The following is a 72,089-nucleotide window of genomic DNA, read 5'->3' as shown; positions in this document are numbered from 1 at the left end:
CACTCTCTTGTGACGGATCTCTCTACAAGACTAAGGTGGATGCATCAGGGTGAGTAAGTGCAGGCACCAGAGTGGGTATGGGTGAGGATGAAGGACACTCATGCTGCCAAGACTCTCAGACAACTGGTACTTGTTCCATTGTGGACTGAACTGATACTCTTCAAGGATCCATTTTTCTGAAGACAGTGGTTCAGTCTCACCCTTACTTTGACAAAATAATGCAGCTGGGTAGCACTGTGGAAGGACCAAACTGTGTCATTCCACCACCACCCCACCCGGCTACCCAGTTCATTCATTGAAATCATAACCCCTATTGTGATGATATCTGAAGTGACAGCATTGTAATAGGCACAGATGTAGTCATAGTAACAGCCCCTTGGAGTGACATTATAACTGTAAAAAGAAACAAACCAAAGATGGGACTTTCTCTCTAGGCACACACAATAAGACATCTGCTTACTGTAAGACAGGAACAGAACCCTCCACAGAACCTGGCCATGCTGCACCCTGATCTTAGTCAGCCTCTACTACTATCAGAAAATTAATCTCCATTAGTTAAAACACCTTGTTATGGCATTCCAAACCAGATAGGTAGAAAGGTAGACACATTCTTGAGAAAGATTATTCTCAAAGAAAATAGAACAGTTCTGTTACCGGTGGTCTCTGTCTGAGTAATTGTTTCCAGAGATGTTGTTCAAAGAGTTAAAGAATCAGATAAATTAAGTAAAGCCGCAGGGATTTGGTTTGGGAGCAAAGCTTAAGTATAGGTCAAATATGCTGCAAGAGAGTGGGGTCTGAGCAGGCTTGCTATTTAAGAGGGTCTGGTCACTGCCTGGGTATTCCTTTTGTGAGTCCAGGAGAGAGAATAGTTGGTTGCCAGGGGCAGGCTATAAGTGATCTTCTGCTTTTGATTGATAGGCTTGGGTTATATAAGCCTTACCTCACTGCACAGAGATGTCCTTTCCCATTGTCTTAGTTAGAGTTGTTATTGCTGTGAGGAGAGACCGTGGACATGGCAACTCGTATAAGGAAACGTTTAATTGAGGGAGTTAGCTTAGTTTCAGAGGTTCAGTCCATTATCAACGCGGTGAGGAACATGGTGGCATGCAGGCATATGTGGCAGTTACTGAGAGTCCTATATCTTGCAGACAACAGGAAGCCCACTGACAGTCACACTGAGGAAAGCTTGAGCAAAAGAGACCTCAAAGCCTGCCCCCACAGTGACATACTTCCTCCAACAAGGCCACACCTTCTAACAGTGCTGCTTCCTCTGGTAGCCATTTTTTAAAACTGCCACACCCATTATGTATGTAACTTTAATTAGAGGCATACCCAATCATGTACAAGCATAAGATGATAAAAGTTCATAGCACATAACTTTCCTTAATGTGCATACACTTAAACCCAGTCCTGGCTGGACCAGCCATTGTCTATAGCTCCTGGATAGGTTCCAGAGTATGTACGATGTGAAAAGGGCACCAATTAAAACCAAGAGGCCACTTACAACCCATCCCTAGCAACTGACTCCCCTTCTCCTGGACCCACAACAGGGAGCCCCAGGCGTCATCAGGTTCTCTTGCGCACTCACGCTTGGGGTCCACTGCTCCTTTGCAGGACACATGAACTTTACCTTCACTCTGGAGAAAATTCCCTGTTGCTTGTGTGTGTTTCCATAGTCTCTGAACAATGCTCAAACAGCCTGGAAACTCTGGGTCCAGATCTCTCTCTCTCTCTCTCTCTCTCTCTCTCTCTCTCTCTCTCTCTCTCTCTCTCTCTCTCTCTCTCTCTCTGTGTGTGTGTGTGTGTGTGTGTGTGTGTGTTTTCCAATAGATAAAATCATCTCTTTTTAATTTTATTTCTTTAGTTTTTCCTTTACCTGAGAACTCACTGTGGAAAGACTCCAAAAGGCAAGACTATATAGCTATTCTAGAGATAATCATGAGTGACTCTGGTCAGAGAACACAGATTTAGGTTATCCCAAACTTCATGTTGCTAAGAGGCTAATGGTTTTGTGAAGTTTCTTCTGAAGTAAGCAACAGAACAAAGAATGTTATAAATCAAGGCCTAAACACATGTGGACACAGACAAGCAGATTTCAGCAAGACAGGGAAATCTCTGCTATGGGAGATGTATCTGATGACACTCCTGCCTTTGGATTGGTGAAGCATTGCACAGTACATTGTAAGAGAGAGCCACGAGGAGTGCTGTAGATTCCCTTGAGAGATAGGAGGACCTCTTGGGTGTCAATCATCCACAGTACAAGGGTCAGGAATGGAGTGACCCTCTTTCTGGGCTTCACTGGCTCCTTTGTAAATGGAGGAGTCTTATTGCAGGCTGAAAATGCCTATATATACGGCATCTCCAATCATCTTCCTGGTTGCTACATGCCTTGTCAGAAAAGGGATGTTTGTGGATCTCAAGACAAGCAGAGTCCCAGGTTGCTATGTCTTCGCTCCATTTGCCTGCCTCAGTTCTAAGTCCAATAGTTATTTCATACCAATGACAATCTTTTTTTTAAACAAAAATTAAATTCTCCCTCCTCTCCTCCTATGCTGAGGTTGGTATATAAAATAAATGAAAAATGTTATTTAAATACATTTTTAAAAATTAAAAGAATATTTATTTCATCTCATCCACATTCAGATTTACAGAAGTTTTATTTAAGAGATTTCCCAGCACTCAGGGTTACCACCCTTAGGATAGGAATGAGAAAGTGAATGGAGCCCTTGTCAGAAGATGGATTAGTCCATTCAGTTTTAGCTGCAGTAGATTAAGAACAAATGTGCTCCCCGATCTGGAGGCAGCCAGACCTTGTGGCAGTGGAGGGCACTGACATTAGGGCAAACTCTCAAGTGGACATACATTTGTTGCAGCCCCTCGGTTCCTGGCTTCTCCCACAACTCACAACCTACACTCCTAGGCCCCGGGGGACACGTGGAAAGGTGAAAGGAGTTACATGAAAAGATCAATGGCCTCCAACATAGAGTGACTTAAAAGCCAAAGAAAATTGCTATATCCTTCCCTATAGAGTAGGTCTTTTTAGTTGTGATTTTGGCAAATTCAGTGCTTTCTACTGGAACCCACGGGGTTCTGATACATTAGGGCTCATGGAGTACTACAATGTACAGCTAGATTTACCAGGTGGCTATGGTAAATGTGAAGATGACCTTGAAGAACAGGTTCTGGTCACCTAACCATTCTCTGCTGTCTAAAAACGAGGAAGAAGAAAATGTCAATTTCATGCAGGCCAAGATTGATGTAGAAATGAAAGCTCTGCCTCAGACTGCAATATTTATTTGCTTTTTAATAAAATGGATTTGAATCAATTTGAGATAACTGCTGGAAATGGAACATTTTCCTTTCAGGTATGTCACTTATTTTTGTTTTTGATATGGTCTCAAAAGGAACATTGCTGATGTTTTTCTGTGTGACATTGTAGTTCTAGAAGAGTTAAAATAAGAAACTACCTGCTTAATCTGCCAGAAAACACATGAGAGGAGCAATCAGCTCTGGAAAGACTTGCTAGGAATGAGTATGCCTGGCTGCTTCAGGCCATGCTGTTTGTCAGTCTTTCAAAATTCAAGTCATTACGAGATGCTGATCTACTATAATATTGTGATATTTTATCTGATTACACTTACCTGATTGTGCCTTATCTGCTATTTGCCTTCCCATTCTTCCATGTATATTAAATGCAGGTGCTTTTATTATTCTGAGAGCTAGAGAGTGTTGACTGCTCTGAATATAAATGGGGATATTATATCATTAACTTGCTCTGAAAGCAGGGCCATTCACTGTGTAAATCACATGCAAGGTACCTGCTGGAGACACAATAAACCATAATGTCTTGAGAAAGAAAGCAACTCGGAATGGATAAGGAGATAAAAATTTAAGGCATTGTTAAAGAAGGGTAATCTTCAAAATCCTATTTGGTTCTTTCAAACTAGCATTTGTTGATAATATAACCTTTATATTAGAAACTTTTTTAAGTCAGGGAAAAAAATCTTCTGGGAAGACATCACAATATGGGATACTATCACCAGTGGAAATAGCACAAAATACACACCAGTAACAGTCTGTGGTTTATCTGAGTTAGGAGAACATTTTGAATGCAGCAGTCTAATTTTTTTAGACGGATGTTCTTTGATTTGGCAAATATATTCTTATCTTACTTGGGTGTATTACCTGGACAACACAAAGAAATGGCCAAATGGTGTCAGCATTTCCAGGCATTAAAAGGTGAAAAACTTAGACTCTAAACTGCAAATTTCAAAGGAAGCAATATGCAGACAACTGAGGCAGAACTGTGATAACATTTGGCTTTCCAAACCTCAGAGGTTATATGCTCCCCTTAGCCTCCACTGTGTCAGCCTTGCCAAAAGTTAAGTTTAACTTTCAGGAAATCTATTTTCAAAACAATTGCTATGTAAGGGTTTAAATGAGCCACCACCCTCTGTTGAAGGGAATGTCCAATGGCATGCTCGCCCATCAGTATCTCTACTTATGAGGCAGATGGCAGCCACACCTCCCATATTAGTTACCTGTCTCACTACTGTGACAAAAAGCTACATAAGGGCTAGAAGTATATACCTCAGTGTTGAGCTGGGATGAATTCTCAGAATTGCAATAACCAACAAAAAAGCTGAAAAGCAACTCAATGGAGGCTTTATTTTGGCTCACAATTTGAGGGTGCAGTCCATCACGTGAGGAAGGCAAGGTGGCAGAAGTAAGTAGGTCTGAGCTGTGACCCCTCACCTCCCCACACTTGACTGAAACGGGAAATAGAGCAGGAAATGCTGATGCTCAACTTGGTTTCTCTTTTCTTCTATTTTTGTTTATTTCAAGGCCCCTGCTCATGGAATAATGATGTTCCCATTTCACGGTAGGTCTCCCCATTCAGTTCAGCCTCTCTGGAAATACCCATCTGGACACATCTGGAGGTCTGATTCCAGATGATTTTAAAACCAATCATGTTGACAACTGAAGTCAATCATCATGCTTCCCACGGACACAAGCTACAATCTTAGCTTGAAGGAGTGTGGCCAGTCACATTATTTCAGATCTAGAAGTGTAGAGAAAACAATTCTGAAGACCACCGGGGCCATGAGGAGGAAGGTAACCTGCTCATTTCTCTGACAGGTTCCCTGTGGGAGGAGACTCCTTGTGCAAGTGCTGGCCATTACCCAGAAATGCACACTCCAGACCCTTACCTGTTTAAAGTAAATCACCGGCATCCTTTCATCAGAAGAACCTTTTATATTCTTAAAGTACATGCTGGAAGGCAGAACACAGCTATGGAAGATGGTCTAGTCTGTTCAATAGTTCTATACCTGCATACATTTTCTCAAGAGAGATATTTAATAGGAGTCTCATGATCCTGTTAAACTTACTTGTTCCTAAATATAAGTATTTTTAACTAGCTATTATCTTACACTTCTTTAGAGAATCTACTCTGAAAATCATGAAAATCATCAAGACAGAAGTAAGAAATAAATGAGCTGTGCCTAAACATTAAAGCTATAAGATTTTTAGCAAAGGAGAATGTGTGCCTAAGTCAGAGAAACCAATAAAATTGACAACTTCAGCTCATCAAATGCCACCATGAAGAAGACGAGTGACAAGAGAGATGGCGAGCCTCTGTCAGACATGGTGAAGCATGTCTGACAAAGTACTGGTGTCTAGACTGTAGCAAGAGCTGTGACAACACAACAGAGAGACAAACACCCCATTTAAAAATGTGAAAAACATTCAGAATCAAAAATAGATATTCACAAGTGAGCAGTGACCATATGAAAAGTACCATTAATTGTGGTCAGGAAGATGCAAATTAAAACCATGAGGAGAGATGAGACACTCAATGGGAGGAAGGAAGACACGTCTACAGTTTTGTTCCCTTGCTTTTTCTGAATCTAGATCTATCCTACTCTGGATCTACAGTCTTCTTCAGCAGAAGGTTCCAGACTGTGTATTCTATCTCCTCTCACATGCACACAAAATAATAATGCTAGTCTGTAGTACTTGATAGTTAAAATTTATCTGAAGCAAAATGTCATTTGCCTATCATAAAGATACTCAAATCATTTTATAGTTCTGTCTAGGTTACCTATGCCCACTTATCTAATATTTACCATGTAGTTTTGCCCCCAATGAAGTGATATACCCAATAAAATTTTTAGATGTAGAAAGCTATAAAAGAATTATTCAAACGTAGAAAGGTTTTACGACCCACAAACATATCTAAAAAAGCACTACAATAAGGAAACTCCTTTATAAAGACTATTAAAAATGTGACACAAGTAGTCTGGGGAGATAGAAAGCTTAATAGGTAAGGGGAGACAGGTAGCTTTTTAGGTACAGACTCCTTCTGTGAAAGCATGAGACTCTCATTTTGAATCCCCAGTGCCCATGTAAAAAGCTGGACATGGCTGCACATGCCTGTAACCCTAGCGTTGTGGGGCTGAGACAAGCTAATCCCAGGAATTCACTGGTCAGTTAGTATAGCAAAAACAGCAAGCCTCTAGTTCAGCGAGAGACCCCATCTCAAAGCAGAAAGCAATAGAAGACACACAAATGTTCTCCTTAAGCCTCTACATGTGTATACATATACCCACAACTCTTACGTGTTCAACACACACACACACACACACACACATGAAATATTTAAAATTTTCTTCCTATCTAGCCTATTCATGTCAGAGTCAATGGCACTTCCCAGATCATGTAAGTGTCTCCTCATTCCTCATCTTTGGAGATAGAAAAGGAATTATTTAGGTTTGAATTTCATTTGAAAGTTCAATCACGTTTACTCGTTTTTGGATCATTTCCTTGTTTACTCATAGAATTGGAAATGCTGGCAGGTTCCAGAGAAGAGAAACAGGAAGTGGAAAGGGCGGGAAGGACTGATAACATGCTATACGTTCATTAAAACTATTCTAAAGGAAGATCCAGGCTGTATTCCCATAGCACACATGCTGGCTCCACAGCCATCTGTAACATAGCTGCAGGCTATCCAACGCCCTCTTCTGACCTCCACAGGCACCTGGTACACATGTGGCACACAGACACACATGCAGGCAAAACGCCTAAATGAATACAAAATAAAATAAACGGGTGAAATTCCCTCCTGTGGAGAGCTTAAGTTTCAGGAAACAAACAACTGAAGATTCGGGAAGTACCTGAAATTGACAAGATGTACTAGCCCTTTATTCCGCAGACAAATACAAATAGTAGTAAAGACTGCCCAGAGAGATTCCCAGACCAAAGCTGCCTCAAAGAGGCTCAGACCAACTGAGCTACCTCCAACTCATCAAGCTGCCTGCAAGTTGTGCAGTAGGCTCCAGGCTTCTATCTTCGTGAGAGGTCAACCATGCTGGGGTAGGCTCTCGATGATGCAACTGTTGTTGAGCTGTTTCTACTTCTTTAAGTTAACCCTCACCCATATTCCTGTAAGTAACCCCAATAAAAATCATTGGATCATCAAGTTGGATTTTAGTGGTATCGTTACTTTGGTTTGCTGTCAGTTCTCTATCTTGATGAGTAGATGCTCATTCACACCTTCCCAGTAACAGTGTCAAATAATACAAGTATGTATGTATGCTTTTATATAAGTTAAACATACAAGTCATATATCATAACTTTATAAATATGGCTGAAATAAAATAACAGGGCTGCCAAAAGTTTTAATGGCAGAGTTTTGACTGTTGTCAACAAAACCTGTATCAATTTCTCATCCCAAGACAACAATGTTAAGTTCAACTCACTAAACAGTCATAGCTAATTTCCATGATAGCATGGAAAGGTGCTTTTCTATTGACAGGACAGGATGCCCCTCCACTTAAAGTACAATGTGTCCTCACATAAAATGCTCAGCTGCCGACCTATTAGCTTTTGTTGTAGAAATTCTACCATCTCTACTGACAGCCAAGCATCTAGGTTAGAAACAAGGGCATCCTTAAAAGTTAGAAGATGAGCAGCTATTTGCTTACAGACTAACTCATCCATCTAGAGATTGATCTCTGCCAAACTCTCCGTGATTCTGTTACTCTGTTATTTATGAGGAGCCGTGCCTTCGTGTTTCAGAAATTACCAACCAGTCAGCACTGATGGGTATGTATTTGTCTTGCTCACTCAGTGGCAAGAAACATACATAATAAATTCTTAGGAATGTTATCTCTTTCATTTAGTGCCAAAACAACTGCTGAATTATTGATCAGTCTTAGAATCTGTTCATAGGTAGAAGCAAATACCTCCTGTTAAAGATAAGAACTTCAACACTTCCATGTTTCCAAGAGCAGAGAAGTGTTCATATTCTAATACCAACATCTAGGAGGCTTCAGCAGGGGGCTTGTGAGTCTGAGGCGAGCCTTAGCTACATAGCATTTTCCAAGCTAGCCTAAGCTACATGAAGAAATCAATAAATAACGCATGAGAATCAAAATAACAAAGTGTATTTCATGTCCAGAAAACTGTTTCTGAGTGCGCTTCAATTATTTTAATTCAATTATTTATTTCTCATGGAAAGATGGCAGCAGGTTCATTGCCTACCTGTCCATTTGATTAAAAAAAATAAACTTTAAGCCAGGCAGTGGTGGCACACACCTTTAATCCCAGCACTTAGGAGGCAGGTGGATCTCTGTGAGTTCAAGACCAGCCTGGTCTACAAGAACTAGTTCCAGGATGGGCTCCAATGCTACACAGGGAAACCCTGTCTCAATAAATAAATAAATATGAAATTTAAATGAACTTACTTAACTTTCATACTTTAAGGTAGTATTACTGGCATCTGCCTTTGTATTATCTAACCATCGCATAAACATTATTTTAAACCATAAAATAGAACTGTACATTCATTTCCATCTTTTGCTATTTAATAAGGACCAAAACCTACTGTCATTCCAACTGTTTCATATCTTACTTCTTTAATACAAAAAAAAGATGATAGCATACTATTTCATCACCAATAAAGAAAGTCCCAAAATGGATTCTTAAATTTTATTTAACAGCATAAGTACCTCTTTTTGAGAAAATATTTATGAGGAAAAACAATGACTTAAGTGAAAACACACTGTTAAAAGAAATAGGGGTGGTGAGCAGCTGCTAGGTAACAGGCACTAACACTTTTACAAGGGTAAACATTCTCTTGCACAGAAACAAATTGTTGATAAATAAATGAATGTAATATGCAATGCCTTATATCAAATAAATAAGGTAGATTTTTCTTCCCAAAGACTCCCTGCTTGAGATTGCTCTGTTACGATGCACCACAGGAAATAATCAATTATAAATGACAAGTGCATCACTCAATCCCCACCAAAAGAGTTTCTTCTTCAAACAGATGTGAATTAAAAAGAGATCCACAAGTGGACAATGTGCAGAGAATGGGAAAATTTGGAGTACTTAGCTCTAACCAGGATGTCTTCATCAAAACCCTCCCCTGGAGGCTCAGGGATAGAAGCAGAAGAGGAGGCAGAAGGATGCTAAGAGCTCTCAGAGGGGGTGAATGCCTCCAAGCAAACGGTGCCTTCCACACACAACAGGACTGAAACACACATTAATGCACAGAGACTGAGACAGGACACAGGAGACCTGTACAGGTTCAAATCAGCAAAATCAAGCATGAAGAAGAGGAAGTGGGTACGAAGTCCCAACCCTACCCAAGAAGCTATGTGCAAGCTGATAGCTGTTGGGAGAGGAAAAAATCAGTTTTCTCCAATGGAGTGTCACTGGGTATAGCAACCACACTGCAGGCCAGGTCCCATACCCAGGGATGCACTTGTCATCTATAATTGATTATTTCCTGTGATGCATCGTAACGGAACAATCTCAAGCAGGGAGTCTTTGGGAAGAAAAAATCTACCTTATTTATTTGATATAATACATTGCATATTATATTTGTTTATTTACAGCAGGAGTAATTGGCCAAAACGATACAGACCCCACAGAGAAATTGGGGTAAATGAATGTTCAAGATCTCCTGAGAAGTCTGTTGGGCTCAAACTTATTAAGATTGGAGTGATAGTCTCAAAGTCACAGTCAAAATAGACAAAGGAAAATCTTTATTGAAGACAAACTCTGAAGTGTACCCTACGCCAATGCTATAAGCATTATTCTCGGGGCTACTTAGGAAGGTCTGTGTTATATAGCTTCTGAGGTGACTCCCAAAGACCCAATCCCCATGGGTGCTTGACTAAGAAGAGAGCTCTGCTAACCCTAGTAAAGAACTGTCCATGTCAAATGAGTAATTTGTTGCAAGCACCTTCTGATCGTTTGTTTGTTGATGTCTCTAATAAGCTGTTTGTGTTGGACACTCTGATTCGTGAATTGACCACTAGTAGACTCCTTCTTGGTGCTTGGATACCTAGAGTGGAGGAGGTAGGGGAGACAAACAGCCCCTCCTTGGCAGCCCGCTGGACCATCTTTGTGGCAATAGGCTGCTTTGGACAGTCCATAGCAACAATATCTCCTGCTGTCAAATCCCAGTTCCAGCCCCGGAAGCCACTATTCCAGGTATGACTGTTTCAAATAACCTGCACCACATTTTTTGCCATCACAAGCCTCAGGCTCCTGAATCCTGCCAAAAAAAATCATGTGGGCCACAGGGGGAGCCTTTTTCTTGGCAGACAAGTAGAGACTGACTACATTTGATCTAAACATAGTCTTTCATGCAAACGATGAAATACCCATGCCACACCCCTCTTCTGGCTATATAAGCAGGCTGTCTGGCTCCCTTTGTGGGGACACACCATGTTGTGCTGACCCTTTATATTACAGTATTGGGCCATTACAAACTCCGCAGTGGTCTTTTCCTGCTTGGTTTTTATCATCAATAGTTGAGCAGGCTGAGTGAAGAGACAGCAATCAACAGCAAGAAAAGGTGGGCTGATGGGTTCAAGAGGGTGACTGGGAGCACACACGACAGATAGCAGAGGCCAGAAACCACAGGTCTTTCTCACTGGAAGAAGTCCAGGGAAATGTCAAGCACTAAGGGAAAAGGATATCAACACCCTAGGCTCAAGAGCTACGGCACTAGTTGCTACCAGAGCAGAGTATCCCAATACTGAGGCCCCAGTTCTAATGGAAGCAGACACTGCCTAGACTCACTATTGCTGAAAGCAAAGGATGACATTAGCTACCGAGTGCCAGGGCCATTGCTGTTTAAATCCCAGGACAATAAGCCTCCAACTTAAACATCTAGAGGTGTAAATCTCTGGCCTCTGAAGTTTGGGGCAATATGGTAAACAGTGTAACAACCCACAAGAAACTGAATCCTGCCAAAAATCATGTAAGTGAACACGAAAGTGGATCTTTTTCCCAATTCTAGCCATCAGGTAAGACCAAAACCTAAGTGACACCTCAGTCATAACCTGTGAGAGATCCTGTGCCAGACAAGCCTGTAAAGCTGACCCAAGTTTTGACCCACGGAAGCTTTAGCACCAAGAAATGTCTGCTTTTTGAAGCTACAGAATTTAGGGTGGTTACTTACACAGCAACTGGCAATTACATATAGCCTTTTTCTTGAAGTTATTGAATCGGTATTTTCTTTCTTTCTTTTTTCATTTTTGGTTTTCAAGACAATGTTTCTTTGTGTAAGTCTGGCTGTCCTGGAACTCATTCTGTAGACCAGGCTGACCTCAAACTCAGAAATCCCCTGCCTCTGCCTCCCAAGTGCTGGGATTAAAGGTGTGCACCACCACCGCATGCCTTTGAGTCATTGTTTTCTATGATGAGGTCCACAGCTCTCAAAGGACAATGATTCTGCTTCTGAATGTTCTACTAGCTTCAAAGACAATGCTATTTTCTTAAAAAATATATCAGAATAATCCTGAAACTCTTTCTTCCAAGCCTTGAAACCACTTTCATGTGAAAGATTCTAGAAGACTGCTTATACAACACACAAACAGTATTCCTAAATAGCTAAACTCCACTAGAGACACATACTGCCTCTAGGACACCTAAAGATGTGCAGGGGGACCTAAATTCAGAATTCAATGAAGAAATCCAATATTCTGCTAGATGTACAATATAGAAAAAGAATTATTTTAATATGCTAAGAATGTAACTAAATAGATAATGCAAGACATATAATAGGGATTTTTCTATGAAGTATAATAGAGAAGAATCCATAAATAATACTATTTTATGGGTTTACAAAGAAAGTATAGCAATTTAGCCATCACTAGGCTAATGAAATTGTCCTTGTTGCAGCCCGTCACATGGAAGATTTATTTTACTCAGTATTACTGCTGTGAAGCTTTCCTTAGATACAGCAGTTGCTCATACTCATTGTTATATTAACATTCTAATAGATGAAGAGAACACAAGTTAATTTTTTCTTCTACTACTGGTGGATATTTGGGATATTTTCAAACATCTTGCTTTATGAAGACTAGGAACATTTTAGGCCGAGGATGTTGTGAGCTGGCAGAGAGGGTTCTGGGTCTAGCCATGCATAAACTGGGTGTGGTGGTACACACTTTAATCCTAATACTCCAGATACACACAGGGAGATCAAGACCATCTTCAGCTACAAAATGATTCCCAGGCCAGCCTGGGATACATGAGACCCTGTTTCAAAACACAAACAAACTAACTAAAACAAAACAAAAACCAAAGCAACAACAAAAATCCTATAAACCTCTCATACATAGCTTTTCTAGTGTGATACAAAACACAGTTCTAACAGGTACTCATGTAGGTGTCAGATTATTAAACCGTGAGTTATTGTTCAGCTCTGGAAGTACACTGCTAAAGCTCCAAAATAATGTGCTCATTACAGTCCCACCATTGTTGTCCAAGAGCCTGTGTTGCGGTTGTCGATGTTAACCATTCCAGTGGCAGTTTAGAGGCACTTCACTGTGGCCTTAAGTTGTGAAGCTGTGATGACGACTATGATCCAGCAACCTTACCATTTTCTACTTTTCCAAGAATTTGATAATTTATCTCCCTTGTAAACATAATCACAAATAAAAATGTAATCATAAACATAAAACATAATCATAAATATAAACATAGTAAGTATTCTCATTCTTGAAAAACAATCCAAAAACCAATGCAAACAAAGAAACAAGCAAAATGCAAATAATCCTAGAGTTCCCAGAGTGCTACCAAGGTTCTTTTACTGAACTGAGGGGGTAGTGAGATATCTGTTCAAATTTCATTTATGTGTCTTCTTTTAAAGATTACCAAGGGTAAACAAGCATCCTGAATATTAGACCATTAAGGATGTAACAACAGCTATTTTGACCATGCTTAGGGAAGTAAAGTACTGTCTGGACAAATGAAGTGACAAGTGTCCCAATAAAGACACTGAAAACACACAAAGAGCCAAATGGCGATTTCATAATTGAAATGTACAATTTAAAAGACTTTAAGGACACTGCTACAGGCTTAACAGCAAGATTGAGATAAAATTGGAATGAATCAGTGAATTTTAAGATAGTCGGGTTAATTATCTAATCAGAACAAGAGAAAACCCTTTTTTTTTAACAAAGCCTCAGGGATATTTATGACAATGTCAAAAAGACTAATGTATAAGTAAATGGAGTCTCAGAACACGAGAAGATAAAAAATAAAGCAAGTATCATGGTGACAGTCAAAACACTGGCATATTACACATGACAGTAACAGTTTATATACTGTGGACTTACTCAGAAACTACGGAGACCAGAAGACAATAGAACAGCACCTGAGTGCGTTGGGGAAAGAGAAAGCAAGGCAGGGTTCTACTATACTCAGTGAAAACACCAAGAATGAAGGAAGCTTCACGTCTGGTCAAAACAAAGTAACAGGAAATGGGTTTACTCATGCACAGGAACAACCAAATCCCAGAAAAAGCTCGTGGAGCAGCGGTCCTGATTCATGTACACGGCAGCACAGAAGGCGGAGTCCTGTGAAGAAGGAAACAAGGTTTGGCCTCCGACGGTTTTGAGAACATCCAGGTAATCAGGGAAAGGAAACCCAGACTGAGCACAGATTACTCACTCCCTCAGATGAGGAAGTGAAGTTGAAGACCAGAAAGCCTGGAGCAGCAGGAGTTCTCAGGAAAGTGCGGCAGAGGCGAAAGAGCCATTCAAAGAGAGATCTCAAGATCTGCCGTGGACTCCTACAAATAAACAGCTGAGCACGGAAGCAACCTGAGGCCACGGACAGGAAGGCGTGGACTAGCTGCGCCCCCTGGGCCAGCCACAGTCCCTGCTCGCTCAGCCGCGTGGAGTCTTAAGACTTCACAAGTGTTAAGACACAGAAAGTGTCTCAGTAACGGGGGATAGTTAACCCTAGGTTGAATGTGACACAGTTCTGCCCGTCGGATATCAAGAGCAAGAAGAGAAAGCCTCAAACTCTTTAAACAATAATTATGTCGTGATTAAAAGGTCCATGACTCCTTATGCAAAAAAAAAAAAAAATGCTGCACACCCAGCAAAGGAACACGCAAAAAGAGTGGCATCCGATCAAAAGTTGCTAGGCCTGCAAAGAAACCAGAAAACTATCATGTGAGGAGAAAAACCAACTCAACTGAAAGAAGCCCAGTACTGGCACAGCTGACAGAGTACAGGACAAGGACTTATTCAAAAAGGTTTTAGAACTGATTCCTACGTGTCCAGACAATATACAGGGGTGGGCAATATACAGAGGTACCTATCAATTTTCTTAAAGGAAATACTACAATGCGTACCATGAGAAATGCATTGAATGGGATCAACACTAGTTTAGTTTGCTAAGTTTAAAAGACAGATAATTTTTAAATGAATAGCATTAGTGATAGTTGCTAAAAAATTAACATGTTATATATGTATAACTGGAGTACTCAAAGAAAAATGAGGGGCAATAAGAATATTTGCAGAAACAATGGCTCCAAATCTTCCAGATGTGACCTGAGAAATAAATGCCAAATCTAAGACTCTCACTGACCCCAAATGAAAGCATAATAGGAAGAAAATGCAGTAAACCACACTGTAATCAACTCATTCTTAATTAGCGATAAAAAAAAATTCTAGAGTTTGTTGATAATGGGAGTACTATTTGGGGATAAATATAATGAAGTACTGACAACATGGGCAGATGAATGATAAAATTAAAAAGCCAGGTACCCATTTAGGCTTCCATTTATATGTACTCCGCAGGGTAAGCAAGCCCAAGTATAAACAGTCTATCAGTGTTGCCAGAGGCTGAATGAGTGCCTTTATCAGTGAAATGCATCTTTTTCAGATTACAGTGATTCCTGACTTAGATAATGACAGATCATAATCCGTAAAAGTCACCGAACTGTACACTTTTAAAGGGTGACCTTTAAATGTGTGAATGGTATAGCAACAAGATGGAGATTACAGTGATAGAAATACACAGAGGAGCATGGCTGGCCCAGTGCACTTTGACTCCACCAGAATTCTGTAAAAACCAGACTGAATAGTTGCAAATTTGCAAAGTTTTAAGTAAAAGAATGAGATTTAACTACTGCACTTAAATATTTTAAATCTACCTGATGCAGACAGAGAGATAGCTATTGTAAGAATAGAAATGGGGCTGCTGAACTATCAAATACTTTTCCTATCAGCTGACAGAAAAAGAAGCTGTCTCTTAGCCTGATGGCAATGAAAGACAGAAGATGAATCACTACTTGTGGAAAGCAATTTATTTAGTCCCTCAGAGTGGCTGTTATTTATGGCTTGTCAACACATGCTGTTAGTGCAATTAAACATAAAACCTGAAATTCTCTCCTCTCTACAACCCACCTTATATGAAGAAAAATTTAGAACATGAAAACTGTATTTTAAGTTCATTGTGGTTTTATTATTTTGCTGATGTTGTCACACATTTGTAACATTCATTGCTTTGACTTGTTAGATTTAAATGCTTACAGGTACCACTGTGAAAATAAACGCAGGGATCATCCATTCCAAAATAACAAAAACCCCAAATTTAAAACAAGGCACTAATAAAATGTTCAGTGAAAGCCTGAGACAGTAATAATTGATGAAAAAACATGAGTTCTTAACAGTTGTGTGGGCAAAATCTTACAGATAAAGTATTCTGCCCATACTTGTTTCATGAAAAGTACATTATGAAAATTCACTTTGTCCAGGCCTCCACATGGTTTTCACTGCAACTGCAATCAACCATACACATACACACACAAAATCTTATTCATATTATTAAGCAACTATTTCCATGGGAAAAAAATATTTGGGAGAGCAAGGAAGCTGTAAGCAGTATTTGTTAACTGTGTCACTTATCTGCCAAATATAACAGCCAGTTATTCTGAGTGATATTGCTCAGTGAATTTATATCTTTATTTGTTTTTATTTTTGTTTTGTGGGGGAGAGCTTGATTTCTCTTTTTTTAAGATGTATTTTTTGCATTCAAATGTTTTGCCTGCATGGATAGATGTACATGGCATGTGTCCCTGGTACCCATGGAGGTCAGAAAGCCTCAGATTCCTTGAACTGAAGCCCTGTGAATGACTGTGAACCACCACATAGGTGCTGTGAACCAAACCTGGGTCCCCTGTAAGAGTAGCAAGTGCTCATAACTGAGCCATCTCTCCAACCCTGTCTTCTGTTTCGTTTTTGAGACCGGGTCACACTATTTGTTTCTTGTCTGGAACTCTTTATGTAGACTAGGCTGGCTTGAATTTAGAGAGACTCACCTGCCTCTGCCTCCTGAATGCTGGAAGTAAAAACACGAACCACTATGCTTGGCTTAATCTATACCCCTCAAGTATCAAATGCAGCTCACTAGCAGTGGGCCTCTGGGAGCTTTCAGTAATAAACACCTGCTTTAAGAGGCATCAAGGGACTATGCACTCAAAACACACAAGTTCATTTCTTTCATTCTGTTGTTTCATTCTATTATCTCATTTCTTTCATTCTATTCTATTAAGAATCCCATTGTTTAAAAAAATTAAAAATAAAAAAAGAATCCCATTGCTTCCAGCAAACTTAAAGAATGTGATTGCAACCAAGATGCAAATCAAATTCAAATACATGTAAGTGCATTTAATAGTGTGTTTTCAAATAGTTGCCTGAAGTTGATACCACATTTGCCTAGTAAATGAAGAACAGACGCTTGGATAGTTTCAACACAATATTTTTGCAATGAAATCTATTTGCCAACATTGCATGTGAATCCCACTTCTTTCAGACTGACTCATCCTTAGAAATATCAATTATCATACACGTTATGATACTTAGAGTAAACATAATTCCTGTGGAATGCTGTTTGCCTTTATTTCTCTCCCTGTTGTAGTACTTCCCCTGTATATTTCTCAACACCTCTTAGCTCCAACATTAGCTGAACCTGAAGAATAAGCAACCATAGTCAACATAAATAAAGTACTAAGATTGTGCAATTTTTTAATTATATGTAGGACATTTTGCTGTCTTAAGGATATCGCCCAGCCATATGGTTTTCTTATTTGTGCAAATGTTTTCTCTCCAGATTATAGCTTACCTTTTTTGTTTATCTCTTATATACTTGGAAAACAGAGTCTCATATATGGATGCATATGGTGCACATACACATCAATGTATAATTTATTTAGTGGAAAAGTTTGCATACCACTAATTTAATTAACAGATTATGATTTAGGAATATAGAAAAATCACTAAAAGCATTAAATTATATCTAGACAGGATTCCTCTCTATAGTAGTCTCTTTTGTCCATGTAAGCTGCAACACCCACAATATTACAAAGAAATTAGGAATTAAGGAAACGAAGGTTTTCTAAAAAAAATTGTTGCAACTCAAAATGAATGAATATTCATGTGCTTTTGATAAACAAATTCCATTTGTGGGAGATAGGTACAAGGAAAAGAGCTACCTTTAAGTGACTATGTGCATTGAAATGATTGTGGGTTGACAAAAAAACTGAGATTCTGCAAATTCAAATAAATAAATAAATCTGAAATGAATGTTAAAAATGAGTTTAGTCTGCTCATAAAAAGAAACATTAAATGTACTGATAATTTTAAACTAGATCTCATCTAGTCAAAAAACAAATGTGAGGGCTGGCGAGATGGCTCGGTGGTTAAGAGCACAGCCATTTTGCAGAGGACCTGAGTTAGGTTCTCAGCACCCACATCTAGCAGTTCACAATGGCCTGTAACTCCAGCTCCAGGGGATTCAGACGCCGTCTTCTGGGCTCTGTAGGCACTGCACTCATGTGCACAAATCCACACTCACACATTAACACATATAATTAAAACAAGAAAATAATTTCTGTGCCCCAAGTACTTGATCTAACTCAGCAGGTAAAGTCACCTGCCACCAAGTCTGAGGAGCTGAGTTAGAACCCTGGAACCAACATGGTTGAGGGAAGAACCCATTCCCACAAACTGTTTTCTGCTCTCCACACACACAAATAAACATAATAAAACAAAATTTTTAATTCTGTTCTAAGAGTATAAAATTTCTATCTAAAACTTAAAAGACAAGTTCCCAGAAAAAGTTCCTAATAGGTTCTATTTTTCTGAACATTTTAATGAAGTTCCTTGTGGGTGCATATGTGGGTATGAGTATGTATGCACACGTTTTCATGAATGTGGGAGTCAGAGGTCATTCACCTTGTTTAGAAACACAAGATCTTCATAGGTCTGGGGATTGTCCATTAGACCATCAAAGCTGACTGCTCAGTGAGCTTAAGGGATCTGCCTGTCTTTGCCTCCCCAACATTGGGATTACAGGCACCATCACACCTAGCTTTTTAAATATGGACTTTGGAAACCTAACTCAGATCCTCTTCTGAATGACCTGGCTCCCCAGCCTCTTTCCTTAATATTTACAAATTGAAAGTGAAATAAAGTTGTTGTTCTTAGTTTTTTTCTCAATGACCAGTTAAGGTGAAAAGACGAAAGATAAAACGTAGAAGGAAGAAATTACTAGCAGAGAGAAGAGTAGACAAAGGTTGTTCAGGAAGGGCTGCTTCAAAGCAGGCTAATGTGGTTAACTATTCACCCTAAATTTCTACTCACAAAGTTCCATAAGCTCTACATGTGTGCTGTGCCTATGTGTATTCACGGTCACATACATGAGGCTAGAGGTTAACATTGGAAATCTCCTTCCATTGTTCTCTAACTTACTGATGTAAGCACTCTCAATTTGAACCTAGAGCTCCCTATGCACAGTCTAAGTAGCCAGCTTGCCCTGGTAATCAACTGTCTCCCACTTGGAAGTGCTGGAATTACAGATGGGCTGTCACACACACACAACATTTACATGTTTGAGGGACCCAAACTCAACTCCTTATGTTTGTGTGATAGGTACTTCATCCATGGGCCTACATCCCAAATTAATAATGCATCTCAATTGCCAAATATTAAATACACCTGGGTGCTTATTGGTAACAATTAAGACTTCATTTTAAAGAGGGATGCCAGTGACTGGAATTCCCGGGATTGCCTGTGATTCCAATACTTAGGAAGATGAAATAATACAGGAACTTCCATGATTTTAAGGCCTGCCCAAGCTAACAGTAGATTCAAAGACTACACAGCAAAATCTTATCTCTAGCCAACAAGATGATTCAGTGGGCAAAATCAAAAGCTACCACCCTGAAGATCTAATTCAATTCTCAGTACCCAAGGGTAGATAAGTGACTCCTGGAAGACACTCTCATCTACACACATACATACACATACACATACACACACACACACACACACACACACACACACACACACACACACACACACACACCACGTATGTCCCGGATGTGAAAATAGTAAATAAAATTAATTTTTAATTAAAAATGCTTGTTAAAAAGTTTACTCAAAGCTGGGCGGTGGTGGCACGCCTTTAATCCCATCACTTGGGAGGCAGAGGCAGGTGGATCTCTGTGAGTTCGAGACCAGCCTGGTCTACAAGAGCTAGTTCCAGGACAGCCTCCAAGGCCACAGAGAAACCCTGTCTCAAAAAATACTACAAAAAAAAGAAGTTTACTGGGAGCTGGAGAGGTGGTTGAGTGGTTAGAGTACACACTGCTCTTGTAAGGATCCGAGCTGGGTTCCCGGCATTCACATAAAGCTGCTCACAGCTGCAACTCTAGCTCCAGGGGCTCCACAGGCACCTGCACTCGAATGCACACAAAAGTATACACCGAAAAACTAAATCTTTAATTAAAGTCTATTTGATGCTAAGACTAAAAATGGATGCCCACTTCATTAACCATGCTGTTCTGGGTGGTAGTGGGCGCCACCACAGAGTGTGAAGAGCACGGGCAACTTGGGATCAGTGGTATTGCCTGTCTACTGCCTCTTCTTGAATATGAAGAAAAGGCACTTACGGGGCTGGTCCCTGAGGAATTCTTCCAGTTCCTTTATCCTGAAACTGCAGTAACAAGACCCTACATACTTGGAACTGGGCTTATCTTGCCTTTTCTATCCAAAGAAATAAATGTAATTAACCCAGAGACCCTCCCTGCCACATCAATATTAGGGTTAATCATATCTATGTGATTGAAAATTATAGTGACTCTCTTGGAGAATTTATTGATAAACTTAGTAAGAAAAAAATGTTCAAGTAGAAGTAAAGTAAGTGAGCATCAAAGGAATTCAGGATACAACAGGCACAGAGAAGCACAGCAAACACTAATGCAGAAGCAGGACTACCTCTGATGTTCAGATGAACAACATTACCATGGCCTTGGAGGTGACTTTCCAGCAATGGCTTCATAGAGCATAGGTACACAGCTACATAGTAAAGGAGGTACAGAATCACCTGGACTATTACATTTCTGTACAGGACATGATGTGCCAAAAAGACTAAGAGCACAGGATAGACCGGGGGGGCGGAGGGAAGCATATGATGCAGGGCATCTCAACACATCAGGGAAAGCAGACAACTGTCAAGTACACCACATCTGTCCATCTCAATCGAGACAGCCAGAAGTAATTCACTAAATGAGGACTTGCCTGTGGGACAAAAATCTTCCTGTGTTGCTGGCTACTGAAATTACAGTGACAAATATTCATTTAGTGGCCTAAGTCCATTGCCCATTGCCCAGTAAGGTACTTCAGATCCTTGATCTGCATCTGAAGTTGTCTGGTGATAGCTTTTGAATGAGTAACTTGCGGCAACTTGCTGGCTGACTAAACTGAACAAGTTATAGCCTACACTTGTAACTTATACTATCTTGCAATAAACTGACAAATAAAATGGAAACATATAAAAATAATGAAATTTTAATTAAAGCATTGATCTTTTAGTTTGTAAGACAAGCAGGCACAGTCGAGGAAAAAAATAACCTAAGTTTCTTTTCCAACTTTTTTATAAATAGAACTAAGAAATTTCAGTGTCTTTAAGCTGCCCAAATTATAGATTTATAAATGTGTGTCCAGCTTAAAATGGAAATAAAAACGTGTATTTTACTGTGATTTATATTAGAGTTCAAACTATAGAGAATTCCCTTATAAAGATAAGTAACCAAGCCTGGGATCTAATGTTTGACTCAAAATAAGTTTTGAGAAAAGACTTATAATAATATACTTTACTTATAATAACTGTTGATAAGAACCCATCATCAGCTGCCACACAGCATTCAAGATTTGGGTTAAAGCCAGACATAGTGGCACACACCATTAGCTCCGCACTGGAAAACTAGAGGCAGAAGGAGAGTAAGAGAGGACCAGTCTAGACTACAAGCCACATCAAATAGGGACATGACCGTGCCCCCCCCAAAAAAAACATATTTGGGTCATTTTCCTAGTCATGTTAAAACTATTTGACATTAAATAGAAAACTTGGCCTTTTTAACTTAATTATTAGTTACATGTCACTCAAGGATTTTCCTCACTTTATAAAAGAATTATACATATAAAGAGATAATTCTCACATCTTCATTTATCAGTCTATTTCATGTTCAAAATGTCCTTAAAGACATTCAGTGTCTGTCCCTGAGTTGTTATGTGGTAGCAGTAGAATTATGTTATTTTTCCATTACAACACATTTTTAACACAAAAGTTCTTATCTTTTACAGCCAATCATTTTCAGAAAGCTCTTAATACTTCAATGAAAACAAGTTTTTTTAAAAGCAGACTTCTAATAATCTTTAATATGTCTAGCTCATTCTTTCTCACACATATTCTACTTCAAATATCCTCTACAGCAAATACACCAAATAGGACAGACACACAAGTCTTTATGAGCAGTAACTAGAACTCAGAGACTTTTCTGCTCTTGTATATTTAATCACACAGAATGCAAACTGCTGTGTTTTATAATTAGTAAGCAGTAATGGTTTTTCTGTACTGCTTCATTATTTTAACATTTATGTTAGAATAAAAAAATTATTTCACTATAACCAAAGCTTGTTCACACAGAAGCACTGACAATGAGCACACACTACTGAAATCATACCCACGTTTTCTGGCTACAAGAAATATTTCATGTAACAAAGATTTCTGTGCTTCATTAAATTCAGAGGGGGAAAAATGAAAGGATTATTTAAAGATGTGTTTAGGTGAATAAAATAAAACCACCTGTAACGGGGCCGGAGAGATGGCTCAGTGGTTAAGAGCACTGGCTGCTCTTCCAGAGGTCCTGAGTTCAATTCCCAGCAACCACATGGTGGCTCACAACCATCTAGAATGAGATCCGGTGCCCTCTTCTGGTGTGCAGGCATACATGCAGGCAGAACATTATATACATAATAAATAAATCAATCTTTAAAAAAAAAAAAACACCTGTAACACCAATGGCTTATAAACTCTTCTGTGCACATAAAACATCTCAAAAATCAACATATAATTAAGTCAGCTAATCAAAGACAATCCCTGCAAATTGTGTGAAGAGGCTTCTTATATTACATCACTGGAGCATGGCTTATAAATAAAATATATCTAAACATTTGTAAGTAAATATAAAACAGCTCCAAATTTCTATTTTAGAAAAAAAATCATTTAAGGAACCTACAAAAATTTATTTTGGATCAAACAAGTATAACTAGTAATGAAGCAAACAGTGTCTATAATTGTGGCAAGATGCTAATTTGTTTATTAAAAAGTATACAAAATTAGCTTAATTACAACATCAACTTATCAAAGGTTCTTAAAGTCAATTTTGCTTTTGGAAAAGTATCACGTCTTCATATCCAGAATAACAGCCTTTTATTATTTTGATTTATGGAACTATACATCAGATCTTCAAACAATGACATCAAATGAAACCCTGTATCATAATATAATACCCTTTTCCTGAAAGCTTGGAATGTAAATGAAAAAAAAAATTTAATTGAAGGAAAAAAACTGAACAAAGTACTCCCCAAAGACCAAACACACGTGAGAATGGCTTGTTGCTGGAATTAAACATGAACAAATTAAGTTTACATTGCTAAAAAAATAGTCAAGTTGAGTTTTTTCTTTATTAAAAAAAGCTTTTAAAGCAAATTCAGATCTTTAAGTCTTACAACAAAACAGTTCATTACTTTTAGCTAGGAAACCCACATCCACAAAAGGCATCCTCAAGCAGTACATATCTTAAAAGTATATATACACAAAACTAAAGTTCATAAATTGTTAACAAATCTAGGAGCAATAATTTAATATTCTATTGAAAAATACAGGCAGCCTTAAGAGAAACATGCTTGGCCAATCTTTCTTAAAGCTTCTGAGTTTGTTGCCCAAACAGTTGAAAAGAAAAAAAAAAATATCCTGACTCCTTCTTGTTGGCTTTTAAAATATCAATTTACAGACAAACCTAAAAGAAATATTCAGGGTATCCAACTATATTTGTCATGAATTTAAACACACATCTATAATCTATAATATAAAAGTAAAAAATATATATATAATTTCAGTCTAAGATGAGTTCACCTAGTAAGTTTTACAGGAGAAATATCACGTGAGACCCCAAATAAATGTCAGATACAAAATTATATCACATGGCTTCATTCAAACACACAAAATTGAAGTCAGAAAACTAGACTGGCTTTTTTATATCACCAGCTTTCATGAGAGCCTTAATTGCTCTTGCCCTCATCTCAAGTTCTAGAAGTTCCAGTTGCTGCGCAGAAGGCTGAACATCTTCTGGTGGAGGAACAGTCAGGGTGGCCGCTTTGGGCTCCTTTGGGCTAGACTCCGCCAGTCCCAAAATCTCATTCACACTTTTTTCAATATCTTTCTCCAAGTCATCTATCTGACCAGCTTCGCCCCGGACTGTTCTTTCTGGGACTTCTGGAGCGGCAGCAGCAGTTGCGACACCAGTGGCAGTGGCGGCAGCGGCAGCAGATTCTTCATTGCCTTCTATATCGCTGTCATAAGCATCTGCATTTATACTGAGTACATCACTATCTTCCCCTTTGCCTGAAACAAACAAAAGAAGGGGGTGGGGGAGAACCATGTAACCCAAAGTTCTGGGTCAACATTTCCTTCACTTAAGTATGATGCAGGGGTTGCCCTGACCTACCCCCACAACAAAGGCCCAAGCTCATCTGTAATCCTTATTGCACTCACTTCGTTCCTGACTCTTCAACTTAAAAAGCAAATGACATTTCATGTAAATCCTAAAGTAATTTTCATCCCAATTTGTTGAAACACGGTTTTGGAAAACTTAGTTCATCAGATGGAGTTCCCTTGATCGATTTTCCTAATTAAAGTGTCATAATGTTTTATACCACAATGAAGTTTATTGATTACAAAATGAAGGCTCATGTTGAAAACCTTTTAAATAGAGCATTATTGGGTACATACAATTTCATCTTAGAGGATACACTTTGCTTTGAAGACTAGAAAATAGGAAAAATGTCATCAGGAAGCTAGATATTGTATACATCACTTATCCTAAACCCTCTCTTATACTCATTCAAGCACTTCGTTCTGAATCAATAAATTAATAAAACTGGTGTACAAATATTTTAATGTTATAAAACTCTGATGTTAGGAATTTAATCAAAATGTAGATTATATCATGCTCAAGTAACAGTCTTGGCCTTGGCACTGGACATTACCTAACTTTAGATACCATTTACGATTTTGAGTGTTCATTTATTATCCTAATTTATTTATATTTTAGGTAACAAGCATTTTTATTTAAAAATTAATTAAAAATAAACTTTTGATTTGAGAATAAAACTTATTTATAAAATACTGAATAGCGAATGTAAACAATTGTTAATAGAATGTACAGTAAAGGGACAATTCTACCTCATTTGTTTTATAACACATACTCTACCAACCTTAACCCATATCACTTTAGTTACAAAACCACTTCCAACTCCAAAATTAATGTAGAAAACTAGTCAACATATTATTTTTGTTGCCACAAATAGAATATGTAAAAGTTGCAATTTTAATAGATTCTAAAGAGCATTTCATGTATCTCCCCAAAGAAGCAAGAATTTCTAAACAGCAAGGAAAAAAGTACAGCAAAATGAGTAATTCTTCCTACAAAATGTTTGACAGAAATATTCTAACTTGAGATAAAAACAAATCTAAGAAAGAATGCACTTTGCTGTTCAATACCTCAAAAAAAATCAACATTCAGGTGGAAGATCTGGGGTCATCTGCAATCAAACTGGCTGTGTGTGGAGCACATAAGCCACAATGTCATGAAGGCTTCCACCAAGAGGATCCAGGAGACCAGGCAATGCATAGCAGGATTAGGATCCCTCTGAGCAGTCCCTCAGAGGGAGGTGGGCTTAGACTTTTGGACAATGTTGAAACTGTTAAAACTTTGGGAGGTCTAGAAATAAACTGTGTTTTGTATTATATAATAGCCATGAGTCTTTGGGAGCCATGAACAGAACCTTAAGTATTGACTATAAAATGATATTGATGGGCTGGGGAAGCTTTTATTATGAGAGGCTGTAGACATAGTGCCTAGCCATGGGAGTGGTTTGCACAGGTGAATGCTACAGAGTATCTTGCCCTGACTCCCCTGTTCTTTGTTTTTGTCTTGTTCTATTTGTTCTCTCTGCTTCCTGCCTACCTACCGATAGGAACAGCTTCTCTCACATGCTCCCACTGCCACAGCGCTGTCTCACAACAGGCCTGGACACATACAGTTAAGTCAGTCAGACTATGACAGAATGCCTGAAACAACTTATGAGAGGAAAGATTTAATTTAACTTATAGTTTCAGAGACTTCAATCCATGGTTACATTGCAAACAGGAAGAAAAAAAAAAACCAACTGGAGGGCCGAGAACATGTGATCTCCTGGGATAAACCTCAGTGGCCTACTTCCAATGATAGGCACTTAAAAGTTCCACAGCCTCCCCAAGCAGCATCCACGTGGGACATTTCACACTCAAATCATAGCACATGCTCTTTATCCCCGTCAGGAGGAAAATGGCTTTCAAATACCTTTCTGGGACCAAGAAGCACACACATTCACTTAATCTGAATAATTTTTAAAGCAGGCTTATTTAAGACGTAACCATAACTAAAGTCATTACCCTGAGCTTACACTGTAAAATGCTTTATAAAAACAGTACCACCAGAGATTCAGGATCAAAATGTTCAAACATCCAATCCCAATCACAAAGGACAAAAGCCTAGTAAAAAAAATCTTTTTGAGTGTATTTCAAACACTTAAACGGACAATAGATATACTGCTTTATACCTTTGTTTTTCTATCAACAATAAATCTATTCTACTACATCTATTCTATCACTAACGAACTTTGATGTTCTCTGTCACATTCAAAATTATTGAGTCCAAGTAACTTGAGTTCTCTACAACACCATAATGCTGAAGGCATTCATAGATTGCATCCGTCCATTGTAAGTATACTATAGGTATCAAAACATTGTAACATTCCACACCTGAATGATTTGACATGTGCACTTTTCACATAATAGAAAGTAAATAACTTGTAGAAATCATTATTTGAAGGTATCAATACCATTTTAGCCTATTATTTAATTTTTATCATTTCAGTAGAATCAGTCACTAACTCATGTTTTTAAGTCATCACCTGAAAATACATGGACACATTTCCAAAATAATTTGCTCTCATTGCTTCTCAGCAGTGAGGACTTACAAAGATTTTTTCTCATGTCTCACAAAGAAGAAAAGCAAAGCTCATACATTCTTTTCACAGCAGTGATTATCTTAAATGCCTAATTCAAAGTTATTAAAATTGTGTGATTATATGTCCTCTCCTATACTCTCACTCTAGATGTGTATGTGCACACAAGTGAGTGTGTGTGTGTGTGTGTGTGTGTGTGTGTGTGTGTGTGTGTGTGTGTGTGTACATTCTTTTCAGGGCAAAGTGTCAATTTGTCATGTTAAGAAATCCACAAAGACCCTTCAAGTTTACACATAAACTTACAAGAGTCTTATAGTAACAATCTAAAAGGTAAATTATTTCTATCCTTTTAAATAAAATCTAGTCAGGAAGAAGAGCTTGAGCAGATGATGTGGTATCTCCTTTAATAACGTTTTAGAATTGCTATTCAGAATTTATGTTCAAACTTTTTTCATAATAGACATATTCATGAATTATGGTAAGAATCCCCAAACTCAGTTTGTAAGCTAATTACACACTTGGTCTTTACAAAAGCACTAGTACTTAAGTCCAGTTAATTACTTAAGTTTTATTAAAGATATTTTTAAAAGGTTTGATGTATGCATGATATAAACAAAGGTTATTAAAATCAAACAAGAAAAATAAAATACAAATAAACCTGAATTAAAATATCACATATGCAATTAAAATAATAAGAATACAAATTCAAACTATTAACTAAAACCACAAAAGACTAATCAAAAACAGTGCAGGGGGGCACAAAAAAAAATGAGACCCAAGTTGCTGATGCTATGGAGCTGCAGAATAATTAACTTTATTCACAGGAAACAGAGTCTGTGATGCAACCCTTATATTAACTCTGCTCCTCCAGTAAGACGGGTGACCCCTCATATTACAGACCTTATAGAGGTCTTCAGAGAAAAGCAATATAAATAGTGGGGAGAACTGATTATGAGAAAGGATTAAAGGACTTTAAGAGCTTGGCTAAGCTATAGTGCTAGGAAGACAAAGTGAAAGTGAAAAAAATTAAAAGTAATAAAGAGTACAGGGATTCCCTGAGCATTTTTCTCTTACAGTTGATGCTGTAGCCAATTTCGTGCCAATGTACATTCTATTACATTGTCCTCTGGTCCATATGCTTTCATTATTTCTCATTTGTTCATTTCCTTGCTATCTTCTTTCTGTCCTACCTGTTTGATTGATATCCCAAACTCCGACCACAAGTATTAAAGAGTTTTAAATAATAACCAATTCATCTAGACTCAGTATCTAGACAGAAACATTAATCAATCATTACTCAAATTAATCATTGACACAGGTGAATACCCTGATTTAACAGAAAAATACTTGTTTACATTATTTGATAACTACAGATTTGAGAATGGGATAAAATCATAAAGGCTAAATATCTGACAACTAAACACAACACCTTATACTCTCCAAACATTTTACTGCCAAGGAGAAGAAAATTAACAAATATACACTCAGTTTAACATAGGTTCAATCTCCAACATTGACAATGCACTCAAAGACACACACCCACAAGAAACATACCATGGCTTTAAATAAAAGGGCTGTACCATAGAACAGAAAAGGCTAAAATGCAATACATATATGTTATGATAATCTGCAACAAATGTCACTGCTTGAAATTAGATAAGAGGAAAACATTTCATGCCATAAACTTGATTTTTCAGAAGTGTTTAGATAAAACAGTCAACAAAAGCAAATAAACACAAAAACCACTGATGACATCACATGAGTTACATCACAGTGTAACTCATAAAAGTTAAAAGGCTATTTTAGTTATATTAGCATATTGAACACTTATAAGATGTTATTATATTCTAGTTGCTAATTCACTTCTTATTTGTAACATGAAAGGCTAGCCTGCCTATGGCACCTTCTGATAGTGCATTATTACATAAAGCCAAGAGACAAAGCCTAGAAGAGGGAATATTTATACAGCTGTCCAAATTCCTGCAAATGGCAACTAGACACACAGTAGAGAAATACCTAAAAAATAGTGCAAATTCATCAACTCTTTTTCACTAATTGCTGTTACATGCATATATGTTTATGTACTCACTATGTATATGTATATACACATATACTCCTAATTACATAAATACACCTAGTTCAGTCTGTGCAATGTTACTTGTATGTATGTTTTCAGGGAAGATCATTTGGTATTCAACTGCCTATTAATGTGCTCTTTTGATAAAGCAAAGGTCTCAGAAGAACTAATGAATATAAGTCACTTGCAGAAACAGTCACAGATTTGAAAGATAGCTCCTCTGGTAAACTGTCATGTAAGTGTAAGTACCTAAGTTCTATTTCTACAACCCAGATCCCTATAACCCATGCTTTAAAAAAAAAAAAAAAAGCCTAGTCATGGTAGCACATGCACCTATAATCCCAGCACCAGTGAGGCAGACAAAGGAGGGGCCCTGAGGGCTTCGTGGCCAGTCAATCTAACCTAACTGGCAAGCTCCATGCCAAACGAAAGACCTTGTCTCATAATAAAACACCTGAAGGTTCATCTCTGACACCCATATACCCACAAATACACATACATGAACCTGTACACAACAAACAACATCTAAGTCAGATGCAGTGGTATACATCCATGGTCCTACCTACCAATTAGGCTGACGTGAGAAGTGTTTAATGACTTAAAGTACCCACTGTACCAAACAGGATGCAAGTATCTACTAGAAATTTGTGCTGTGCAACCTCTGAAATAACTGCCTTAAGAATCCTAGGAAACCATAACACCAGTAGCATAGACACTGAGGTCAACAATTAATAAACGGGACCTCCTGAAACTGAGAAGCTTCTGTAAGGCAAAGGACACAGTCAACAAGACAAAACGGCAGTCCACAATGGGAAAAGATATTCACCAGCTCCACATCTGACAGAGAGCTGATTTCCAAATATACAAAGAACTCAAGAAGCTAGTCACCAAAACACAAAATAATCCAATTAAAAAGTGGGGTACAGCCGGGCGGTGGTGGCACACGCCTTTAATCCCAGTACTCGGGAGGCAGAGGCAGGCGGATCTTTGTGAGTTTGAGGCCGGACTGGACCGACAGCCTCCAAAACAATACAGAGAAACCCTGTCTTGTAAAACCAAAAAAAAAAAAAAAAAAGTGGGGTACAGAACTAAATAGAGAATTCTCAATAGAGAAATCTAAAATGGCTAAAAGACACTTAAGAAACTGCTCAACACCCTTAGCCATCAGGGAAATGCAAATCAAAACAACTCTGAGATACCATCTTGTTCCTGTCAGAATGGTTAAAATCAAAAACATCAATGACAATTTATGCTGGAGAGGATGTGGAGGAGAAAGGAGAACACCCCTCCACTACTGGTGTGAATGTAAACTTGCACAGTCACCTTGGAAATCAGTATGGCAGTTTCTCCAGAAAATGGGAATCAGTCCGCCTCAAGATCCAGCAATTCCACTCTTAGGCATATACCCAAAGGATGTATATTCATACAACGAGGACATCTGTTCAACTATGTTCATCGTAGCATTATTTGTAGTAGCCAGAGCCTGCCTCTTAACTGAAGAATGAATAAAGAAAGTGTGATACATTTATACAATGGAGTACTACTCAGTGGAAAAAAAAAAAAAAAAACAATGAAATCTTGAAATTCTCAGGCAAATAGATGGAACTAGAAGAAACCATCCTGAGTGAGGTAACCCAGTCACAGAAAGACAAACATGATATGTACTCACTTATATACTGATATTAGACATAGAGCAAAGGATTACCAGCCTACAATCCACACCTCCAGAGAAGCTAAGAAACAAGGAGGACCCTAAGAGAAGCATACATGGTCCCCCAATGGAGGGGAAAGGGACAAGAGCTCCTGAAAAATCTGGGAGCATGAGGGAGGGGGGATGAAGGTAGGAGAAAGAAGAGGGGAAAAGAGGAGAAGGGAGGAGAACATGAGGGATCAGGAAGATTTAGTCGGGAATGAATAGAGGAGAGCAAGAAAAGAGATACGTAATAGAGGGAGTCATTATAGGTTTAAACAGAAATCTGGTACTACAAAAATGTCCAAGATCCACAAGGATGACCCTAACTAAGAATCTAAGCAATAGTAGAGAGGCTACCTTAAATGCCCTTTCCCTATAATGAGATTGATGGCTGCCTTATATGCCATCCTAGAGCCTTTATCCAGTACCTGAAGGAAGGAAAAGCAGAGATCCACAGCTAATCACTGAGCCAAACTTCTGGAATTCAGTTGTAGAGAGGGAGGAGGGATGAGCAAAGAGGTAAAGACCATGCTGGGGAAACCCACAGAAACAGCTGACCTGAGCAAGTGGGAGCTCATGGTCCCCCAGTTGGACAGCTGGGGAACAAGCATAGGACAGAACCAGGTCCCCTGAACGTGAGTGACAATGAGGAGGCCTGGGCAGTCTATGGAACCTCTTTCAGTGGAACCAGTATTTATCCCTAGTGCACGAATGGATTTGAGGGCCCATTCCCCCATGGAGGGATACTCTCTCAGCCTAAATACACGGGAGAGGGCCTAGGCCCTGCCCCAAATGATATGACAGACTTTGATGATCCCCCATGGAAGGCCTCACTCTCCCTGGGGAGTGAATGGGAGGGGTGGAATGGGCGGGGCAGTAGGGGACATGGGAAGATGGGAGGGAGAGGGAACTGGGATTGATATGCAAAATAAGATTATTTCTAATTTAAATAAAAAATATTTTAAAAAAGAATTCTATGAAATATATCACAGAATTATGTGCTTAAATTGGACATAATTTAAAGAAGCAAGGAAATAAATATTTCTCAATATACCAAATCAAGCCTTCTGTAAAATTTCTTTCTCCATGAAACAAGCCAGGCATAGTGGCCCAAGCCTATAATCCCAGTATTTAGAGGCTGAGGTAGGATACATACTATAACCCTAGCTCCAGTATTAAAAGGATAGGACATTATGGGTACAAAATTCTTGACGATTTTGTTTGTTTTTTGTTTTTCCAGATAGGGTTTCTCTGCATGGCTTTGGAGGCTGTCCTGGAACTCACTCTGTAGACCAGGCTGGCCTCGAACTCACAGAGATCCGCCTATCTCTGCCTCCTGAGTGCTGAGATTAAAGGAGTGTACCACCAATGCCCAACCAACAATTTACTTTTTTAATGTAGAAAATTCTTACACTTCAAAAGATACAAAAACTAATTAACAATACAAAATGTATTTTCATTGTTTCATTTATGAATTAAAAAGTGGAAAAGGGGGGTCTGGAGAGATGGCTCAGAGGTTAAGAACACTAGCTGGTCTTCCAGAGGTCCTGAGTTCAATTTCCAGCAACCACATGGTGGTTCACTATCATCTGTAATGAGATCTGGTGCCCTCTTCTGGCCCGCAGGGATACATGCAAACAGAACACTGTATACATAATAAATAAATCAATCTTTAAAAAAAAATGGGATGGAAACTGGGAGAAGTAGCTGACCAAATAAGCATGAGGACCAATGTTTGGATCATCAGAACCCATGTTTTCAAAGCCAGGCACTTATGGTGGCTGCAGAGGAAGCAAGAACAGCCAATCTCCAGAACAAGCTGGCTAGCTAATCTAGCCAATCAGTGAGCTCCTGGTTCAACTGAGATCCTTGCCTCAATAAAAAAGTGTGCAAAGTAATAGAAGAATATGAGAAACATATGTGAGTGCGTGTGTACACGTGCGCGCACACACACACACACACGACCACTTACATGTGACTATGCATAAACAAATGAACATATACCATACCAAGAAAAAAACAGTAATAAGTAATTTAAGGGAGGATGGGCTAGGTGGCACAAGCCTTTAATACTAGTATCTGAGAGGCTGTAGAAGTTAGATTTCTGAGTCCTAGGCTAGCCTGGTCTACATAATGAGTTCCAGGTGAGCAGAACTACATAGTGAGATCCAGTCTCAGAAAAATAGTAAGAATAACAATCATAATTTTTTAAAGTAGGAAGAACACTGTTTCCATTTCTGACAATGAAAGAGTACAATTATTTTTCTCAGAGTAGGAAGGAACAGGGTCTTCCTATATAGGTCTTGCCAGGTTGGCCTACGCCACAATCTCTTCTTACTTGACCAACCTGCATGACTACTTACTTGTGAAAGCCGGTAAGAACATAAGACAGGAGCTCAGAAGAAAAGGAAGTACACATGGCTTTTAAAAATAAAATAGTACACACACCCCTGTGCTCCCAACTCCAGACTTCTTTGTACAACTTTCTTCTCAGTCTCCTACAGCTCTTTAACACTCACACCACAAACGCACGCAGGTCTTCTAAGAAGGAGTGGATTTGCCAATCCAGAGATTTCTGTGGCAACACATACAAGGAAGAGATTTAAAACACACAAGCAACAAAGCTACTTCATTAGCTGATAACCCTTCTCTTTTCATTCCTGTCTAGAATAAACAACTCTGGCGGCATCTGACTTTCCATAACTTTCTACAACTGTTTTCATCTATACTTGTGAAGTTCTTTTTAGCAATCTCACCCTTTTGTCTCTCTTGAGAGATGGGGTCCTGCTATTTAGCCCAGGCTGGCCTGGAATTTGTTCTCCTGCTGCCTCAGCATACAATGTTGGGATTACAAACAGGCACTCCCTCAGCTGGTTCTTGGATGCCTCTGTAACTGCAAATTCACTTCTTTGGGATCTTCGTCATAATCTCTATCTACCTATTTTAGTTTCTCCCAATGTAGGACTCCATTAGATCAGCAATGGTAGCAAGATCAAGAATTAGTTGTTTTTTTCTAACTATCCCTCATCTTCAGAATTCAAAGGACCTCACCATGTTTTATACTTAATTCTTCTGCTAAATGGCAACAAAATATTTTTACATAACTTTAAAAATGTTAGAAATAAAAACTAAGTATGCCATTACTAATTATTTTCCCCAAGTTTTAAGATGTGACTGGCAGGCAAAAGAGACAGGACACATGGCATGGTGTTTGTCCTACCTGTGTATTGTAGCATATTTAAATTAAGCTATGATATCACTACCACATAATACATTTGGGATCTATTCTCTCAGCCATTTTCAAGAGTCCATTCAACATGCTGATGTATAATCATGATGCTATACTATAGACCTCTAGAATGTAATCTGAGATAAAATCTGCTTCGTTGATACTTTCATCTCTTTGTCTAACTGCTACACAACCTGTTTCTCAATCTGTGGGTCTCACCTGCCTGGGGGAGGGTCTCATATCAGATATCCTGTATATCAGACATTTATATTACAATTCATAACAGTAGCAAAATTACAGTTATGAAGTAGCAACAAAGTAATTTTATGGTTGGGAGTCACCACAGCATGAAGAACTGTATAAAAGGGTCACAGCATTAGGAAGGATGAGAACCACTGATAATATTTCTCCATTTTCTAGTCCCTGCAATTCTTTGATAATTTATAGTCTGTTAGCCTGTCTGTAAGGGAAAACTGTTTTAAATACTTACACTAACACATATATTTTATATTCTTATCAACTGGTTTATACCATTATATAAACGTTGTATATGTATACTATATATAATCAAAAAGATTAAGGAGAAAGACATAAAACATCCTTAGCTTATACTATTAATTTACTATATACCTGAATGTGAGAGTCAGTAAGGAGCCTGAGCAACCTATGGGGCCCTGAGCAGTGGATCAGTGTTTATCCCTGGCATACAGACATCATGTGTCCATAACACAAACAGGGATGCTCTCTCAGCCTGGACTCTTAGGGAAGTGCCTGGACCCTGCCCTGAGTGAAATAACAGACTCTAGATATCCCCTATGTGGAAGTTAATGGCGATAAGGTGGGAGGCTGGGGGGGATGATGGGGGAGCTGGGATTGACATGTAAAACAAGCTATTTAAAATGAAAATAATAATAATAATAAAAAAATTTACTATATAAATTTAGGCATTTCCTCCTATAACTCTGGAAATATGATAAGCATACATTATTAGTGATCACTGGTCTGAATGGCTGAAAGCTCATTTAAAAATAAAGCTATCACCACATAGCTTAATCACTGACAAACATTTTATTCCTACTAAAGTCTGACTTTCAAATTCTTGAAGCTCTTATTAACATTTTTTTGCAGTGTTGGAGACTAAACCCAGGGCCTTGCATATGCTAGGCCAGTATTCTACTACTGATCCACACTCCTAGCTCAGTCAAGCAATCCTTAATGCTGTCTAGCACTCATTAACTATGAATTCAAAGACTACGTTATGGATATAAGAGCCAACTAGATTAAATGATAAAATTTGAGCCTAACCACTGCACAAATCTTATGTGCACTTTTTATATGTATATGTATTTCTCTAATTTCACTTGAAAAAAAGTGAATGGATACGATTCAAAGGAAAATACAGCAAATACCTTACTGACACTGATAATTTTATGTACTCTATGGTTATATTATTTACTTTAATACCTAGATTCCAGTGAACATATTTCAAAGAATCATAAATAGAATGGAGTAAATCAAGCACCCTTTTTCCTAATGTAACAACAAAAAAAAGTAGCGATAACAGAAGAAAGTTTGTATAGTTTGCTCTACTATTAAACAAAGAAAGAAAACATATTCAACACCCTGCCCAAGAACAATGCACTAGTAGGCACTGATCTTTACAAAATCTGACAGTTTAAAAGAAACTTCCAGAAAAAGGCCAGTCAAGCATTGCTTGAGTTTGCTGTACAACAGCACCACCAGGTGGTGGTTTATGCAATCTTCATTCAAGTACCTTCCATTATAGGAAGGAGGCAATCCAATGCATCTTCTGATACTTCTGATAATGAGAAATAAACTCCAAAATTTGGTCTAGTGATATTTTTGTCTACTCTATTTTCATCCTTATGAGAAATACAGAAAAAACTAATGACTTTTCTATTTAACAACTTTTCAAATGTTTTATAACAATAACAATAAACCTCCCAACTCTTCTCACTAACCTAAATATCCACTTTTTAAAGTGTGGTTTTAATTTTGTAACATTACAACTTCAAAGAAGTAATGCAAGCATAGACTTAACTTAATTTTTGAAGTTAAAATATCCCCAAGACATGAACAGACCTGTTCTTTAATATTGCTGAATGTCCTTATAAATAAGTCTATAGGAAAATAACTCATTACAATACCAAAGATGGACTTAAAAGTCTAAAAATGTTTTCTACACATTGCCTTCATTAAACAGAAATTTTCATTTTTCCATCTACAGCACAAATGGTCCATTTTTTAAATTTAAATATTCCATGTCTATTTTAAAAGCCCCACTAAGTCTTTTCAACAATACAATAACTGGTACTCTAGGAAAACCTAAGATCTCAAGCTCATAATAAGCTTACCCAGGTGCATACTCATGTATACACAAACACGTGCCTGTGCTAAAACAACAAAACTGTAGCCGGTTGTTGGTGTCACACACCTTTAATCTCAGCACTAGGGATGCAGAGGCAGTGGAATCTCTATGAGTTCAAGGCCAGTATGAGTTCTAGGACCAGCAGGGCTATAACACAGAGAAACCCTGTCTCAGAAAAAACAACAACAACAACAAAAAAAGACTACAACTGATTTTCCTTATATAACTATGCTCTGGCTGAAAAAATGAACGAATTAAGAAATTATTTCTAACAGAAGAGTTTTAATTTTACTACAGTTCCAATCAATCAACCAATATTATACCTGCATGGTAAAAGTAGATCTCTAGTTATCAGCATCAGTACAGTAAAGGTTATTTTATAAACTCAATATTCATCCTTAGTTCTGTTAATTTCAAACATACTATGTCCTATCAGTACTTAACAAAGAAATAGCAACTTAACTGAGAGTGAATGTCCAAGTCCTACCTGGATAACTACTCAAATAATACTTCAGCCTTTTAGAAACTGAAAAAAAATTAAAAAGGTAATTTAAATTACATGTCTGTTCCACATAGAAATAATAGATCATAATAAGATTTATACTGAAAGAACAAACAGAAAACTCACTGCTACTTCATATTTTGGTGTATTGAACTTTAGAACTAAACTTGAAAGATTAATCTTAAATGGTCAAGTCATAAAATAACAATTCATTTCCAAGGAGTGTTTTCTTGTTTTTCTGGGTTTTTTTTTTTTTTTTCTAGGACAGGGTTTGTGTCTTTGTGGAGCCTTGGTTGTCCTGGAACTCTCTCTGTAGAACTCACAGAGATCCACCTGCTTCTGCCTCCTGAGTGCTGGAATTTAAGGCGTGCTGCACCATCACCTGGCGTGACATTTTATTTTTAATAAGCTTATTGTAAGCAGAATGGCTAACTACGTAGGAAAAGTTTCAGCTATAGCGTTATATTTCAGAGTTTCACAAATTACAAATAGAAAATAATGTTTTTCATTTAGAAAAAGGGGGAGAAAGCTATCTTTTTTGAGCTTCAGCATTTCTATTTCCTAATAAAGCATGATTTTTAGGAAACCTTATGAAGTTACTTACAATCTGGTTCAGACCAGTTTTTGTGCATAAATAAAACTTCCAGATAATTCATTCTTATCCTACTAAGTGGCAAAGCATTTTATATTTTACTTACAAACATTTTCTTAAAAACAACTTTACTTCTGTTTTCTTTTAAAGTAGGGTAAAACTGAACTGTGATTTAAGGGTAGACCACTTGCTTAGCATACATGAATTCTTTCTTGGGTTCCATCCTCATCCACGGGAAAAAACAAAACCAACGGCAGCAACAACAACAACAACAACAGCAAGAAAAATGTTGCAAATGTAACAGTTTTCTTCAGGTTAGTTACAATCTTAGCACAAACTGTTTTGTACAGTAGTCTTTCCATTCTGTGACCTCATCTTTCTTATGTCTGCCTATTGCCAATGGTGTGCTTCCCATGCTTATTAGGAAACTAAGTATAATCTCCAAGCTCCTAAATACAAAATGCATAGGTCTTCCTCTTGGCTTTTCTATAGCTGGTTTTCAAATGATTAGTTACTTATTGTAGGAAAATCACAGCAAAACAGGCTATTGATATTGCAATGGAGTTCGTAAGAACTCTGCATGTCTGAACATGGAGTCAAATACATCTCTCCTTAGAGAGTGAGTCTTGGTGTAAATTGTGCAGTGGAGTTTCTGGCTTCTTTTCTCCTGAAACTAGAGTTAACCTGCCTTATTCCGGCCTTTTCTATTCTTCATATATTATTTTCCCCTAGACAATCTAACAGCATACTCACATCCTCTTTACTCAGTCAATACCAAGAACTTTAGGAACAAAAGAAAGTGGTAATAGCAGACTGAGCATATGGTGGTTATAAGCCTATTTACAGCACTGGTGAGGCAAAGGCAAGAGGATCGGAAGTTCAAGGCCAGCCTGGTTACAAAGCAGGATTCTGTCTCAAAAATAAAAAGAAAGGAAAAAGCTACAATAGCACTGTGGTCTAATTATATGTGAAGTATAAAGAGGGATAGATGATCATAATTATACTAACTGAAAACATTTGTTTATAGCTTGTATTTCTATGACAAAGAAATGCTGATGAACCAAATTTCAGTTTCTAAGTGTGAGGATGTTCAGCAGTCAAAGTACAAATACATAATTTTGTTTGGCTATTTATAAGCCTGATACAGGAAAATTTCTAAAAAGCATTGGACAATTTCCAAGAGTATCAGAAACATTAATAAACACCAATGCATTTTTACAATCTAGACTGTATATGTATATATTAGATATATATAACAAATTTTTAAAGTATACATTTTTTACTTTGTTAATCAATTATCAGTAACAAAGTGAAGCTTCAGGACTTCAACCCAAAAGAAATAAAAACCTGCTTCTCTCTACTGAGGAGTTCTTATAGCTCAAGTTTTATAGAAATTTTAAGTCATCATTTTAATGAATAGAAAAAACATGAGATGACATTTGAACAATAAATAAATTTGTTCTAGTAAAGAGAAGAATTTTTAAAGCATTTTAATTAATAGCACTATTGAGCTATAAGGCTTAACTAAATTAAAATTACCACTTTATACCTGTAAGCTGTTTATGTCAAAACCAATTTAAAGAAAGGAATTTCCTCACTAAAGAAGGAAGTAAATGAGGAAAAATATCTTGGCACAGGGAGGAGGGCTGGTTATCCTACAAAGTTATCATCTTTGTTTTACATACAACCCAAACATACCCAACTCCAGCTAACTTACTTCCACCTTGCAACTGAAAATACACAATAGAAATCACCACCATTCAAGATGGTAAAACGTTTCTGGTGGCATCTGTAGCCAGCCACACAACACTCGTGTCACCCAGCAGCTAAGGAGACATGATCATGGACAAAAGTGTACTCCATTTCCTTCTCTGTGAAACTGGAAATTTACTATTGATAAAAGCTATATAAAATTAGGTATTTGATCCATACCTTGTTTTGATTCCAAACCTTCTGGTCGTTTGTTCTCTCTCAGGGATGAAGTAGAATCTACACAGGAATCTTGCCTAAGCAATAAAAATAAAAACTTTAAACACTGTATTCAATCATTTAATGTCCAAATTCTTAGAATTATGTTAGGTACCAGGGAGACAGGGTGAGTTCCAAGCCCCAGGGTATAATTTAGTATTAGGGGCACTCAGAACCGTGTATACATGTGTCAGAAGAAGCAGTTATAAAGTAGTAATTTATGCAATGTACTTCCCTGTTAATTCAAGGAAAAAATCTAAGGGAACATGGATGCAAGGTTTTTTCTCCCAAAACTCTGTAGGGTAGCTGACGGAAGAAATCATAACTCACAGCAGTATCCAATAATTTTCCAATTTTCACAGTTAAATGTAATGGGCATTTTAGCATTAAAATTACTTTATATTCTTCTAATTTCATACCTCAAATGCTTTGATGTCTACTGTATGTGGGAAATACATTTGATATGTAATATACTTACATACACACATATACAGTCGAAGTAAACAGACAAAAATAAGAGTATTCAAAAAGTTTCCCTGCACAACCTGCAGCAGAGCTGAACGGTGCTGTGCCATCTCAGTGCTGATGTTACAAGCACCTTTTCAAGAGAGCCACACACTATTTGTGAATAGTCAAGTGAGATAAGCAGTGATCTTCTCAAATCAGATAACTATTTCCTTCTGAGAATTTTCGTTGCTATCCTAAAAGCAGCACTGCAGGAATAATGTGGGAAATGTTGCTAGTCACAACTATCTTATCTAGTTACCAGTAGCACAAGTCTTTCATAGCCTAAGAATAAAACAGAATTGTAAGTATTTCTTTGCCAAGATTATTCTTTACAATCAATGTATTTGGCAAGTGTGTGTTTATTTTTGCATTACAAAATCACTAATACAAACCCAAACTCAAACAGAGACTATAAAACCATGTCTTTGGAACCAGGCATGGTTCGCATCAATAATTCCACCACATGGGAGATGAGGCAGAAACAGTAATATCTATCTAAAAGAAATTTATTTGGCTCTGGTACTAATAACAACCTTGTGAGATTTGTAATTCTCGTGACTCCATTTTTAATGTTTCTTTGCTATCTAATGTCACCTACTCAGATTTTATTCCTTCACTATAATGACTGGAAAGTGCCAAGGAAGGTATCAAAAATTATCCTTGGTAATCCAGAGACAAAATACAGAGCTTTGCAAGAAATAAAGTTAAAATGTTCTACCTCAAGCATGCCAATAAACCCAGATACTACCTATTCCAAGCGCTGATTAACCTTTAAAGAAAACATTTTTATATATCCTCAAACAGCACATAATTTTAGCTACATATGCATGTATCTAAAAAAAATCACAAAAATATACATTTGTATCAAAATATGACAAAGTATTCCATTAAGATCTGTAATTTTTATGCTTTTAAGTATCAGTTCTTTAGTTAATATTAATGTACCAAAATTACCACCAACCAAAAAGTATGTAAGACATATATAATACTACAAAGATGACCCAAGAAAATCTCTACAACCTAGCTGAGAATGTGTAGCCTATATTGCAATGAATCATCAGACAAATCCATCATTGAAATGAGTCATGTTTTTTAGTAAGGGAAGTTAAATGTTTTTAATGAAAGACAAAAGGCTACGAAAAGATTTCAGGTCAAAGGAATCTAAATAGCCATGACAATTAGATATCATAAGTGACCTGACTAGAGGGGGAATAAAGGCTGAAGTAAACTGAATCAAAAGAAAACTGAAATACTGATGGTAGACAAGATAGAAGCCTTTTATGAATGTTAAATTTCCTGAAATTGATACTCAAAGTTATATAAAGACTATGACTGTTCTTTTGAAAACACAATGTAGCATTTAGGGATAATGTGTCACATTATAATGCTCACTCAGACATGATTCCATATGTAGGTCCTGAGAGATGGCTCAGTAGGTAAAGGTGCTTGCCACCCAAGCCTGACAACCTGAGTTCAATCCCTGGGGCCCATGTAAACAGAGGAGAAGAGATGTTTGTTCTCTGACCTCACATGTGTGCAGATATACACATATCATACACACATACACAAATAGTATTCTTTAGAGTATATGTGTATATAAATAAAAGGTTGTAAAAAGGACAAAATGTTAATAAAAAATAAATCTAGATAAATGCTTTAAGGATTTCTCCTTTACTAGTCTGATTTTTATTAGTCTGATATTTAGTCTAAAATTACTTCCAAATAAAATGTCTAAGTAAAACTGCAACAAAAATTGATCAAAGTCCCTAAAATATTCTTCAAATAAGACTCTTTAAAGATTATCTACTGCTATAAACTGTTTATTTGCATGCCCAAGGAGAATATACATAAGATTCTATTTAAAGTTAGTTTGATTAGGCTGTTGAAATCAAAAAACAGAATTTCCATAAGTAGCTACAGTACACCACCCTGTGGCAGAAACATGAAAAGACAGCTTTTTGCTTTGTTTTGATCAGAAGTAGCTCTTACTGATTTAAAATCGAAAACTCAGTATTAAGCAGAGCATGGTGGTGCACACCTGTAGTCCTAATACTCACAGGGGCAGGGACAGAAAGACTGCCAAAAGTTCAAGGCCAGCCTGAACTACAGAAGGAGACCCTGTCCAAAAACAACACAACAAAAAGCAAGCTAATAAAATAAATACAAATAAAAACTAATACTAGATAATTTTTCTAAGATGTAGATTTCACAACTAAAATTGTCGCAGTGTTAGCTCTTTAACACAACTTAAAATTTTCCACTAAACAGTAAAGAAAACAAGAGATGCATAAAAACGTATTAAAGTCTAAGAAAACTACATGCAAATACTTTTCATTTTCTAGGTTTATGAGGGGTCGAAGTCTACTTTACGATGATAAAATATGCTAGCTGCCCAAACTAGGAAAAACAAAACAAACAAAAAAGAACAGCAATTTTTTTCTGTGGGGGGGGTCAAGGCAGGGTTTCTCTGTGGCTTTGGAGTCTGTCCTGGAACTAGCTCTTGTAGACCAGGCTGGTCTTGAACTCAGAGATCCACCTGCCTCTACCTCCCAAATGCTGGGATTAAAGGCATTTAATCCCACCACCGTCCAGAAGCAATTTATTTTTAAAGAATATTTGACTGTATTAAACACTTTAAAACTAAGAATATTAAAGTGAACAACAAGAAAACAAAGAACTGAGCTAAAAAATCTACAATGATCTTTGTGATTCTATTTAAAACAACTTAAGAACAAGCTTAATTTTATTTTTTGTTTTCTAATTCCCTTCTCCAGCTGCATTTTTTTCTTTAACACAGCTTAATTTATAATCAATCACCTTGGTATAAGACTCTACTTGCAGTCTTGTAAGTTCTCAAAGTGACATAAACCTAACTTTCTTTTACACAACACTACTTTCTTTAAAAAAATAATTTATTGATTCTTTGAGAATTTCACATCATGCACCCCAATCCCACTCTTTCCCCAGTCCCTTCATATCCACCTTCCACCCTTGCAGTGCTCCCAAAGAAAATTTTAAAAAAATAAAAATATTAATTTAAAAAAATGTACGTCACTCCTCCATCTTTCTTTTCTCTATTACCTCTTAATTTGTCTTAGTGGTACTGTGTTATGTCAGGCTATGTATGTATGTGTGTGTGTATAGCCATATACATATATACACACACATACCCTTTTATCCAAACTTACAAATGTTCATTGTAATGAGCTGTTGGTCAAGTTCAAAGCCTCTGGGTTCTAGTACACTATCAATACTGCATCCTCCCCAAAACTCCTCTTGGACATCCTGTTGTTGCCCAAGTCATGGAGATCCTGCACCTATGGTTCTACAGGACCAGTCCCTTCAAGAGATTCACAGGTCATAGGTGAGGTAAATGTTGGGGTGGGCCAACTCAAAGCACTGGATGTGGGGCCTGGGTGGTAGCTGAGTTGGTCAATCCAGGCCTCAGTTAGGACCAACACCCTCAGGTGAGGAGTGAAACCAGCTCTCACCACACCCATGCCATGGGGATCAGCTCTCCTAAACCCACGGTGAGTGGTAGGCCCATCTCTCCCCAGTGCAGGCCAGTTCTCCCAGGGTCAGGGTCATCTGGGCCAGCTCTTTCATGTGGGACAGAGCCAGCTCTCCCAAGGCCAGCAGGCACTGTGAGCTCAGCATGGCACTCAGATTTCAACACACATGGTTCACATGCCCCCCTCCCAGTGGTAACATGGGCTAAAGAAATCAGCACAGACCCCAGCTGTACCAGGACCAGGGACCCAGACACAGCCCTTGGCAGCTCGGGCCTGGACAACACCATAGTAGCACAGGCCACTCAAATCTGCATGGACCCCGTAGTGGCACAGCCTTTTGACACTAACATGGCCACTAGTGGCAGCCCAGACCCCAAGCATCCATGTGGTCTTTAGTGACAACACGGGTTAAAAACATCAATACAGACCCCAGCTGCGGTAGGACCACAGGCCCAAACATTGTCCTCAGTAGCAGCCCTGCCCAGATGTCACCATGGCCCCAGGTGGTAGGACAAGTCACTCAGCAGCATGGCCCTCAGGTACCAACATGGCCCCAGGTGGTGGCTCAGATCCCAGGCATTTGCGAAATTGCTCATGGAAGCCAGAAGAGAGTATCAGATTCCCTAGAGCTGGAGTTACAGAAAATTGGGAGCAGCTGACATGGGTGCTAGGAACTCAACTCCAAACCTTGGCAAGAGCAGCACGTGTTCTTGATGGCTGAGTCAGCTCTCCAGCCCTTAAATACATTTCTTTCTTTTTTTTTTTTTTTGTTTTTTTGTTTTTTGTTTTTTGTTTTTTGTTTTTCGAGACACGGTTTCCCTGTGGCTTTGGAGGCTATCCTGGAACTCACTCGGTAGACCAGGCTGGTCTCGAACTCACAGTGATCCGCCTGCCTCTGCCTCCCAAGTGCTGGGATTAAAGGCGTGCGCCACCAACGCCCGGCCCTTAAATACATTTCTAAAGGGACGGAAGAGTAATCAATTTCTTGTCCAAGTAAAAAGTGTTGGGAAATGCCAGGTGGTGGTGGCACATGCCTTTAATCCCAGCACTCAGGAGGCAGAGGCAGATCTCTGTGAGTTTGAGGTTAGCCTGGTCTACAAAGCTACAGAGAAACCCTGTATTTAAAAAAAAAAAAAAAAAAAGGAGAAAGTGTTAGGAAAATCTCTCAACAAAAAGATAAACAGAACAAAGGCAATCTGATTTTTCTCAAAGGGCCAAAGGTCAACTGGCAAAACCAAGTAAAACAAAGGATATATATATGAATGATACTGGATTCACTCCACACTCCTCAGTATTAAAGAAGAAAAAAGGCAATTTAATGGAAAATGAACAGTCTTTGAATCAATACTGTTAGTAAATTAAACAGATTACAGATTATCTTAATCCATATTTTATGTCATATACAAATAGTATTTCAGGCTACAGGCCCAAATGTCTAAATCTGTCAACCTTTCGGTTTACAGGATAAGCAAAAAGCAGACCTGACAGCCTGAATTCAATCCCTGGATCCTACAGTGAAAGAGAACAGACTAAAACATGATGTACATATAAAAATAATTGCTAAGTTGGATTTTGTCAAAATTTAATAGATCTTCTTTTCCAAAAAAAGACTAAAACAATGAGAAGCCAAGCCACAGACTGGAGAAAATATTTGCAAGCCACACACCTGCTAAAGAACATATATTCAAGCCAGGTGGTTACCATGTGTCAAAAAACAAAGGTATTTGGAACACTGATGCAGGAGGATTTACTTAGGCCCAGGAGTTGAGCCCAGCCTGAACAACATAGTGATTCTTTTCCACAACAAAATCACTTGAACCTAGAATACATAACTGAGGTTTAAATTAGAGATTTCTCCTATAGGCTCATGTATTTGAACACATGATCCCCAATTGGTGACAGTGTTTAGGAAGGTTATGGAATCTTTAAGAGAAAGAACCTTACAGAGGAAGTCAATGGAGGTGCACTTTGAGATTTTATAGGCTGGCTAGATTTCCTGATCTCTCTCTGCTTCTAAGTTGCCAATTCAATGTGAGAGACCAGCCTCCTGCTCCAGTTACCATGCATTCCATGCCATGATGAGCCGTAACCATTCTGCAACTCTCAGTGAAAATAAAATATCTCTCTTAAGTTGTTTTTGTTATAACATGGAACAACTAAGATAATTATAACAGGAAACAACAAAATATCAAAATACCTTCAGTTAAGGGAGACATGTAGATGGCAAACAGAAAAAGCAACCGGAATCCAACATCCATTGTTATTAAGGAAATGCACACTAAAACCACAATGTTATACACTACACATGTTAGGAAGGCTAAAAACCAAAGCAGCTAATAAATGGAACTCTCAGAGTTGGCAAGCAAGGGTGGAGAAATGACTTGGCAATTCTGATCTTAAGTGTTTCCTTTAAAGAAAACAGAAAATGCACAAAAGGTTGCATTCAAATATTAGTGGTAACTTTGTTTAAAAATCCTTAAAACTGAGAAATAAACTTATGCCCTCATTAGTTTTTAATCACTGCCATAATAAATCATAAGACAATTGATGGTTTAAAAAGCATAAATTTTCCAGGCATGGTGGCACAGGCCTTTAATCCCAGCATTTAGTAGGCAGAGGCAGACAGATCTCTGTGAGTTCCAGGACAACATGGTCTACAAAATGAGTTCCAGGACAATCAGGGCTATTATACAGAGAAACTCTGTCTTGAGAAAGGAAAGGAGGGAAATAGAGAGCATAAATTCACAGTATGGATCTTGCTGGACTACAATCAGAAGGGTCTAGAGGACTGGGTACAGACCCATCTTCTGTTCCTTCAGGTTCTGGACAGAATTGGGCTGCAGAACCAAAATGCCCATTTCCCTGTTTGAAAACTGAAGGTGGTTACCAGACTCTTTGATGTCGTTGCTTTCTTACTCCTCCCTCTCTCCCACTCCTAAGAAGGTCCAGATGATTTTAGCAGACCCACGTGGATAAGCAAGGATAAGTCCCCCATCAAAACGTCCTTAATCTTTTTTTTTTAACTGGGGACTCTTCTCTTTTATTTTCAAATTTTATTTATTGTGTATACATTGTTCCTGCCTGCACACCAGAAGAGTACCAGATCTCATTATAGGTGGTTGTGAGCCACCATGTGGTGCTGGGACTTGAACTCAAGACCTCTGGAAGAGCAGCCAGTGCTCTTAACCTCTAAGCCATCTCTCCAGCCACACGTCCTTAATCTGAAATCTAGTCTATTTTGCTATATAAGGCAATATATCCTCAGGGTCTGGAGACGAAGGCAAAAATACCATTAAGATGCCATCTATTCTTAGAGTATCTCAACTGGGGAATTAAAAACTGATATACTCACAGGATGGAGAACTACTAAGCAATGAGAAGAAATTACTGAAATTCAAAACATGTATAAGTCCCAGATACATTATGCTACTAAAGCCAGCCTCAAAACACTATATGTGGGGATGAAGAAATGGCTAAGTGATTAGGAGTGCTTACTGCTCTATCAGAGAACCAGAGTTCAGATCCCAGAACCTTCATCACTGACTCACAAATCCTTAAAACTGGCAGTCATCTGTCACCTTCAAATACTATACAAAGAAACAAAATCACCCACTCTTTTTTTTTTTTAAGGAAGCCTTTCCAGGTAACAAATAAATCAAGTGTTGTCTCTACTGCATCCTTTGCACAAATGATACCAACATTAAATCCTGCCCTAGCCAAAGACAAGCTCATTTCCATCAGCTTGTCCCAAATAATATAATCCAGAGTCAAGGGTCACCACACCCCAGCTCTTTCTTAGGTATCTGATTCTCTGAACTATGCTGCATAACTTACTGCTTGCAACTCAAAGTTTTCAAACAAGCAATCATGTAAATAAAAATGAACTAAGCATGAGCCTATGGAGGACATTTGACATATAGAATACTCTACACATGCCTCCAACAGGCTCATGGCCATCTTATCATGTAAATTATGTTTGCTAAACTGGACATTAAATGCATACACTGCCACACACAGTGACAACATCATTTTAATAAGTGGGAAAAAAGACACATAAGCAACGAACTGTTTTTTGTAAAATAGAAAAAAAAACTTAAAAATTAAGTCACTTAACAGCTATATATTTAGGCTTCATAAGAAAAGGAATAAGGGAAATTCCCAATATTCATCAATGTAAAGTGGAATTTATTGTGATAGATTATTATTATTGATACAAGGTAAAAGATTCTACAAATACAGTATTTTTTTCAATGTTTACCATATGGTAATTCTAAGGACTTTCAATCCTTTTCCCACCACTTGACCATTATAATGTTCTATAAGGTAGAGAGTTTCATTCTTCAGATGAGGAAACTGTGGCCAGAAAGTTTAAACAGTTTCCAGATGTCAGATTAGTGGTAAACTAATGGAGTCTCTTAAAAATGAGGGTTCCCAGTCACAAAAAGACAAGCATGGTATGTACTCTCTCATATATGGATTTTAGACATAGATCTGGGGAGTGCCAGCCTACAATGCCATGGCCAGAGAGTCTGGGGAACAGAACCTTCATCCAGTGACGGATGGAAACAGAGGCAGACACCCACAGCTAAACACTGAGCTGAACTCAAGGAACCCAGTGATAGAAAGGGAGGACTGATGAGCAAAGGGATTAAGACTGGGCTGGTTTAACATCTGACCTGAATCCCAGACTGATGGCTAGGAATCCAGCATGGGACTGATCAAGACCCCCTGAAGGTGGGTGTCAGTGAGGAGGCCTAGGCAATCTATCGGGCCCTGGGTAGTAGATCAGTATTTATCCCTGGCATGCAAATTGACTTTGGGCTCCCATCCAACAATGAGAGATGCTCTCTCAGCCTGGACTCTTGTGGGAGGGTCTAGGCCCTGCCCTGGATGAAATGACAGACTGTGGACACCCCCATGGAGGGCCTCACCCTCTCTGGGGAAATGAGGGGGTACTGGGAGGGATGGTGGGAGGTGGGAGGAGGGGAGGGAAAGGGACCTGGGATTGACATGTGAAGCAACCTTGTTTCTAATTTAAATTTAAATTTAAAAAGAAAAAAAATGAGGGTTCCTCAAGCCCTGCACGTCCACGTTCTCTTTATGCAAACTCTACAACTCACAGAAATAGTCCTCTAAGTGGAAACATAATACCCACTGACGTCAAAACAGGAAGTCAGCCACCATTCAGAAGCTGGTTTTGCTTTCTTTCAAGCACACTGTTGTTACACTGTCCAACTCACTTGGAATTGAGTCCTCCTGCCTCAGCCTCCCAACACACACTACCATGCCTGGCTTTACCCAGAATTTGACAGTGCAATAAAATACTTCTCTCTTACTAGAAAAACTACTGTATGCTCTCAAGTCGAGATACTTATCATTTTAAAAGTAGAAATTTTCAATAAAGGCAATGCATTAACAAAAATCAAAAAGTCCAAAGTTGGCAAAGAAACATATTTCTAACTGCATGCCTGTTGTGGTATCTATATACTTCATGTATATTTAAACTCATGCCCAGGCACTTATCTTCTCCCTTTAAAGAGAAGGCCAAAGCTGCATCTCAAACTGGCAGCCAAACTGGTAATGTGTAAACATCTCCCATATCGTGCTAGTTCTGGTGACATGAAAGCGTCAGGATTGAAGGAGTGATAGGGAGAAGCTGACAATCTGAGTTCAATCCCCAGTATCTATATGGTAGAAGGAAAAAACAACTCTCATAAACTGTCCTGACTTCCACATGTATGCCCATGACATGTGTGTGCACATACAGACACACTGAGTCAATATTTGGGATTGTTTCTTTGACTTTTCCAGCATCTAGAGCTACATTCCTTTTATCTTCAAGCTCAAGGCTTCTTCCTCCTCTCCAAAATCAACAGTGTGAGCTCTGTCCTGTGATCCATTGCGGCCTTATGCATCTATCATGTAGTGTTCTATGTCAAATGTTCTTTCTGCCACATAAATATATATGTGACTGCATTTAGCACCTAGCCAGATAACACTAGGAAATTGTCGAAACTCAACCTGATATTTAAATCACATCTGCATTGCTCCTTTTTTAGACTCTAGTATTACAATTTGGGTAACTTTATTAGCTACAACAGATGATGAAAAATTACATCTGTATTTTCGCTAAAATATCACTGAAATTAAGGGGGTTTTGATTATTTCAAGACAGTTTCTCTATGCAGCCCTAGCTGCCCGGGAACTCACTCTGTAGACCATGCTGGCCTCAAACTCAAGAAATTCACCTGCCTCAGCCTCCCAAGTGCTGGATTAAAGGTGTGTACCACCAATGCCCAGCTAAGTATTCTTTATATATTACCAGTATTTGTGATTCTGTCACCAACAGAAACCACAGATATCCCCACATAATATAGTTGCTGCAGATACCTAAAATACTTTACGCTAACATATACTTCAAATTATGAGAACTGCAAGTGTATATGTTACTATATCACAAAGCATAAAACTTAAGTTGCAAGGACTGATGTCCTCTGTGGTTTTATTTTAATGCACAAATTAAAAATAAAAAGCAGGCTGAGCATAGTGGTGAATTCCTTTGATCCCAGTACTTGAGAAGCAGAGGCTAGCCTGGTCTACATAGTGAGTTTCAGGACAACCAAAGCTACACAGTAAGATCCTGTCTAGGGGGAGGGAGGGAGGGAGGGAGGGAGGGAGGGAGGGAGGGAGGGAGGGAGGGAGGGAGGGAGGGAGGGAGGGAGGGAGGGAGGGAGGGAGGGAGGGAGGGAGGGAGGGAGAGAGAGAGAGAGAGAGAGAGAGAGAGAGAGAGAGAGAGAGAGAGAGAGAGAGAGAGAGCGCTAGGGCTGTTACACAGAGAAACCCTGTCTCGAAAAACCAAAAAAACCTCCTGGACACTGTACATTACATGCATACACACACACACACACACACACACACACACACACACACACACACACACACACACACACACTTTGTTGTTGGTTACAATCAACATAACCAATATAAATGCAATATAACCATAACCAATATAAATGCACTTTACATGGAAAAGGAGACTTTGTAGATGTGCTTAAAGATATTGCAAAATACTTTCATTAACCTGATGTGCCCAATCACAGCAATTATCATAAGAGGGACCCAAGAAGAGTCAAAGACAGAAAAGCAGGCAACATCACATGCCTGGAAGATAAAGAAGTGCTCACGAGTCAAAAGGAAGAGCAGAGCCTACTAGGCATGAAATCAACGAAATGTCTACCCTGCTGACTCCACCACAGTAGCCCAGTAAACTGATTCTCATGTCTGACCTCTAGAACTATCAGATAAAAAGTTATCCCGGGTGTGGCAACACTCGCCTGCAGTGAACCCCAGCTGTTCTAACACCCAGGAGGTAACAGAAGGAAGACAGTGACTTGCAGGTCAGTTTAGACTATATAATGAGACCCTGCCCCAATAAACAAAACAAAGCACAATGAAAGAGGTAACAACTGTGTTATTTCAAACCATCCCATGTGTAACTTTTTATAGTGACAAGAGGAAGCTAAGACATACAGCACTAGAAAACTTCAATAATCTCCACGCTATTGGAAGATTCAAGGTACACAGGAACAAACCAGGAAGAAGCACTCATAGACAGTCAGATGAGATATTACACAGGATAAATGAACTTTCCTTAGAAAAGAAAAGCAGTGGGCACTTCTAAATGATCTCGCAGGTAGGAAAATAAGAGTATAAAATGGGTATCATAAGATATTGGAAAACTACCCCAAATTATTGCTGTCTTTTAAAAGCATGAGGGCTTTGTGGGAATCTGCATTTTCTAGAAAGTAAAAAAAAACTACTTTAATAATATCTAATTTATTAAAAATAGATGAAAGAAGGTGAATTGAATATAGAAAATGTTAGATATTAGAACTAGGTGATAGGAATACAGACATTTATTATACTATCCTACTTTTCTGTAATCATGATATAATAAACAATAGTTTTTAATTCTTTATTATTAAATAGCTAATGCTTTTATTAATAAAGATTAATAAAAAATCTTTATTAGTAAAGAATTAAAAACTAGGCCAGGAGAATTAAACAGTAATGGAACCTAGCATGTGTTGGCCTTGGATTCAATTCATAGCATGATTTTAAAAACAAGCAAACACAAAGAGAACCCACCCAAAAAAAAAAAAAACAGTAAAGATTCTTTCAGCTAATGCAGACAGTAAAAGCAATTAATTTTAGAAAAACACACACACACAGTAGCTCATACCCACTGAAGAGGCATTTATGTAATTTATGTTAATATTAGAAGTTAACTGTTAGCTTTCTGAATGCCTCTTCAGTTCACCAATTTATATATATATATATATATATATATGGTCATGCCCTCACCTTTAATACAAATTCACACAACCACTTTATCCACATTTCTAGTTTTGGTTTACTTAAAATGAAAAAAGTAATCTGAGTTCAACTTAAAAATACAAACAACAACAAAAAACCCAAGCTCAAAGACAAACGGCACCAATGTCTAAAGTCAGGCCTAGTGGTAGCACCCATATGCAATTATAGCACTCAGGAGGCAGACACAGGAGGACCTGGAACTTGAGTTTGATGTCAACCTGGGCAACAGACTAAGACTCTATTTCAAAAAGATGGCATTTATTCAGTGCCACCCATTGTCTATTGTTCCCCCACAACTTTCAGTATTCTCAAAGCAATTAATTACATACTTATTTCATGTTAATAATTACATATTTACTTACATGTAACTAAAATGCACATCTGTAACAATTGTACTGGCAACAGGCATAAGTTAGTTTTAGTAAGAAGACAATTGCAAGCATATTTCTGTCAAGAGACCAGTCACTACAGAATAGTTGTTAGCCACCAACTTAACACATTGCTGATGTCAATTTGTTTTTCAAATGAAATGAAAAGATGACTAATAAAAATGAAGCTGGAAGAGAAACTTTTATGGTAAGTTAAAAGGAACCATGGTTGGGGGAAAGGAACAACAGAGGGGAATAGTAGGGTACCAAACAACCTTACTGCTGTTACCCTGTTACTTCTCCCAGAGGTTAAGGTAAGCCTCTTTTGCTAAATATACCTTTCACTTCAGACACAGGACACAGAGAATCTGAGCTAGTTTTGACCTGAAAACCTCCCTCCTGAGGACTAGTTTTCATGGTACCAGAATGTGCCATGCAAGCTTCTAAGGGAAGGAAGCCACCAACAGTCCTACCTGGCTATGATGCCTACAAACTAAAATAATGAACAGCATAGCACTGTATCCATAAGGCCGCATACACTTTGGCTCTCTAACTGGACTTAATACCCTGCTCAATAGGAGGGAAATCTTGCCTAGGACTGGAAACCTACCCATCTACCTGGGAGGAGCAAAGTCATGGGTCTTGAAAGAGAACTACATTCCAAATATCCTCACACCTACAGGTTAAGTGTAGTCCACAACCCCTCAAAAAGAAAACTCCTTGTAACACATAGAAAACCACAACTGATCAAAGAACAAGTAACTGTGTGGTGTCCAGTCCCAACTGATCAATCAGGGTAGCACCACCCACAATGAGCTAGGACGTCCCAAATTAATCACAATCAATAAAGTGCCTCAGAGGCTTGCCTACAAGCCAACCTGATGGGGACATAACCCATTTGAGGATCTCTCTTCCCAAGGGACTCTATCCTGTGTCAAGCTGACATTAAAAAAAAAAAAAACTAGCCAGTACATATGCTAAGGAACAGTCTTGAGAGACTCTGGAAAAGTTTCTCATTTATAAACAACTGACTCACAATGTGCTTCAAAATAATCATACTGGAAAAGCTGGGAGGACTCCGGGCATTGGTGGCGCATGTCTTTAATCCCAGCACTCAGGAGGCAGAGGCAGGCGGATCTCTATGAGTTCCAGGCCAGCCTGGTCTACAGAATGAGTTTCAGGACAGGCTCCAAAACAATACAGAAAAACCCTGTCTCAAAAAAATAAAACAAGCCGGGTGGTGGTGGCACACGCCTTTAATCCCAGCACTCGGGAGGCAGAGGCAGGCGGATCTCTGTGAGTTCGAGGCCAGGCTGGACCAACAGCCTCCAAAACAATACAGAGAAACCCTGTCTCGTAAAAACCAAAAAAAAAAAAAAAAAAAAAAAAAAGGTGGGAGGAGGTTTAAAATACCAAAAACGAGAAAAGTGGGTGGTAAATTTGAAAGAGTTCATCATACTGCTGTCATTTTACGTGTTAAAATCATTCCATACTTAATACAATTAAACTTAACAGTGTCATACATCCCAGAGTGGTGACAGTAGTTAACTGAAACACAGGTCAATTTTCCAAGTATATCATTCCCAACAATTCCAGATCTCAGGTCTATTTTAGGTCTCCTTTTTAAAAAACCATTGACAAGCCGGGCGTTGGTGGCGCACGCCTTTAATCCCAGCACTCGGGAGGCAGAGGCAGGCGGATCTCTATGAGTTCGAGACCAGCCTGGACTACCAAGCGAGTTCCAGGACAGCCTCCAAAGCCACAGAGAAACCCTGTCTCGAAAAACCAAAAAAAAAAAAAAAACCATTGACAAAAATATTAGATTGTAATGTAAATTAGGGCTGCCTTTTAATCAAACTCAGGGGCATTCACAGTACTCAAACACTTTACTGCATTTAAGTTTAATAAATGGCTTATGAAGGACTTATTTCTAACTATAGGGAAAAGGGTCCGGCCAAAGAAACACACCTTGAGCAGAGCCAAAGAAACACAGAATCAAAGAAATGTACCATTACCCTGAAACCAGTGCCAAAGAAACACACTTTGTCCCTGGAATCAGAACCAGTGAAATAAATACACCTGGCCCTAAAACTAGAACCAAAAGGCTAAAAAGGACCAGAGAAAGAAACACACTTCGGCCCTGAAACCAGAACCAAATCTGACCCTAACCCTTGCAGAAAACTAACCAATCCCTAAGCAGATCTAGCCATCCTAAGCTCAGGGACTGAAATTTGAGCAATCCCCACCCTGGAAAACTACACCACTGAAGAAGCCCTATATAAACCCTCTGTCTGTTCAGCTTGTGGCTGTTCGTGCTACCCGGCTGTCCTCTACCACTCTGGTAGAGGGCAGCCACTCTCCTGGATTCTTCCTTCCCAATAAGACTCTTGAATGAGGTTTGGGTGAGATCTTCTCTCACTGGAGCAGGGACCACCCTGGGTAGAACAGAGCAGAGCAGAGCTGAAACACTTTTCACCGGGATAAACCTTTCCCTGGGAACTGAAGTTGTTACACTCTCCAGGAGAAATGGAGCTGAACTGTAACAACTTCGCCAGGAAACCCTCTCCTGCAGGAGCAGAGCTGATACACTAGGGAAGCCTTTCCCTGAAGCAAGGCTATAAACTGCTATGCTTACTGTGACCTGTGGTATTCCTTGGCTCCTGACTGCCAGAATACCTTCCCATCCAAGCTGTGACACTCAGCATTCTGTGACTCCCGAGTGCCATAATCCATCCATGTCCATCCCATCCAATCTGTCAAAGTGCTTACACTAACAAGTTCAAGTTTTGTTAAAAAGCTATTTGAGAGCAGCTGGTATTTGGATAAACAGCATTCATCTTTTTTAAATGTATTTATGCAAACATGGTCAAGGGAAGTTTCTCTAACGAAATAAACTCTTAGCACCCTACAATAGCTGAGCTGAACCACTAAACAGACATCACCATCCTTATAAAAAAACAAAAGGTAGTGAGCAGCTGTATTATGACAGCACAACAGGAAAATTAACACAGCTACTAATGGCTGGCTTCCAACTGAGCTTTGTAACTAAATAGACAACAGAGTTCTACAATAGTTCACTGCTAGGGTTCAACAACTGATAAGTGGTCCTGAACAAATTCTAGTTGCTGCTCTTAAGACTGAAGGGCCCAATAATTCCTAAACTAAACCCTTTAGTGCAAAGGCAAAGCAGTCACCAACCCCACCATTTATGCACTACATCCTCCTGTTCTAGCTCCTAAAGCATCTACTCTGCTATAAAGAATACATAGGAAAACTGTTTTGAAGGTGGAATAGCTTAGCTTATAAAGAAACCAAGCGATTACATTAAACTAATACAGTACTTTCAAACTATTAACTAAATAAAGCTAACTGAAGCTTTAACCATGTTAAAGTTTGAGGATCTCCAAAATGAGAGGGGGGGGAGGGAGGGAGGGAGAGGGAAAAGAGGAGAGAGGGAGGGAGGGAGGGAGGGAGGGAGGGAGGGAGGGAGGGGGGAGAGAGGAGAGAGGGAGGGAGAGAGGGAGGGAGGGAGGGAGGGAGGGAGGGAGGGAGGGAGGGAGGGAGGGAGGGAGGGAGGGAGGGGAGCTAGGTGTGGCGACACCTTTAACGCCAGCAGTCAAGGAGGCAGAGGCAGGTAGACCTCTGGGATCTCTGGGAGTTCCAGACTAGTCAGAGCTACAGTGAGACCCTGTCTCACGCCAAGAAAAAAAAAAAAAAAAAGGAAGAGGAGGAGAAGGAATGAAGGAGAGGGAGGAGGGAAGAGGAGGAGGAAGGAAGGATCAATCTATCTCTACGAATGGTAGTTAATCTTCACTGTCAAGCTGACTAGATTAGAATGAAGATAGACACTCACTTCTGGGTGTGTAGTTGAGGGTATATTCAGAAAAGTGTAAGTGGGGAAGGAAGTCCCACGCTAAAGAAAAACAGCACCATCCCACGTGCTGGGTTCCCGGACTGAAGAGAAAAGCACTGAGCACCAGCATCTGCCTCTGCTTCCTGACTGTGGATGCAATGTGACCAGCTGTCTCAGGCTACTGCTGCCATGCCTTTCCTATCTTAATGAACTGCATTTTCTGAAATGGGAGCTAAAATAGCACACCCTTCCTTAAGCTGCTTTTATTGGCTATTTTCTCACAGTCACATGAACCATTTCTTCTGTTTAGCTGTGATGCTAGCTGTGAAATAGTGTCTCATTGCTGGAATTAAAGACATCAAGCAGTTTTTTAATTTACTTTTTACCATATCTTATTTTGTCTCTCTGTGTGCGCACACACATGTATGTGTGGACAGGCATGCACAGGTAGGTCAGAAACTTGTGGGAGTCAGTTGTCTTACTTATACTATGTGGGTTCTTGGATCAAACTCAAGCTGCCTGACTTGGTAGCAGAGGCCTTTCCCCGCTGAACCATCTTATGGTATGGGCCTTTTAGGTCATTCTTACTGTGTGGGAGGGGTCATGCATCTGCCACCATGCACATGTGGAGATCAGGGCTCAACTTACAGGACTCAGCTCTCTCTCTACCCTGTGGGTCCCAGGGACTAAACTCAGGTGACAAGGTTTGATAGCAGAGACCTTTATCCTCTGAGCCATCTCACTGGAAAATGAAGTAATTCTTAAAAAAAAAACAATTCTCTTTACAAATTCTAAGTTTTATAAACGGTTCAGTTAGATAAATGTATTTCTAAAATTAAAACACACCTGTATATTAAAAAGTTAACATTAAAAGTTGAATTTGGTAGCTAATTCAAAGCACACATTCTGGGAAAAATGTTAGGAATGACTGGAACAGTCCCAGAGTTTCATATATAATTGGCAATGTAACTTATTTTGAGAATTTCAAAATATCCTAACCTCTAAAACTATGATACTATTTCCTCATTTCTCATTACCTATAGGGAAATACAAATTCATTTCTACAGACACATCCTGCAATAAAAACACATCCATTTAAAAATTCATAAAAAGGTATTTAGCAATAACAGTTCTGAAACATTGCTATGATTTCCCTGAAGTGTTTGTATTTTTATCCTTTACATATAAAAATCCCCATGCTGATTATTTCACTGTACTATTCAAGACTTAAATTTCATTACAAACACATTCTTTAGAGCATAATCATATTACATTATAGGCCAACCAACTAGTCTTATCTTTAGTGCAACTTTAATTATAATAAAGCCTCTCTTCTAGCCAATCTTCAGAAGGAGGTACCATGTTAATTCCCAGGCTCTGCATTATCTTATGTGTTACTTTTGCTAAGCAATTTATCTTAATCTGTACATTTCATAAGTTTTGACACAATTCCTAATTAGGAAAGCTGAGACAGTAATGTTTTTAGACTACCTATGTAACTTGTTTGCCTCCTTACAGTGATTTAGAAATTGTAGCTATCAGATATCCAGAATCTGTAGATCTCATTCTCCTTGTTTTTCTTTTTTTGAGACAGGGTCTCGCAGGTTGCCCAGTGTCCAGGCTGTCCTTGAATTTACTACCTTCCTGTTTCAACCTCATAAGTGCCAGCATTATAAACATTTGCTAGTCTACTCAATTGTCCAAGTTAGGTTTCAATTGCTCTGACAAGACACCATGACCAAAACAAGCTAGAAAGGAAAGGGTTTATTTCAGCTTAGTTAGTTACACACAGTCCATCATGAAAGGAAGTCAGGTACTGTTTACTGGCTTGCCTGCCCATGGCTTACTCTGCCTGCTTTCTTACATAACCCAGGACCACCTGCCAGGCTGGCAATGGGTAGGCTTATTTGCTTGCCTAATAGTAATTTCATAATGGATCAAAACATCATTTATATGCAAGTATACTTATATATAAGTAAAATGATAGACTATACTTTCAGGGATCATTTCTATAATTCATTACAAGTAAAATGATAGCTGAACATTCTCCAAAGGCCTTTTCTATTTATACTTATAAGGTCATATAATTTCTCCTTCAATTTAGTAATATAAATTATGCTAACAGATTTTCTAATTAGGTTTTCTTGTAAAATTCTTGGAGTAAATTCTACATGATGAACAGTGCACTTACGTGATACACTATTTGTTTACACCTGCAAATTTATATTCACCAGTTGAAGTAACTTAAAATCTCTCATATACTTTCCTGGCACTACTTGTAACATTTTGGATATTAAGAATTGTAGGAGTGAACCCCACAAAGCTATCTGCCCAACAGGGCAGGGTCAAGGAAGAGATAAAAGGAAGTGAAAGGAAAAGGGGCTTCCCTTTTCGCCTGGAAGCCACCCACGCTTCTAACTCCTGGTCTGTGCGACTCTCTCTCTCTGGTAAATAAATATATTGTTTTCCCTATATAGCTTCGAGTATCGTTATAAAGAATATGCCAAAAATCATAAAGTATCCAGGTAATTGTACCTCATGCCTTTAATCCCATACTTGAGAGGCAGAGACAGGTGAATCTCTGTGAGTTTGAAGCCAGTCTAGTCTACAGAGCAAGTTCCAGGACATCTAGGGCTAGGACTGCTACACATAGAAACCCTGTCTTTAAAAAAAAACACAAAGTAAACTGAAAATCTTTTTCTAGGTACTGTACAGATAAATCTGTCTATGAATAGTAATAGTTGCACTTATTGACCATTAGACCTGCAGACTTATCTAAGTAAGAAGCAGTTCAAATATGAATGCACCCATCTTGTTTTGGTGCTTCTTCAACAGAACTCCATTCAACTTTCCAATTTCTCCTGTATCAGTCTCCATGTTTTCCACTTCTGTGGGGATCTACTTGTATTTGCATGAAGACCATGTATTTGCTAGTTTCGTGGCTGTATATACAATGACACCTGTGGATTCTAATTTGTTTTAAGCTCACATGTACCTATGGAGCATCTCCTCGCTTTCTATTGTAACTGACCTTCACTTACTACCTTCAAATCAAAAAGATCTTCTCTATAGAAAGCCCTTACAAAGACAGAGTTCAAAAACGGCTAAAGGTCTGTGTTTTCTATCTTTAGTTTTCACCTTTTGCCTCTGCTGTTTCATTTTGTCAATGTTCTTTTAGTTTATTTTTTAATTTCTTTTCAATACGAAAAAAGTTCTTAGACTAATTATAGGGTTTTTTTCTCTCATGTCCAAAAGTTCCCTTTAAACTGGGCTATGTGATACTAGGAACAGAAGTCACTTTCTCCCAGCATTCTTCTTGCTAGATTTGGTGAAGAAGGGGTACAACAGGAAGCCCCAGAGTCAAGAGTAAAGTTGACTCTTCCTCTGCTCTGTTTAGTCTGGCAGCAAGAGCTGCTTGGCTCAACTTCTTTGGGCACCATCAGGCATTCTGAGTACCCTTAGCCTAATCGTGGTTCATGGAAGAAGCCAGTGCCAGGAAGAAGTTCCCTACTCAATTCTAACCCCAGTTTACTTAGAAACACAGCTGTCTGGATAGATGGATTAGTTTCTAGTGTGTTCTAATGTATTCACTTGCTTCTTAATATCAGGACACAGCACCCATCTTATCTCTATGTAAGGTTACATTCACAGTCACTGCTGGGTAAGACCTAACAAATGAATCTCAGGACATAATGTAGCCCTTAGGATCTCTCATTATTCCTCCCTATAGAGTTTAAGGCAAAATTTTTTTAACTCAAAACATATAGTTTTTTGTTTTTCCCAATAGACCCATGACAGATCTTCTAAAAACTGTGAGTTAAATATTTTTCAAGGTTTTTCTGTAGTGTTCTGTATTTATCTGCCTGTTCTACCTGTTTGGGACAATGACTCAGTTCCCAGTCATAACCAATCTTTTTATCAGTCAGCCTAGTGAGTTAAAAAAACACAGAATAGTGTTAGTTCCCCAAATTACATTTGTGGCTCTAACTGTATTTCCTCAAGCAGTCCTACTATCTTGTTAAAGCTTTCTTTCCTGTATTCTATTAACTCAGGGCTCAATAGACATTACTGAGTTCCTTTCAGCCTTTTTTGTCTGCTCATGACAGACAATTCCCATAGCATGCAGCCTGATCACACGATAAACATTCACTAAAGTGAAAAACAGCAGGTCATAGGACATGGAAGTTTAAGCACCAAATACACCAAGCTGACTCTTCTGCTGAAGCCTGGAAAAAAGGTTTACGTGAATCTACCCACTAGTTCACTTCCCCTTAGATGAATAGAGCTCAATTGACCCTCGAAGTACAAAGCAAAATCCAAAAGGATACTATCAGCAAAGGCTTCTTAAGCTGCCTTTGCAAGCTTTGAGAAAAGGAAAATCGGTCTTTATTCTGGGCCTCCAATTTTGTTCAATAACAAGGTAAATGAAATGCCCTGCCTGCATTCTGTCTGAAGACCTTAGTTTGCTATCTTATGTCCACAGGTTTGCTTATGTAGCTTATTCTGCTCCAAGAAGCAGCAGGAGCTAAAGCTGGAGTCTTCCCAAATCCCCTCCCTTTCCCAGCACTATCATTTTACATTTTATACTCCAAGATGTCTCCTCCATTCACATTGACATTCTTTAAAAAATGTTTTTTTTTCATGCATTTATTTGTGTGTGTGTGTGTGTGTAGAGTTGTGGTGAGTGCCTGTGGAGAAGCCAAAACCACAATTTTGGGGAGTTAGTTGTCTTTTTCCAACATATGAGTCCCAAGATTAAACTCTGGCCATCAGACTAGACAGCAAGTACCCAATGACTCATCTCACTGGTCCTACATCATAGTAATAAAAACTGGGGTCTCAGCCAGGCTGTGATGGCACATGCCTTTAATCCCAGCACTCAGGTAGAGACAGCTGGATCTCTGTGAGCCCGAGGCCAGTCTGGTCTACAGAGTAAGCTCCAGGACAAGCTCCAAAGCTACAGAGAAACCCTGTCTCAGCTACTTAAGAAAGAGGCTGAAGCATGAGGTCAGGATCAAAGTCCTGGAGTTCTTGCATCCTAGAGAGATAAATGGCTGAGTGGTTACAAGTGCACACTGCTCTTCCAAAGGACTCGGATTTGGATCCCAGCACCCACATCAGGCAGCCTGCAACTCCCGCTCTAGGGCATTTAATACCCTCTCCTGCCTCTACATATACCCATACACACAGCATACAGATACATACACACAGCACACAGATACACACAGCATACAGATACATACACATAGCACAAACACACACACAAAAATAAATCTAGAAAAAATAAGTCATTAAAGAAACAAATAATAAAAATAAAAGCCAGTATTCGCCAGTAACTTCAAAGAAATCAATAATCTGGCACTTACCAGTTCCACTACTGACTACAATAACAATGTGTGGAAATAGATACATGTCTCTTATCCACACTGCTCAGAACAAGTACAATTCCAGTTCAAAGATTTCTGTATTTACCAATAGTTGTATACAATTTGCCTGTTGAAGATCCCTAAACTAAAAATCTCAAGCCAGAAATTCAAAAACATTTGTTAAGTGGCAACATAAAAAATCAAGAAGTCCTAGAGCCTGGACTTAAGATCTCTGGTTAAAGATGCTCAGCCTGTGTTTACAATTGCTTTGTCTATCTGACAGAACATGAGCTGTCTAATCACACAGTGGGTTCTTTATCACACTGGCTTTGCATTTATGTAAAACTTTCTTCATTATAATAATCCAAAAGTTTAATATTGAATTTTGTTGTTGTGGTTCTAGGGGGTTAAACCCCAGGGTCTAGTTCATACTAAGCAAGAACTGGACCACTGAGCTAAAATCCATAGCTAGCCCTTGTTCTAACTTTTTTGGTTTTATGAGTTTTTTTAATGGGTATGGGTATTTTCTTGAATGTATCTCTGTACACAACATGCATGACTAGTACCCGTGGAGGCTAGAAGAAGATGTTGAAGCCCTGAGAGCTGGGATTCAAACCAAGTGTTATGATAGTGTGAATGTAATTGACCCCCATAATCTCATAGGGAATGGCACTATTAGGAGGGGTGGCTTTGTTGGAGTGGGTATTGTCTTATTGGAAGAAGTGTGTCACTGTGGGGGGTAGGCTTTGCTCAGGGTACTGCCCATTGTTTCAGTCAACTTCCTGTGCCTGTAAGATAAAGGACTCTCAGCTATTACTCCAGCATGTCACCACCATGTTCCCAACATGAAGATAATGGACTAACCCTCTGAAACTGTAAGCCAGATACCCCAATTAAATGTTTTCCTTTATAAGACTTGCTGTGGTCATGGTCTCTTCATGGTCTCTTCACGGCAATAAAATCTCTAATTAAGACACCAAGTCTTCTAGAAGAGCAGCCTGTGCTTGTAAGCACTGAGCCATTTCTCCAAACCCTTACTGTAATTTTATAAAGAACCAAATTTCTATTCTAACCCTGTAACCATTAAATGGCTTCCACACTAAAAAATGTAACAATATTGCTCAGGTATGTGACAATAAAGCATTAAACATCAACAATACCTAAAAAATGAAGGGAAATGAATAAAGGGAAAATAAAAGTAATCAAGCAAAAACTCAATTCAAGGTTCTAAAAGTAACATCAAGAAACAAAATATTTAATTAAAGAAATTGAGGGCAAGGGATACACCTTGGTGGAACAAAGACTCCTAGCATGTGTGAGATTCAGGTTCAATTTCCAGAACGACAATTAAAAGGAGAAGTGAGGAAGGGACAGAAGGGGTTGGGGAGAGAGATGGGAAGAAAAGGGTAGAGGAGAAGAAACATAAAAGTACTAAAAAGTAACAGGTTTAGCAAATATTTAAACTGAATAAACTTAATAATGTACATTTCTGTATTATATAAAGGATTAGCACTAAGTGTTTTCTTTTAAAAAAGCTACTAAAATGATTTATTTAAAATGTGAACATTTTCTATGTTGTCAAATGACTTAAAGCAAGAGGTACATCACGACTAAGTCTGTTTCTCTACACACAGCCAAGGAACATAGCAAGACCTTTAAAAAAATGTCTTGCTGGGCAATGGTGGCACATGCCTTTAATCCCAGCACTCAGGAGGCAGAAGCAAGCAGACCTCTGAGTTTGAGGCCAGCCTACTCTACAAAGTGAGTTCCAGGACAGCCAGGGCTACACAGAGAAACCCTGTATAAAAAAAAAAAAAAAGAAAAATGTTTTTCTTAGATTCATTTTAGTTTATATTTATGAGTGCTTTGCCTACATACAAGTGAATCACATAATGCCTAGTGCCCAAAGAGGGAAGGAATAGGCATCAGGTCCCATGGAACTGGAGTTGAGGATGGTTGTGAGCAACCGTGGGGGTGCCGGGAATCAAACTGGGATCCTCTAGAAGAACAACTAGTGCTTTTGACTGATGAGTCAATTTCCATCCCCTCTCTACACTTTTAATGTGAAACTGTCCCTTTGAGCTATATACTTACTCAGTAACATTCTATTAAACATGAAAAAAACTAGACTTCAGCTTAACTCTGTATTCACGCACTTATTCATGCTATTTCCCATTGATAATCGTTCTCAAAATTTCAAGTACTGTTTAATCTTCACAATATTCCAATTATATATGTACAATAATACACATATATATGTACATGTAAAAATAAATCAAATGAATTTATACATACATACATATTTATATAAAGGTTCTCATACACACACACACACACACACACACATACCCTTAGAAAATCAATCATATAATCTTCAAAGAGAGGCTGGAAAGATGGCTCAGCAGTTAAGAGCACTTCCTATTCTTCCAGAATATCCAAGTTTGGCTCCCAGCATCCACTTAAGGCTGCTCACAACCACTTGGAACTCCCATTCCAGGAGATCTGATGCCCTCCTCTGGCCTCCCCCTACCAACATGTGGCAATACATGCATACAAGCACACACACATTATTTTTCTTTTAAATCAGGGATCTTCAAAAGAATAACAATAAAATTTTGAAATAAAAATCAAAGTGCTTATGTTTTAACTTACTGACTGATTAAATCGGATGCCACCTTACAGCCATCATCTGCCTCCTCTTCCATATCAGAGTCCAAACCATTGTCACCTTATAAAAAAAAAGAACTACTAAAAACATGTTTATAAAATGATTTTATCATTATATTAAAAGTACCATCTTTAAAAGAAATGCAAGGTTTAAAAAGTTATAAAATATTCCTCTATTATTTGTATCTTTAAGATGGATTTTATCTATGTGTACATATGTATGTATCTGTGTGTGAGTAGGGACATGTGTGCAAGTGCCAACACAGGACAGAAGTGGCATTACAGATGGTTATAGCCACCCAATGTGGGTGCTGGAAACCATACTCAGAAACTCCAGAAGAGCAGCAAGTGCTCTTAACCATGTCTCCAGTCTCCAGTGTTATATTTACAATTGACTTTTTTTTATTGTCTTCCCTTTATCACATACATATAAGAATGTGTAAGTACATAATTAGAGACTATATACATGTGTGTATATATTTCCAGAATTACAAAATGCATTAAATCATTTGTTGTGGGCTGGACCGACAGCCTCCAAAACAATACAGAGAAACCCTGTCTCGTAAAAAAAAAAAAAAATCATTTGTTGCTGTTTGTTGTTGCTGCTGCGTGTGTGCGTGCGTGTGCGTGCGTGCGTGTGTGTGTGTGTGTGTGTGTGTGCGCGCGCGCGCGCGTGCGGGTATGCATGCATGCATGGTGGAGAAGATGCCTGCAGTGGCCAGATGCTATGATCCCCTGGGGATGGAGTTATGGGGGAGTTACAGGTAGCTGCGAATCATTTGATGTTGTTGCTGGGAACTGAACTCCAGTCTTAACCACTGATCAATCTCTCCCACCCCATTACTTCACATTAAAATTTTAAAAAAATCAGTTTCTGAGATTAAAAGCATCTGATTTTGTTTCTTCTGTGACACAAATGAGAAAATCCTCTCAAAGGTCCAAATCAAACCCAAAAAATAACTTGAAAATTCAAAATTCTAAAAGTTATCAAAGAATATCTTAGTTTGTGAGTCATTGATGCTAGAAAAGTGCAAACAATTCTAATATTGCATCTAGGTCTTGTTGGAACAGGAGAAATATGCAACAGCTCATTATAAGTTATAAAGAAAATAAAGCAGAAAATGTCCTAAATACAGAAAATGTAACTTCTTGGTGATTTTTTACAGCACTTCTAATTTTCTTTTTAATTTCATTTTATTATAGTATACAAACATGGACTTATCTATATATTGATTGGGGAAAACTACATATCAAATTTGGGGGATTTTTTTTGGAAATTCTATTCTGATATATATAAATTATAGTTTTCATTACAAACAGAAGTAAAGATATTCCTCAGTGATTCCTCAATAACAAAATTAAGTCACATTCAAACAACAGAAAGAAAATCTCAATAATTAAGCAGAGAACCACTTAATAAGTTTGCAGAATGTAGAAATATTTATTCTTACCCTCAAGAATCTTCAAGATTTTTTTTTCAGACAGGAGCTCTAATTGTTCCTGGCATAGTTTTTTAATTTCTTCTACTGAACAGTTCTAAAGAAAATGACATTTAAGAAAAATTGCATTTATGTACTATAGCTCCAATGTAAAATGGAAAACTGCAATTATAAGAAAAATTCCAATTAGCAAAATCTTATAACCAAACAAATTAAAGCCTCAAGAATATGCTTATGAGTTTTTTAGTGGGATGAAATCTGAATAGCTGTCAGTTGACATGAATATTTCAGAGATTTGAACGAATACATAAAGCCATGGTTATTAGAAGGAAACACTCAAGTATAAGTCAGTCTTTAACTGTATCTGATTTATCTTATGTAATTCTTAAAACGATTTAAATCTTCAGGGAGTGACTTTATGAGATACTTCCCCTTATGATTTGCTTGGGCTTTCTATAGCCATAAAATCAGAATACCACATATTTCCCTAAGGTTTTCAGAAATACATACACAAACCCTATAAACTTGATGAAACACAAGCTACTATAAACTATTGTGGACTGTTACACAGCAGCATGTCATTCTTAAGCATTAGAAAGATACCTGTTAACTCCAATTGTAAATAGTGGAAAATAATAGAATTTTTTCCACAGGGTCAATAAATGACCTGCCTAAATATTTTTCTTTAAAAAAAAATGCTTAAATATTTAAGGTTTTCCAAATTCTCTTCCTTGCACTCTTTCAAGTAGTTCGTTTTAGATTAGAACATCCAATCGCACACGACATTCAGTGAAATGACTGCTACACAAGAAGGTTCTGTTTCACGTGTGTGCAGCCTACTAATGCAGCAAAGTACCTTCAACACATCAGGGAGCATCTTCTGTAACTTCTTTTCTCCTATTATACAGAAGCACTGCTGGAGCATTTCTTTTTTGTCTGATATATAGAAACTAACTGGTTTTAATGAAACAGTCAGATCCAGTCCACCTTCTTCAACATCACTGTGCTCTGCCAAGAGTAATTCTTTTTCCAGAGTTGGCAAAAGATACTTGGTTTCCTACAAGTTAAAAAAATAAGGAATTATTAAATAACACTATTTAAAATACTTAGAATATATGCATGACACCATCTATTGTCACTGAATTATTCTTCATTAAACACTTCTAAATTCCTTTTGTTTGCACAATTATCTATCTAAAGTCAGAAGAGAAAATTTAGTTGCTCATCACTCCTTAATTTTACTCTCCCTAGTGAAGTTAACACAGGGAGCTGTAATAAAAGAAACACTTATCTCAGAAGACACAAATGAAAATATACTCCATCGGGACCATTTCCTAAAATTTTAGACTTGAAGAAATAGAAGAGTCTTTCAGGGACCATTCATCCAAAATCTATAAATGCTTTGTCATTCTACTTACATTCATATGAAGAAACAAAACAGCAGCAAATGTTACAAGTCACAATTACAAAGCCATACTCCAACCACAAGCTGTCATTTTTAAACTGTTGTATGATTTAATCATATTCAAAAGGTTCAAATAGTTTCCATAATTTAAGACATTTCTGACAATTATATTTCCTATCCCCCATAACTAGTCAGTCTTTTCAAATCTACTTCCAAAACTCCTGCCCATAATTTTTCCTAGATTGTAACAGCCATGGAAGTGGCTTCCCCACATTCAGTGGGAGGTTCAGTTTTGTATAGTGTTACAAGATGAATTTTATAGAATGGGTCCTTACTCATGCTAATTTAAAACCATTAATGACTCCATGCGGTTCTTGTGATATCCTGTCCCACCGGCCCTTTATGCTCATTTATGTTCCCAGCACCAGGACCTTCTCTGAATTACAAGTACAAACCTCCTTTAATCCCAGCACTCGGGAGGCAGAGGCAGGCGGATCTCTGTGAGTTCTAGGCCAGACTGGACCGACAGCCTCCAAAATAATACAGAGAAACCCTGTCTCGTAAAACCAAAAAAAAAAAAAAGAGTGTATTTTTGCCAGGCATTGGTGGCACACGCCTTTAATCCCAGCACTCAGGAGGCAGAGGCAAGTGGATCTCTGTGAGGCCAGCCCGGTCTAAAATCGAGTTCCAGGACAGCCTCCAAAACAATATAGAGAAAGCCTGTCTCAAAAAACCAAAAAATAAAAATAAAAAACAAACAAAAATATCTACCCCAAAGTAAAAATACTTGATGCAACACACCAAAAAGGGCTTATCCCAAGACAGTATATACAGTTTACTGTCAACTAGCTTACCAATACTTAAAATTACACTAGCTGATACATGTCAGTAAGCCACATGATAAAAACATACCCACCAAAGCATTTGAAGAAATTTCCCTAACCCGATCAAAGTCACCCTTCACAATCTATCACAAATATACTTACTGGTACAACATAAGAACTGCTCCCAGTAGGAGCAGGATGTGTAGCTCAGTACTAGAACATTTGCCTAGCAGGCTCAAGGCCCTGGTTTAGTACCGCAGGCAAGGAAGAAGAGAGGAAGGAGTGAGTCTGACTTTAAAAACAAAATAGGAAGAGAATGCCCACTGTCACTGTTACTATCTAACACTGGACTAGGTTTTGATAATTCAAAATGAATAACCAAAAAAAGTGCTAAAAAAGAAAAAAATCAGTGTGAGCAGCAGTATTACAGAAAATCATTAATAACAAATAGTGTAACTAGGTGGAAGAAAATCTTATAAATTGTTGCACCCACAAGTCCCAATTTAAAGGTGTAATGTTACAAAGTATGATGCAGGAGAGATGGCTCCGCAGTTAAGAGAACTTGCTGCTCTCCCCAGAGGATGGAAGCTCAGGCCCCAGCACCTACAATGCCCTTAAAATCAGCAGATCTCATGCCCTCTTTCTTCTGTCCTCTCTGCGATCTGCATGCATGTGGCACACACTCAATGGGACACACTAACACTCTCTCTCTCTCTCTCTCTCTCTCTCTCTCTCTATATATATATATATATATATATATATATATATATATATAAATAATCTGGCGAGGTGGCTCAGCACGTAAAGTGCTTGCTGCTATACTGACAGCCTGAGCCCAATCCTTGGAATCCATGAATTGTAGAGAACTAACACCTGCAATTTGTCTTCCGATGCGCGCGCGTGCGCACGCGCGCGCGCGCACACACACACACACACACACACAAAATAAAAAATTGTGAGATTTGCAAAGTATTAAAAGAAAATGCAGAATTATTTTATAAATTTTAAGATCTTCCAAAACACAAAATCTAGAAGGCAAAAGAGACTACCAGCACTGGTTACAAAGAAATCAAAAGAGACTACCAGCACGGCTACAAAGAAATCAAAGGCTTCCGCATACCTTAAACAAAGTTGTAACATTTCCCGTATACACTACACAAAAGTTTAAAACTAAAGGTTAATATAAATTTCTGTGAGACTTCTCAGTGAAACACCGATTAAAAGGAAAAAAAAAAACAGGCAAAGGATCTATACAAGGAATCAAATGCTAAATAAAAATGTAAAAATGTTCAGTATCACTATTCATCAGGAAAATACGTTTTAAAACAATGTTAGACAGGTGCGGTGGCACATGCCTAATTTTAATCCCATTAGTCTTTTTTTTTTTTTTTTTTTTTTGGTTTTACAAGACAAGGTTTCTCTGTATTGTTTTGGAGGCTGTCGGTCCAGCCCGGCCTCGAACTCACAGAGATCCGCCTGCCTCTGCCTCCCGAGTGCTGGGATTAAAGGCGTGCGCCACCACCGCCCGGTTTATCCCATTAGTCTTAAAACAGAGGCAGGTAAATCTTTGTGAGTTTGAGGCCAGCCTGTTCTACAAATTCCAGACCAGTAGGGACCACACAGTGAGACCCTGTATCAAAACAAAGTATTATCCACTTGGTCCATTAGTCTGATGAACGGCTCTCTAAAAGACAGACTAACAGGAATGGTGTGCTGGGACACACCTGTAATTGTAATGCCAGCGTTCCAAAGACAGAGGCAGAGAGGCAGGAGGGGGCATGCTAAGTTTAAGGCCAGCCTGATCTACAAAGCATACACATACCAAGTTCCAGGACTACACGGGGGTGGGGCGGGTAGTTTGAGGGTGGGAATTTGTTAAGAGGATAACATAAACTAGTGAAGATTTGCAAAGGCCAGCACTTTATAAATCAGTAGTATTCCTTTTAAAGCATTTGGTTCTGTTTCCCAACTCATCTGTTGTAAACGGTTTGGGTTCACAGATCTGCTGCCAGGATGCATAGAAAAGGAATTCGTAACTTTTCAAAACGCATACACTTTGGACACTGCGCTTCACTTCCGTAGCTCCAAGCCTATGTAACTCTTGCACAAGATCCATGAACAACGTGTTCCATTTGGTATTATTTTATGTAAAAATCGAGAAAGCTAAATGTTAATCAATACAGATATGTGGATACTTGGAAGTCAATAAAACACAGAGTGTATGGCATATTACCCAACTACGTACGTAACAGGAAACCATGAAAAGTAGCTGCAGGTCAGCAGAAAGTGTGCATATCAAGCAGCAGTACTAAGGGCTTTCAACTGCTCCCTTTCTATTTTCGACGAATTTTAAGAACATCGCGTCCTTTTACAGTAAGTTATAAACTACTGTATTAAATGGTGGTATCACGGCAGGTAGAGGACGCATAAAGAAACATTGGGAGGTGGGGGTGTCCGGTGTTGAATTCAAACGAAAGAACTACGAAATTCTCGAAACTGTGAACGTGGGTAAAAACTTCCGAACTTGAGTCTCATTTGTCAGTTTGGTTTTGTGTGTGTGTGTGTGTGTGTGTGTGTGTGTGTGTGTGTGTGCGTGTGTGTGTGTTTCCATGTGTGATGTGCGAATAATCAGAATCCATTAAAACGTTAAGGTTAGCCATCAGCGCTCACATCGGCATCTGTTAACTAAGGAGCCGACCCACAGAGCCTCAAGGGAGAACGGGGAACGCACGAGTGAAAAGAGCCGGGAAAGTTTCACAGGGGAGGGGTACTGGGCTGTAAATGCAGACACTCGGAAGTTGAAAACGCAGGCGGGGACGGGCTCGGAAGAGAGCCGGCGGCCCCGGGGAGCCCGGCACTAACAATGCGCTCCTGTGCGCGCCCGCGCGGCTCCGCAGCCCGGCTCCCCCGAGACGGGGCCGCGGCTCCGGGGGGCGGCGCGAGGCGAAGCACGCACCTGCTGCAGGGAGCCCGAGACGCTGGAGGACGAGTCGGTGCTCCTCCGCTTTCGGCGCTCGCTCCGTTCCGCGCCGCCCGCCACACTCGCCCCGCCGCTGCCGCCGGCGGCGCCCCCGCAGCAGCCGCCGCTCCCGCAGCCGCCCGCGGTGCCGCCCAGCACGGGCACCAGGTCCGGGGCCGCGAGCGCGGCGGCCGCCTCCTGCCCGCTCCGCTTGCGCCGCTTCTCCCGGGAAGACTTCTTCCCCGTCATGGTCCCGGCGCCACAACCATCGGCGACAGCCGGCCGTCTCTGCAGCAACAGAACACCGCTTCCGTAGCGGCCGGCCGCGGTTGTCGCAGCCTTGGCGTCACTTCCGGGCCCGGCGCCTTTCGCCGTGGGTCGTTTCTGGAGGAGGGACCCGGACGCGCCGAGCCTGCTGCTGAGGTGGTCTGGAGTTTGAAAGGTGACGCGTGGGCCAATCGGGCTCAGTTTCGCTTTTTTCAACCTCTGCGAAGATGGAGTTTTCCATCTTCCGAAGGTGGAGTTTCTCAAGTGCTTTTTGCCTTCCGGATAGTTCGTTTTCAATGTTTCTCAGTTTGCAGATAACGTTTGTGAGTAATTTTCCTTTGCCTCCAAATCCCACGTTTGGTACCAAAAACGATATAACAATAAAAAGAATTTCAGAAGAAAAGTTTCCCACTATCTCATTTGGGCAAATTTTTTATAATTTATTTATTATTTTGTGTGCATCGGTGTTTTGCCTGCATTGCGTGCATGTCTGTGTGAGGCTGTCAGATCTTGGAGTTACAGACAGTTGTGAGCAGCCTTGTGGGTGCTGGGTTTGAGCCTGGCTTCTCCGGAAGAGCACTCAATGTCCTTAAATTGCTGAGCCATTTCTCCAGCCAGATTGAGCAAAAACTTTTAAGTGTACCTTAAAGACTTGTTCAAGAATAGCGGTCTTGTGCTTTCGTATCTTTTCTCATTAATAACGAATCTCAAGGCATGATTCCATGTTACGTTTACATAAGTGTTGGGGTAGGGGAGTAAGACGTTTAAAAAGAAAGGTTCTGGCTGTAATATTTCCACGGTGTTAACAATGGTGAGCTCAGAGTTTCATTAGAGTCAAGAAAAGGACCACCTGTGGAGATGAGTTCTAGCTGCCTCAGTAAAAGCTCCCCTTATGTGCTAGGGAGAGGAACTCCTTAGATGTTTTTGTTCCTGAGGTGATCCAGCACTGTGGTCTAGTCAAACCTGCAATTCTTGCACTTAAGCTGTCTCTGCCTCTAGAATAGGTAGAACTATAAACACACAACACTATATGCCTTGTGAAGTATGAATTTGATCAGGTTTGTGGCTTTGTTTTGTTGTTGCTGTGTGACACAAGAAACACATCTCTCCTCTCATCTTAAAGGAAATAAAGAGTTTGT

The 72,089-nt window shown here is 38.8% G+C and overlaps 1 protein-coding gene, 1 long non-coding RNA gene and 1 pseudogene across 3 annotated transcripts in view; 1 reads left to right on the top strand and 2 right to left on the bottom strand.

The window, feature by feature from the left end:
* LOC121144019 overlaps positions 1 to 1,088 on the bottom strand; it is a 14,391-nt gene extending 13,303 nt beyond the window's left edge. The window contains exon 1 of the long non-coding RNA XR_005881357.1: positions 1 to 1,088. This exon is cut by the window's left edge and continues 9 nt beyond it. This is a non-coding gene — a long non-coding RNA (uncharacterized LOC121144019).
* Positions 1,089 to 20,159: 19,071 nt separating this feature from the next.
* LOC121144122 lies at positions 20,160 to 20,883 on the top strand (annotated as a pseudogene).
* Positions 20,884 to 22,961: 2,078 nt separating this feature from the next.
* Caap1 (caspase activity and apoptosis inhibitor 1) lies at positions 22,962 to 71,017 on the bottom strand. Of its 2 annotated transcripts, XM_040757161.1 has the most exons (7): positions 70,681 to 71,017; positions 66,352 to 66,552; positions 65,508 to 65,592; positions 64,042 to 64,117; positions 39,372 to 39,445; positions 36,833 to 36,871; positions 22,962 to 24,291 (listed from the first exon to the last, which is right to left on the bottom strand). In XM_040757161.1, exons 1-7 carry the CDS (start codon positions 70,930 to 70,932, stop codon positions 23,909 to 23,911), a joined length of 1,110 nt encoding a protein of 369 aa, XP_040613095.1. In that variant the 5' UTR covers positions 70,933 to 71,017; the 3' UTR covers positions 22,962 to 23,908. The 2 variants fall into 2 exon arrangements, with proteins under 2 accessions (XP_040613095.1, XP_040613096.1); XM_040757162.1 differs by lacking the exon at positions 36,833 to 36,871.
* Positions 71,018 to 72,089: the final 1,072 nt, after the last annotated feature.

Source organism: Mesocricetus auratus, unplaced genomic scaffold, assembly GCF_017639785.1.
Source record: "Mesocricetus auratus isolate SY011 unplaced genomic scaffold, BCM_Maur_2.0 Super-Scaffold_100014, whole genome shotgun sequence".
NCBI classification, from domain to species: Eukaryota; Metazoa; Chordata; class Mammalia; order Rodentia; family Cricetidae; genus Mesocricetus; species Mesocricetus auratus.
This window is presented reverse-complemented; position numbering and strand designations above follow the sequence as displayed.

Coding starts and splice junctions, on each gene's coding strand:
- Caap1 (XM_040757161.1), bottom strand. CDS start 70,932: ATGACGGGGAAGAAGTCTTCCCGGGAGAAGCGGCGCAAGCGGAGCGGG. Junction 64,118..65,507: donor AATCTTGAAGATTCTTGAGG/GTAAGAATAAAT, acceptor TTTTTTTATAAG/GTGACAATGGTTTGGACTCT. Junction 36,872..39,371: donor AGGTTTGGAATCAAAACAAG/GTATGGATCAAA, acceptor ATTTTTTTTCAG/TTTCTAAAAGGCTGAAGTAT.